Source organism: Anguilla rostrata, chromosome 6 (genome assembly GCF_018555375.3).
Source record: "Anguilla rostrata isolate EN2019 chromosome 6, ASM1855537v3, whole genome shotgun sequence".
NCBI lineage: Eukaryota > Metazoa > Chordata > Actinopteri > Anguilliformes > Anguillidae > Anguilla > Anguilla rostrata.
This window is the reverse complement of record NC_057938.1, coordinates 8,671,432-8,743,520: the sequence shown is the minus strand read 5'-3', so window position 1 is coordinate 8,743,520 and position 72,089 is coordinate 8,671,432. Positions and strand designations below refer to the sequence as shown.

Sequence of the window (72,089 nt, the reverse complement as noted above, 5' to 3'; positions counted from 1 at the left end):
CAAAAAGTTAAACATTTATTTTACACGTGCCTTTTTTCCCTGCTTCTGCCACAGTTGATTTAAATGCACTAACAAACCTTACATTATTTGTCTGTAATTTGTTTTTGGTTTAAAGGGAGTTGTAATCTAACTTTGAAGTTACAAAGCAGTTTTGTGTATTGATAAAGCTATAAGATGCAAAACTGTGCTTCTTTAATAGAGAATGTGAACTTGTGGTTGTCTTTGTTTAAACAATCGATTTAAACTTTTATCCTGGTATGTACTTTAAACTCCTATTTTAAGCCAAGTAAAACACAGGAACAGTCTTCACAAGTTGGTGTCAATGGTGAAGCTGTATTCATGTACATCTTTTTAAAAAGCATTCAGTTCATGCCATTTAGAGTCTGGTTGTTAGTCTGTCAATTCAGATATTAAATGAAAGGACAAGTTTGTCTCAGTCATTGTACCATTCGTCTTTAGCTGAGTCAGTGTGCACTATCTGAGCTAGGTTTGATCCATTTACATAAATAGGTTGTCATAAATACCTTCACTTGCAATGCTTCTTGGGTACTTGCTTATGGTTGGTTCTTCAGTGCTGAGATGAAGCAATATTTTGATTTCCATGGAAAGGTGACAGCAATACTGTCAGAATCAATGAGGAGATGTCATCTCTTAATCTCTCCAATATGAGTAATGTATGTACCCAAACACAGATGCCATTTTTCTTCTCTTCAAGCACCATTTTAAATTTGTAGATATTCAGACTCAGATTCAGATTTTTTTCTAGAATATTCTAAAGCTTTCAAAAGCTGCCTAATTCTTTTACCTTTTCCTCATGCTGATTCCTGACAAATATACAGAATTATATCATATCTGAGAGAAAAAACTTTTTGTTTTAAAAATAAAATAATCTGTATGGTAATTCTAAGTGCCTCACTTATATTAATATATCTTTAACAGGTGGCTACCTCCAGGGTCCCTTTAATCTATCACCACAAAAGATATCACCACTGGGGAGAGCCTTTGGCAATTCACATTTAGATTTAAACCATATCACAAATATTAAACTTAAAATCTGACATTTCAAAGCAAGAAATTTTAAGTTTTGTAAGTACACTGATTTGTGAACAATGAAAAAAAAGACTTTTCAGAACTTTGCCAGTTTAGTAAACTTCACCTTGAATTTTAAGTGTAGTGTATGTGAATGATAAGCACTGTTATTCCATCTCCTTTGACAATGCAGTTCAATATCAATGTTTGCAGGATTCCAATGTGCATTTGCCCCTTGCCCATCTTCTTGTTAAAGGGATGTTAGCTCCTGACACCAGACAGATTTTGAATTTCAGACCAACAACAAGAGAAACCTTTTGGAAAGAGCTTGATTTTCCCTCAGCTGGCTGAAATAGAAAACACTGGTATTTTTAAGACCTAAAAACCCACACAGGGACACCAGAACTGAAAGGCAGAAACCTTTGAATTAAACTTCTATCCTAAAGTTCTATCACCATCAGCAGAGCCTTGCACGCTTCCATTGGGGGAGATTGCCAAAGCAAGGGCACCAGATGGCTCTCACCACCTTCTTCCAACGGACTCTCTTATAGCTTGTGAGTGCTGCCTGCTCTTCAACCCTCTTTTCCTTGCTACTTCACCAGACCTGCAGGCTTTTTTGGCTTTGTGCCTCATGTGTAAGCAGCCATGCTGGTGGACCTATTTATGGTTGCTCCTTTGCCCACAACATGGTCGGGTGCATTCAGCTGATTGAAGTGGCAATTTAGGCACTGCTGTTCCCTCACTCTCTCTCCAAGATTAAAGACCGCACAAAACCCAACCACTCCTGGTCCTTGGGAAATGGCTCCCTTGAAAATAGACAACCAAAGGCAAAAGCAACTGCCAGGCAGGCCGTAGGTTTCTCTACCAAATCATTTCAAATTAGCCCTTTGTTCTGCATAGAGGGGGTGCATTGTTGCAGGTAAATTACTATACTACCTTTAAAAGCTTCCCTTGAATGTATACTAATATTTAGGTCAAAGTGGGGCCAATTTTAAGAAGTATATTCCTGTATCAGTAAAATAAATAATGGGGAACAATTATTTAGCAACAGGGGGAAAAGCACCCTTTGAAACATTGATTCACAAGTGTAGCAATTAAGTTTTTAAGGCCAAATAGTAAACCATCTAGCAAGTACAATAAATAGGATGGATAACACAAACCAAGAACTATTAAGACATTATTTCAGGCAAAAAGAGATCAGAGATCCCTTAGATAACATTTGGCTGTATTAACTGTCCAGGACAATGTTGCATTTGAATAAAAAAACTGAATAAAAAACACTGCACATCAGTCATTGTGGGCAATACTTGCTGCATAATATTTAAAAAGGTAAGAATTCTGAAATATGCTTTAAACTGAACGATGCAACACTTAAGACTTGACACCAACTCCCAGCACCAGAATTCAGTCAGATTCTTGCCACACTACAGGTCCGGGCTTGTATTTTACAAATTTCAAACATCTTGTCTTACTTGATTGACTGATTTTCTCCTCTTTATACTTTGCTACTCCTCAGTAATTGTCTTGAAAATGCTCAAAATTTGAGAACCTAAGGGCCCCCTAGTGGCACATAATGCTAAAGCAAGTCCATGTCATGTCTGTGTGGATGCAATGATGTGCCTCTTGGTCCTGATGAAATCATGTTTGTGTGTGCTGACTAAGGCACAGTGCCCAGTGTGGTGACTCATAATTGGCCATAGCTTTGACCAGATTTGGAGTGTGTCAGTCAGCAGGGGATTCCCTGAATCACCATGCAGTTGTGCTTCATTTGATTAATCGGAAAAGGAAAAACAGGTAGAAATCTGACTTTCTATGATTTAAAACTTGCTTCAGCACAGCCAAACTTCATACTTGAAACATAAATTCATGAAAGAATCCCTTGAACCAGAGGAGGCCATGCTATTTCCCAAGGCTCTGTCACATTTAATCAGGCCCTCAGAACAATTAAGTAAAATTGTGTGTCCCCTTATAATACGTATATCAAAACTTTTGCCGGATGAGGAAGTACAGACTGTTATCCTTCGCATGGCTGTTGAATCAAACCCAGTGCTCTTGGAATGCTGCACCCTGTCAATACAATGTATAAACCAGTAACTCCAACACTAACAGCAACAAACTTTCAAACTTTGATAAATGAACAGGCGTGGAGGGTGCTTTATGTCGTTGCAATAATTAGCATGCACACACCATCCCCTTTCCCCCTGAATTCCAGCAAAAAAAAAAGGTGCTGATATTTTAGTTAGCAGAAGAATCTAAGGAGTTGCTCTTTCGCCCTCATTAGGTGATGTTAAATCCGTGCTAAACTCAGCAGCCCTTTTATGCAATGCTGCACAACAGTTCAAAGGCTCAGGCATTCTACTTTCAAAAAAAAAAAAAAGGTACACACACTCACGTGGAGGAAAGAACTCAAGCAGTGAGTTCCAAAGCCCAAGTCCATGACATTAGAATGTTTTCATTGCTATGCTCAAACTCGTTTTTTTTTTTTTTTTTAGGAAGGTCCACATCTCCGACAGCCACACCATTACGCAGGACAGGAAGCCACGCGATAAAAAAAAGCAATGCATTTTTAGCCGTTGACACCTTATGTGGCCTCCAGGAGGCTAACAGTAATGGATTTGCAAGCTGATGAAGATGCTGACTAGGCGTGGCAAACTCTGGGACTCCAAGGCTTCCATTCAGCATCACCAAATTATGCTTTATTCTAATAGAAACCTGAATGAATAAATCTAAGCATGTGTTCCTTTTTTTTCATATGTAAGACAAGTTAATAAATACAGTGTTCACTTAAACATTTTTTAAAAAAACATGTATGTATTACCCAAAGTTAAGGTCAAAATTAATCACAGACTAAACATTGATAAGAATCTTCATAAAAATGTTACCAAGCTTTCATCAATAAATTTACAATATTGAATTATATTCATAATTCTTATTCAATTGTATTCATGTTCATAGTTATTGTATCTTGTTAGCATATGCAAGTACAAGTGCCGAAATTAATGGAGTTTTAAAGATAACATAACAGTATCTATTTGTTTGGTCACTCATTAGTTTCTCAGAAAATCGTAATACAACCAATCGCCATACTATTTTTCTTCAGCATTCCTGTTTTTTTTTTTGGGGGGGGGGGGGGCGGGGGGAGGCGGGGGGGGGGGAGGTGCATTGGATATAGGTACAAAGCAGCTTTATTTCAATTGCCCCAGATTAGTTTATTTAACCTTGTAACTACCGGTGAATCACATCAGATTTAATTAATCTCATCAGAACTCAGACAGAATCCCAATTCTTGCTCCTCAAGAGTTTAATATCTGATATCACTGCTCACAACCCTTCTACATACTGCATAACCTTAAATGACACTGACTATGCTGAAGTTCTAATGCATGGGGGCTGCTGGATGATGCCAAGACTTCCCCAGAAAACACTCAATGTTGGTCAAGAGAATTTTGCCAAGGATAGGATTCAGTTTCCAGGTGTTGTTCCATACTTGAGCATCAGGAATGAAAGAGGGAGTATTCCTTTGGAACTAGTGTGAAGAGTGAAATAGATGGTAACAGTGACTAAGTCCCACAGGCTGTACACTAACTTCTTGTATGTAATGTGGTACAAATTATGTTGACCGATGGGCTATTTTTAAAATCCTTTGAAAGTCCTTGAGGGGCATCATAGATGACTCTCACTCTCAGGCATGCGGTCTCTGCAACAGTATAAAATCAATCAGGACTTCATATAAGAGGATGATACCAGGAGACCAAACTAAAACAAAATGAAAAATGTAACAATATAGCTGGAGAGCGTTCATAACCCTTATTTAAAATGATGCTGGTGAATTTTTCTTGAAAAGCAAAATGTCGAATCAAGACCTGTAGTTCCATTTTGTATCATCAGATCAGCAGAAAAATTCAGACTTTTTTCACTATATTGGCTGAATTAACCATTCGGATTAATGTTCCAAGTAATGCAAAAACAATATGGCCTCCTGCAGGGACATTGGAAAAAAATGTATCCAACATGTGCCGTATGCTAATAAAGGAAAGCAATTAAGTTTTAGCAAAGAGCTAACCATCACCGCTACCAGACACGTCTCATCCCAAACGCACCACTCCTCTCCTCTGCATATTAATAAAAATTACAAGATGAAGAGAAGAATTCACACAGTGCTTTCGTCATCAGATGGTTTCTTTTAAGGTCGGTCGTAGATCTATTTCAGATCTCACCCAGTGCACTACCAACTAACAATTACAAGTTGCTCACGGAATTTTTATTTCACACCTTACATAATGACAACCTTGTTACAACTATTCCATCTTCGAAATTGTACGTGTTCACGGCCCACCACGTTAAAATTCTTCAATATGGCGCCTTGCCATCACCATGGGCAAGATTAAGGAACCAAGCGGCAATAATTGTGACACAGCCTGATGGTGAATGCATCGCCCCCTCTTCTATTTGTAAAACATAGGCGACTCATTGTAAACTTAAAATGCATTGCATAAAATGTAGAAACTGTAACTTCGAGACTATACCCGACTGTACCAATGGAAATGCATCTATGTTTAATATGGAACAAGCGTTATCGGGTGTGCTGTGTAGAGAGAAATATCTCGCTCATTAGGGTAATGACTAATACATTTATACCACTATATCAGTTTGAAAATATGCATTACATTTACATTACATTCATTTGGCAGACGCTTTTATCCAAAGCGACGTACAAAAAGTACATTTTAAACAGCTCTCTTCGTCCTCGCTACTAAAGAAGAGTGGTATTTTCTGAATCCCGTCAGTAGGATTAATGTAGTTGGAATTCTAGTGTCAGTCCCTCCCCTTCTATTCCTCAAAAATGTATCTTCTAAAATTAAATGCAAATAGCAAATGTCACCGTGTATAATAAACCATACAAATTCGTATATTTAAAATTCCCATTCACTGAATGATTTATTTGTAAATAAATCCGAAATTCAATCTGCTATATAACGTCGATATCAAATGTAAAGCGTCATCAAACACCTCCTTACCCCTGCCGAATTAAGCAAGCACTGGTCGTTCCTATGTGTGTTAACTAATAGACGGCTCATTTAAGATAATGTATTGGAATATTAATAGATTGTGAAGAATGTCGTGACAATTGTAGCGATTAATCATGAATACAGACCATGTGTCACTCATGATGCGATTACTATGAATATCCCTACCGCAGATTCGTTGTATTTAAAAATCGCTACAACCATCGCATGTTTTGCAAGAAGGAGGTCCCCGCTCACTAGTTTTTCCATGTGCGGTGCTGGTTCACAGTTTGAAACTCCATGGTATCAATCAACCTTGAATCTATAGTTGGCGAACAGTCAAAAATTTTACTGCCTCTTTGGGTGTTGGAAGGTGAATAGACTAACTGAAAGCCGCGTACGAATCCACTGACTACAATTAAATGAAATTTATTTATCCGGCTGAATCTGCTGTACGATAATAAGCGTAGGATATTATTATTATTATTATTATTATTATTATTATTATTATTATTATGAATGCTTTTGTTGCAATTGTTCCTCTTTGTACTCTACGAAAAAACACAATTTTGCCACCTAGGCTACTATATAAATCCAACAGGTCACCCGTTTAACTTTTTAAATAGGCCTATGTCCATCATACACAATATCTTTCTACTTGTATTATTGCATCGGAAGTTTGAAAATGCTCGGGTTTAATAGACCCCGATCAGATCATTATTATTATTATTATTATTATTATTATTATTATTTTCAAATTGTGTCGAAAAATAAAGGGTTTTCCTAAAATGCTATGTGTGAATAAGGCTTAAGGAATACGCCTACTGTTCCGTGACAGATTAGATCGTAATTAACCGTGTAGGCGGTCTTTGGAAACCCGTTACTTTTGCTGGACGCTGATGAGATGTCCTTTGGTTTCCTGAATACAAATGGCCTCAATGAAAGCCTACAAAACAAAAAATCTGTTATTTAGTTCGTTAATTCACAAGTTATTTGGGTACAATTGCAAAAGACCTTGTATTCCATGAAAGTTCTATGAAAGCATAAGCAAATGGTTATTCATCTGAAATAATTCAAAAGTCCCCTGAGTACCGTACCGAGTACAGTAAAGTTAGATTTTCTTTACAAGATATGTATTTGTTTACTGTCTCTAATACGAACGAGGTATTAGTTCTGTAGTTCAGACCACAAGAAAGGTGCTTTGTTTGTTGAGAATCGTTTTAGAATTATTTATAAACCTTAAAATATGCAAGGAATATAGCTACCTCTTTTTTAATCTATTAAAATGCCACTGGTGATCTGAGCAAAACGGCTCATGTTTTGACTTATTTTTATGTTAATTTGGGCAACACGACACGTTCCAGTTGATTTTTGTATCAGTTTGTAAATGCGAAGAAGTTCTGTTTAGTCAGGCCGCTAGGCAGGGTAACATCATATTCGAATAGCTACACAGTAGAATGTCCATTGTTAATTAAACTTTAACTATGTTAATTCAACACTAACAGTTAGTGTTAGTGTTAGTGTTGAATTATCACTGAGGATTTTACTGTATAGTGATTAGGTTTAATAAAACAAAGCACAATTAATCGCCCATAAACTGAGAGCCTTTAAAAATCATCTTACGTTCAGATATGGAATCTTTTCCCGCACTATATAATCGTTAGGAGGGGAAATACAATGACACTTCTCGTGGTTAATTTTTATATTTTTAAATGTTTTATCATTTAATTAATTTGCCCCCATGCTGATAGGCCTCGCGCCTACTGTCTGTCCTAACCAGTCGTCTCCGGTGTTCTGCTGAATGGAACAGATGCCAGACTAAGACGCCTTCTCGTCCCCAAGCAGGGCCCCCCATTCGGCATTTATCTTCGCCATTGGAATAATAACAGACCACGAGAAGAGTCCTTTTTGATGTTGGAATACGAAAGTCGTAATGCTGCACCAAACTTGGTTATTTTATTGTTATCGTTGCATATTTGTTCTAGCATGTTGCCATATAGCTTCACAAAGATTGCATATGTGGACTGTAAGGTATTCGTTTTACAATTACTCTTGAACAGTAAATAAGCGTTGTGCGCCTCAATGCTTGTAAAAAATAGAGCTTTTATTGTTATTACAGAGTTTATTTCAGAAAGTTGATGATGATCATTCCTTGTGTTTCTTCATGTTGGTCAAATGAATAAAAATGTATTTTAAATGCATGTTTCTTCTAGGGGATTTTTTCTGATTGCAGAAAATAAATAACAATTCGCCTACTCCTCCATTATATACACCAAATAAGTCCACGCCACAGGACAAAAAAAAGACCTCTGGGTCGAGTGCAAAGCTAGCAGGCCGCCGCCGTTGTCTTTCATTGTGAGAAAGCAAGATACTATTCGAGTACTTCAGTCTTGCTTTATATGACCCAATCTTTCAGTTTAATAAACCTCGTCGTTTATTATGCTAGTGTCATACTTTATTGGAATTAAAAGTGTTCTTTTCCTTTTGGGTCTTTAATTTTCAAGGCATTCGTTTGTGAGAACTGACAGCCTGTAGCAACGCTATAGCTCTTCTTGCTGTCCCGTATAAAAACAGCCTATTTTAGTTGTCACAGCTCTTCCCATAACTTTGCGCGCGTAGTAGTCTTTCCCTTTTTCTTGAGGTTTAACGAGCTTGTGGTGCGCCTGCAATCGGGTTAGCCAATGGATTCAAAGCCGGTTGCCCGCCCGGTCCAAGTCCGTGGATGAGAACCCTGGGGACCAAAGGTCTTTGTATGGCTGGATGAGGTGCAGGCGGTGTCCGGTACATGCTGCTGTACATCGCGGCCGCTGCAGCCGCTGCTGTCGTGCTGTCCATACTGCCCAACAAGTTCGGATGATAGAAATACGGCGATGGGAACATTCTTTGCAGAGCCGAATAATTTCCTGCTTCTGCAAGTAGTTCTAATCCGACGGCAGTCTGTCGCTTCCACTTCGTCCTGAAATAAAATCAAAATACAACAAATCAATTCGTTAAATGGTTCGGAATGCATGGATTCCTTCAGCACCCCTTTGATTGGGTAACGATTATCACTTATATAGAGCATGTTTTTGTGTTTTGTTGTTGTTGTTTTTTTTGTTGTTAGGATAGCCTACTTAAAATGTTCAATTTAAACAGAAAATAAAGTCTTAAAATTGCAAAAAATAAATAAATCAAAATTAGGCTGTGTTTTGAATCGCCTTTAACCAGTATGATACAATAATTCGTTCTTGAGTGTTTGGATCCGTTTCTTATTTATTTACTTACTTACTTACTGTCTTATTTTTTTCTTGCCAAGCTCGAGGAAAAACGTGGAGTAGATGTTTACAGTTGTTCAAGTTGTTTAGTTTTGCACTTATATGCAGTAACCTACATTCAGCCACAAATCCATGCAGGTTCTACTCGTTCACTATAGCCCATATCTCTCTTTTTCTGACTTATATTAAAAAGCATACAATAAAAACGTGGTAGCAAATAAGACATTTCGAATTCCAAAGTAACCTAGGCCTATTCGTAATATTTTCGAACTTACCCACGTTCACTCTTTGCTTCCATAGCTTCCAGCCTATAGGCCTATGTTTTTTGAGGATGTCAATAATTCAAAAATCAATTCAATATTTTCACAGGTGTTTTAAGGTAGGATAATTTTGTATGCAGTCATCTCGACAAGTGTAACCCAATAATTAATATTTTATATTATGCCTAAGCAAACGTTTTTATTCATTCATTCATTTTGTTTTTAATATGGCCATACAAGGCCCCATAATTTCCTCGGATGTTTGTACAGACTTGATTTATTATTATAGTGTTGTGAAGGCACATGACGAAATAAAATTCCGTAGTATTCCCATGTGATTATCGATCATCGGCATGTTTTCTTGAAACATTTCATCTTTCAAAATGGATGAAATGCTATATATATTGAAAAGAGTGTGAAACGATCAATCTCTAAAATCCATTCTAATATAAAGGATGTCGAATTTACATTAAAGGAGAATTTTTGAAGACTTCGGATCCCTTGGAGTTTAAATTTATCCCCACGAAGATATAGGCCAACGTAAAAGCTATGCAATAGTAGGCTAGAGACTACTGTATGCTTTGCAACTCGTACTTGCTTTTGCCTCTAACAACAACAGCAACCGCTACAACGACAACGACGACAACAACAATAATAGTTACAATATCCATAATAATAATAATAATAATAACAATAATAATAATAATAATACACAACAGGTCATATTTTCCAGTTCTGTGAAAATAGGTGCCACATACCGCCGGTTTTGATACCAGGTTTTCACTTGTGTGTCGGTCAGGTTGAGAGCTGCAGCCAGATCCATGCGATCCTGAACGCTGAGATATTTCTGGCGCTCAAAGCTGCGCTCCAGCTGATTTAGCTGGTTGTCGGAAAACGCCGTCCGTGCTTTTCTTGGTTTTTTAGAACGAATTGGAGGACTTTCTCTGCTACTTGAGATCTCTCGATCACCGTCTTCTTTTGTTCCTAAACAACGAGAAGGGTGAAAAAATACGTATTTATGTTTGTATGTGGCTAAATGCATATTAATTTATCGATTCACAAACTCGTCCTTTTACTGAAATTTCACTGCTCAAAATCAGATATATCCAAATTCTAAAAATAAATGGCTAACGCTAAATCAATTAATTAAATTATTTTATTTTATTTTATTCTAAAAGTACCTTCACTTGTTTTAAGCAACCACCAAACTGAACATGTTCTAGGCTATAACATGGCAACATTTCAGATTAGGCAAAGGTAACCTTAAGTAAACTGTCGGTAAAACGCGTAGTGTAAAATTCGTGATGATGACGCAGTAACTTCATAGGTACATATTTAGAAGGCGTGGAGATAATGAAGGTGGAATGCTTCTTACAGCGTAGGCCTATCGCTTGATAACCTTTCAAATCCTGCCTCACTTTCGTATTTACAGGTGGAGGCTCATATTCACAATCCTGGGGAAAGGCAGACTGTAGTTACGCATAATTTCACGTAATAGTCGCGTTTCGCACTTTCATTTTATCATCTCATTGACTTAAAAGGCTGTCACGATAGATTATAATGCCAATACATTAATATTTGTCGTGTATTTCGCTTATCTTTCTGAATGTAACTTTTAAATTGCGTTTTAGCGCCTAGCATCTGTGAATGGGGTCATGCGACTTCGAGTGAAAGTAGCCTAATGTTCCACCAACTGAAGTCCTACAGCTGCATTTGTTTACGCGTAGCGCATATGGCTTTTACAGCAAATGGCGACGATAAGAAATTGTTATTTGTCAAGTGTATTTTTCCCTAAGAAGATAGGAAATCGATATGTCAAGCCATGTCTATTTGTAGAGGATTTTTCGGTCCATCATGAACCTCCTCAGAAGGAAAAACAATAATCTCCCTAATTGACCCTCCAGGGAAGCTGGTGCGGTTTTCTTTTCTCTGCACATGTTATACGCGCACAGTCTTGACATATTTTACATCGAAATGCAGTGCAACATGCTTGTGAACAAATCAATCGCTTTGATAACTGGACGAATTTAAGGACAGCTGATTGTGAGCAATTAAAAACATTTTACTATGGCCTTTTAATTTATCTATGTTCTCAGCAGAAGTTTAAATTGCATATTTTATGTTATACAAATTATGTATATACAGGGGAAAAGAAAATACTCTTCCAAATACATGGCTAAATAAGATGGGTAAAGGAATTGCTTGCAAAAATAAGTGAAAATAACATTTATCTTATCTTTGCATTCCTTCATATACCTTGTCCTGACAATATTCACAATTAAATGCTGACAATAATAATAATAATGATAATAATAATAATAATAATTGATTTTCTCTCTTCTATGATTATTATTAGCTTCACAATTTAACCCTACTGTTTAGATGGTAAGTCTACTTAAAAATTCACTTTTCAACATATAAATTCAAGATTAAAATACGACGTAGTAATTTTTGCTTACCATTACATTTCAAGTCATTATGAAGATCGTGTCTTTTGTCCAGTTCGCTATCATCATCGTGTTCTAATTTTGGTCTGAACCCGTCGGTCCCATGAAACTCTGGCTTTGGGCTATGCTGGGGTGATAACACACATGTGCTGTACGGTGCGCAAGCGGCCAGTGGTTTGCTATCGCCCAAAATGTCTTTGATTAAGAAGGAAGAAGTGACAGTCCGTGGGACAGAGCCAGCTGCTCCGAGTTGCTGAGGCTGCGGCGATAACTGTAGACTCTGCTGCTGATTGTGGAGATGGTGGTGATGCTGAAGGCTATCTTCAAGCAGATGGGCTTCGGCATGTTCAATGGTAACCGAAATTGGGGACGAGGGGGAAGTTCCCACTGTGTCTATCTCCGAACATGGAGATTGGCTGGCCTGGCTCCTAAAATCGGTGCACCTGCTGTCATTAAGACGAAAATCTCCGTTCATTAGCACCGGACTCCCACAACTAGGATTGTTTGATAAAATACTGTCTATTCCGAAATTAGATCCGTTGGATGCTTCCATAGTAATAAAACGAAAGATTTAAGTGGTCTTCATTACAATTTTTAAATTGTTACATTTCCTCGTGGGTTTCAGAAATAAAAATCAAAGGAGAAAAAGCCAAAATATTGTATATATTCGCTCTTGTTTCAATGCTTCACCAATTCGATACTTTAAAAGTAAGAATTTGTAAAGCGCTGAGCCGGAACAGTCCCGCGTCCTTTTAGCCCGTGTATTTTATTTTCATTTTAAGCTTGAGGTGGCGTTGATGTAGAGAGATCCTAATGAAGAACTCCGAGACACCACGATCAATTTTGAATGTAATCGTGGAGATGCCCTACAAATACGGCCTTCGATGACGTCACTGGCATCGCCAAAGAACTCTGGGTTTTTCTTTATTATGATGCGCCGCCTGTTATCCTCTTCAGTCATTGGTTTCAACGAGACCTTATCACCACTTAACCAATCAAAGTGTTACAAATTCGCCTTCAATTTTGAGGCAGATATCGACTCCTGAATGCGCTTTTTTATTAGGGCAAATTGCTGCAGTGTAAGTGTCTTCAGCAATGGGGAAACAATGCTTGAAAGGGCATTTATTTGTTACGATGAACAACTCGAAAAATTCTTTAAAAAATATATATTAGGGTTAATTCGTAGGCTATATTGTTTCATATTTCCTATTCGAGTTTGCTTATGTGTTCGTGTTTTTGTTTTTTGTTTAAATATACTTTCATAAAGCAGGATGAAATACTTGAATTGTCCTATACTTTCCCCAAAGGGATATTATTTGCACAGTCTTTTCTGTGAATGCCGACTGCAATCCGTGTTTAGCCTATTAAAAGTTTAAAACAAATGAAATTATTAATTTATTAGGGTAGGCTACAGCTTCTGTTTAAATGTGAAGTAGTTACCTTGTAAATAATCTGATTTAACCAATTTCGTTGATTATAAATTGCTTATTGTGTGCGAAAAGCAATATGTATACACACCTATCCCTGCTCTTTGGTGAATGAGAGTGCAATTGCGTTCAGTGTTTAAAATGACTCAGACGAAGAGACGTTGGGTTTATTTTCGCCAATAAGCTCATTAACACTTGCAGATGTGTTGCAGTTTACCAATCTCGTGCCGTATAAGTCTTGAACACTATGATCCATCTTATCAAAAGACCAAGCGTTCAGCGAGCAACCGACCTGGGGCGTTTCAGATAGGTTACTGTATTTTTTTTTTGATGTCATAGTTCCTTTATAAATAGTTCGTGTTTTTAAAGATGAATTAGGCTATGGTTGTTATGCTATATGGTTTCCTAATACAGTTATAGCCCATTATTGATTTACCTTATTCACTTTTAAATCGGTAAAAAAATTTAGTTTTTCCAGCAACTGTAACTTCCGTGAAAACAGAGAAATTTCACCAATGATTAGTTGTTTTCGATGAGTATTTATTTTTATTACAAAAATAGGCTATACGCTTGTTCATTAGGCTACTAATATTATTTCGCTTATTTGATATCGGTGTTCACATCGTGATACGCTTTAACATCCGTATTGAGGAATGTTCAACTTCAACAAATATCTGATTTAAAAAACAGAGTAAAATCTGTTTTGAATATTAATGAAACTTGGAAATCAATGATTCAATATTTTATTCATCATAAATAAAACATTTTAAATTTGCAATTCTGAAAACGGATTAAACCTGCCATGTACATAGAATTGATAATGTTTCAAGCCTAGCCTGTTATTGACAAGGCGGAAACTCGTGCAGTCATGTTTTTTTTTTTTTTTTTTTTTTTTGTGTATGTATGTATGTTTGTTTGTTTGTTTGTTTGTTTGTTTTTCCCATTAAGGCGAATCAAGATCGACAAATCCCAAAAGGTCTTTCACAAACTATAGCTCGACAAGTCGCTACAAAAAATATTATTTATCTGCTAACGATATATAACTATTAGTGTCTGTTCCGCACAATTTGACATCTTCCACATAATTATTTAAAATATGCAATTAAATAAATTCTTGATAACTCCGCGTGATACGCGGCATTCCATAATTAGCTAATGTGTTGTGATTACTACTTGCAAAATGCTAAAGGTTTGTATTTTAAATTAATTTCACTCATCTATACCAATGCCCCTGGTAATAATATAGGCTAATATTTATTATTTATAGTCAATTATGTATTATCTAAAATAATTATCTACAATTTTGGTAAACAGAAAATAATTTATTGTTGTATATAAAAAGTGCTATATGCAATATCATGAGCAAGCCTATATAATATTGTATATTGAATTTTTATATTTAGGATTTTTAGACATAAGTAGTCTTAAAAAAAGGATCTTTACAACCATTTAAAATAAGGTATCTCCGAAGAAACTACGCAAGAGATAGGCATCAACTCGTATCAAGGGCTACAATATTACTTGCTTTTCCACAAGGCGGCGACAAAGTAATCGGGAAAAAAATCATGCCCAAGGACTCACAAGAACACGCAGCCTATTTCATGGTTGGCCACTGTACAGTTTTGTCCAATCATTAAAATCTTTTAATTCCACTTTGTGGGTTCTGGATTCTTTGCTGGAAAAAAGGTATGTGTATTCACTGCAGGTGTGTGCAACAGTATGCCAACGGCCCGTATTGCTAAGACAACAAGCACTGAACCGTCCAGACCCACGGTGCAACTCACTTCCACAGACACATTTTAGCTGGCACCACCTGCGCATGCGTCCTACTAAACGAAGCACCACCTGTGCATGCGTGCTACAAAACGTTCCTCAAAGGTCGTCCGTGAGTGAGTGAGTGAGTGAGTGAGTGAGTGACTACAATTTGCCATGCATAGCCCACGGTGCCATGGGAAAAACCTAGTCCTTTAATTGAATGCACGGAGGGGCACAGAGAAAATAGACATTTTAACAAATCTAATAAATATAAATGGAGCAAACTGATTTGAAGTATGTGCTTTGTTATGAATAAAGACAACTAGAATCATTGAGGGGGGAAAAATTAAGTAGAGCGATAAACTTGGACAGTTTAATACAATCCACCTTAAATTAGGCAATGGATCACGATGTGGATTCATTTTATTTTGCAACATGCAGCTTGAGTGCTAGAGAAAGTGTAACCATTGTATTTTGCTATTTGTCTGAACTCTTTTTTTTTTTTTTTCAGATACGATTCTGTTGTTAAACAATGTCTGTCAATACCATGAAACGAGTTCGGTAACATAAGTCTATTGAAACAGCGCTTTGAGATATTATCGACTGCTGTGCGGGTTGCAAGAATAAAGTGGAATGTTGGTAACAGTTAAAATCCTGTCCTAACATAACCCTCCCTTCCCCCCCTCCTATTGTTATTGTTACAAACCGGGAACTGATTGCTTCATTTACCTTCAACAGTGCAGGTGAGAGCACAGGCGTGACCCAGGGAAACTAAAAATATTCACTGAAATAAATCGCCTTATATGAACGATTAAGAATGCGTTTGCGCAACAATGTTCACCGTAAAAGATTAGTTCATTTAGATTTAAATAAGAAATACGTGTTTGAAATGTCTTCCACAACAAAATACAGGCCAGGGCAATGGGGCCCGTGAGCTGTTCAGAAGACGAACATAGTACGTCACTTTTTTTGGAACAATTTGGTCATGTAAACGTCACCATCTCAAATGCCTTCAAAATTAAGTAATACATCAAAGCACTCTTCTTTGTTATTGCAACAACATATTTCTCACTGGTTTCAGGATTGGGGAAATATTTTTTTGTGTAAGAAACAAAATAGTAAGTCTCGCTCAAGTGTAGTTTTTGATCCATATCGCATATTATAAAAGAAAATAACACAAAGCAAATCAATATGATGGATGTTCCTTCAGGCACAGTTGGAATCTACAGTAATATGCTCTGGGAATAGCCTTTTTGAGAGGTTTTTTTTTTTTTGAAAAACAGTATTTTACTTCATTGTCTGATCTTCTGAACAGCTACCTTTTCGTCCTGGTTTGCATGCCCTCAGAATGATCGTCTATAAAATATAATATAAAAAATAAAATATAAAAGCTAGTTTATACGTTTCATTAAATTTCCTTAAGTTCTGGCGGGCTATTATACTTATCTAGATATTTATATCTAACAAAAAAACGACATAATTACTCTATGACTTTAACAGCATGGCACAATCCTCTCTTTTACTTTTGATTACACACAATGAGTACACCTTCCAGTTGATTATTGCTATTACTTTATGTGATTGTATATTTTCCCTGTAAAAGAAGAAAATATGTATTTAGTATTTTGGTCATGTATTTAGTGGCCAACACACGTGCGGTGTAACCCAGGGAGCGAGGCCTTCAGGCAGAAGGGTTGCCCCCTGTCTTGTCAAGCAGGAGTGGCTCCTCTGGTCAATCAGGGTCCTGCAGTTCGGTCAGCCCCGGCTGGGCTTGAAGTTTAGTCCATGGATATAATAACTGCATAGCTAAGCTGAAACGAGGGAGCAGCTGGCAGTAAGTGCTTCATCAAAGAGCACGTGCTTCTATGCACTACAGCCATTGGCCAGCCATATAGGCCACTGTACAAATATGACTGGACATTCAAATTTGGTTGCAAAAATTATGCCTTGCTGAATGACAAATGAACAACAACAACAACAACAACAACAAAATAATTAATTTCAAGATCTGTCATTTCAATGATCCATTACATAATATTAATCAATAACAGATCTATAAAAATATTTATTTCTGGTTATAAGTAAACATCCAAGAAAATGGTTCAGATACAACATAGTTGTATCAACAACAAAGGGAACAGTATTACACGAGCGGTAACTGAGGCAAGGGGCCTGAATGATGATATACATAATTACTGGGTTAATATAGTGGAGGGCTAATAAACTGCACATGTCGAAATGGTGAGCATACATGTTACTGTTTTTCAGGCTCTGGTGTTAAAAGTCTTGTCTCAGAATTTTAACATTTTTTTGTATTATGACATTAACTGTACGTAACCTGGTTACAACCTGGTTTTAATTTTTATGCAAATATTGTTTTTGCAAATACACCCCTAGCATGGATCACACGTTTACAAGAAATGTCTGTTCTTTCTTTCATTCAGTCTGAATAAATGATCCGTAATGCTCAAGGACTGCAAAGCGCATCGATTTGTCGATTCCGACCTGCTCAGTCTGCGCAGGCTGGCTCTGACAAGGTTGTTCCAACAGTTCGCGGAGGTCTGCACACTCACTAAATCACCAAATCTGTCAGTCATGTGAGGCTCTCCCGCGACTGGAAGGAGCATTCCTCCATGAGGCCCAGTCCATGCTGATGGCGTCGCAAAAATAATTACCGTAAATATCCTGACGTGCAAGTTCATCCTGCAGTAAGGTAATCAGAGGGTTTCTGGAGGGCTGGAGTGCTGTGTCACGTAGCCCAGTCATCAAAACAGAAAGGTAAAATAGTAGGAGATGGGATGTGAAGCTAATGCTAAGTGCTAATAGAGTGCACGGACACACATTGCGCTATGGATATTCTTCTAAGGTATAAGACAGGCTGTTCTGTCTGAAGTAGGGGACGCATAATCTGTATAGCGCATATGCTTTAATAGCTTTAATTTACATTTATATAATTACATTTTACACGAGTCTGCATCTGCCCACGGCCTGGTAGTGAATCCCTACTGTGCCAGTGCAGACTCTGTCTGGCAGCCCCACAGGTCAATGCACAATTGGCTCTGGCATCACCTAAGGATGACAGTGTCTCATTCCGCACCAGTGACCACCGCTGGTCGACTGGGGGGCCCACAAACATGCCTGTTAATGTGCACTTGAATTGTCTTCCTCCAATGTCTATTCAAGACCAACTTGCAAACTGCAGCGTGTAAAGATGTGGTAGCTGATATCACATGCTTCAGAGGAGAACATATGCTTGTAAAATGCTGTAAGAATGGAAAGTTAAAGTCTTTTCACACTTTTTAATTGAGTTATAACAACTCACTCCATTTTAAGCTGAGACTATTCAATCATAGTAAAGATAAAGTACATTTTGTTAAAGAAAAATGCTTATTGCACAAAGACACACACACACACAGACACCATACTTCAGTGACGTAGTTAAGTGGGGGGGCTGGATTTTGGTTTTCATCAAAAAAAAAAAGTGCTAAGGTACGTGAAAGATGTGTCAAAGTCAAAAGTTCTGTTCATTCCAAAGTTTGTTGGCTCAGTTTGGAATTTCAGACCACTGTAATACTGTAGAGAGGAAACAGCTGTGAGTTCATACCTCAGCTTCCCTCTGCCCCTAACTGAATACAAGTTCCCACAGAAATGCAGATAAAAATCAAACCAATAAGCAACATGTGTGCTGAAGTTGAACCCAACGGGACCATCCTCGCTTACCGTGCATCTGTGCAGAGAAACATGGACGCTGACAAGCCAGCTCATGATGAGCGGCAACAAGCCCTTTCGCAGCGTGGAGAAGAAGAAAAAAAGGAGAAATAAGCAGCGAGTGAAGAGGGAAAGAAAACAAGCAATGATTAAATGATCAAAAGCTGGCTGAGATAATTCAGAGCCAGATGCACTCATCCTCCTGCAAGTGAAAGCTGGCTTTCAAGAGCGGTGTAATTATAGCAAGGCTTGTCAGTCTGACATTACGGCAGCCAGAAGAAATTCCATAATTGGCCTCCGAGGATAAACTGAACCAGAAAATATATTAACATTTTTTTAAAAAGCAAATTTTGCTTAATTCTTTCACTTTTCAACAATATTTGAGGACCCGAATGCCCCGGGCAAAAGAATTTAAATGAGCAATTTTGTTTTTGAAGGAAACAGCCAATGAGACAGAAAATAGACTAAAGGGAAATCATTAGTGTGGGAGAGATAACGACAGGCCTGTCTTGCTGACTGGCTGGCTTGTCACTTGGAGTCTTGTGTTCTTCACTATGAGTAAGGTGGGCTGATCGCATGTAAGGAGACATAAACGCACAGCCCATAGTCTAAAAGGGTGCTCAATCTTTCATCTGACCGGAACTGACTGGAAGGGAAAGGAACATCATCTGACACACAATTCTTCAGTCGGCCTGAATGCACAGGACAGGCGATTGTAAGACGGCTCCAGTAGAAGGAGACTAAACGCTGAAAGCAGGAGCGTTGTGTGGGTGTTGGGGGGGGGGGGCGCATGTATTTGGACCTGGGTGACGTGATGTGACGATGTCAGGGGGAATGCAGCCTATTGCAGTCAGGAAGCGTTATCCGAGTCTCAACAGCTGCAACAAGCCTGTCTTCTGGCTTGCTCTGCAGGGCAAATCACTCTGCCTGTGAGGGATTGCCCTTTTGAACGAAAACAGAGAGAGGGCCACACCAGCATCCAGGTCACACTAAACGGCTCTGCTTTAATCTCCAAAACTGCAAAGCCAGAGAAGACAGGGATACTATGAGAGTTAACACAGATATAGTTTGCTGAACCCACAAAAGGTCTGATATCTTGACATTTGACTGCATGCTTTGTCTTTGTCACGCGTCTGGCACTTTTCTGACCATAGCAATTCCCCACCATCTCATCATTTGCAATCCTCATGAATGTGAAGTCACTCAACCTTAAGGAAATCCTTGATCTGCCCATGATACCATCCTACAAAGACAAAAATCCAGACAGAATGAATGACAGTGGTGAAAAGCAGCCACTGTGCTGCAGATGATCACGTTGAGGGGAAAACTGTGGACTGGAGACTGGGGGGATTGGGTGTGTCAACTGGGTGGAGTGACACAATTTGGCTTGGATTATATCACTTTCAGGCTGCTGGGTGTCTCACCCTGCTAAGGTGCTGTTGTGCTCGTGCCTGTGCCCACTGTGGCTGATAGCCTCACTGGGCAACACGTAATTGGCAGCAGCATTGCCCAGGATTAGGAACAGTTAATTGGGTTGTGTTCTGCATAATATAGGGACTTCCTTCCTCAGGGATAGCAGCATGTACTGCTGTTCAGCTAGGGTATGCAATGCAAGGAGTTGCCTTGACACACCCAGAAGATCCTTCGGCCCACCCAATAAATCCATGACTGGGGTCACTACCCCCTCACTTCTGCCCAAAGGTGGGAACTCTAATCCTTCTTAGGCAACCCTTGAAGAAGGATAGGTCAAAAGGTCAAGGTGTCTGTCAAAAGTGTGTCTTCAGGATCGGATGAGAGGCATATCCAGCTAATGGAGCCCACGGTCCAGAATGAAATCCTGGCAGCGTCAGTGGTGACCTCTGTTGGCAAGTCCAAAGAGCAGTGCATATTTAGCCGTAGCAGTAATGGGAGGGAGGAAGGGTTTCAGTTGGATTCAAAAAGGATGTTGCAGCACTGGGATGGGCCTACATCTACCACAGGTGCTTCTACATGGTAGTTGATTGGATGGTTTATTGTGAATTTATTCTTTCCATTTGCCAGAGTAATGATATGTTTGGAATTTTAATTTTTGCTATGGCCCATCTATGATAGCTATGATGGGTTACCAGTATGTGAATTGTAATGCCTTCCTATAAGCATTGATGCACCTGAACCTATGTTGAAACTTTACTCATACATTATGCTACGCTAATGACAACTAACTCATGCAAACTGAAAATGCTTTTGAGAGGTATGCATTATTGAATTGTAGTGCTGCCTACTTGCCATATCTGAATTCGACTTCACCAGCTAATGCTGCATATATATATATATATATATATATATATATATATATATATATATATATATATATATATAAATAGATATTAGACAATAGATAGAACACATTATTCAATAATTATGTCAATAAACATTCAAGTTGCTAGATAATTGATCAGAGAACTGTATGCACTTGCAATTACCATCAATTACCACAATTTGGAAAGTTTCTGATCAAAGCAAGGACAGCTGCAGCCCTAGCTATCATGTAGCATTTTCTCAGCTTTGCCACATAATGTTATGCTAATCGTATGCTTTAGCTGGTTCATGGTCAATCGTTACAGTTTCCACCTGACTGGGACTGGGGGCAACACCTTTACTTCCTCCTCATCGATACAGCAGGCTTTTTGCATCAGTCACTTGTGATTAATGTCCACGCTGGATCTGCGGGGATGTGAAAATCATTACCGGCTGCGGCCCTGAACTCATCCTAATTGGAAGCCTTGGGTCTTATCAACTGAGGATTTCAAGGATCTTTGACAGACACAAATGAGAAAATCATTACTTACTTGTCAATTTAAGACACTTAAAGCTGCTTGTTTTTCTTCTAATTGCAGCCTCCTCCTCCTCCATTAAAGAAGCACGGCGAGGAGAATATGAGCACAAGGAAGCGTAGCTGGTATTTATATCCAAGCATATGCTAGAGATTCAAACTGTGAACAAGATGCAAACAAAGGGTAAAGACATGCATATTTATCTCTCTTTCTCATTGGTCGCATTCACATTCACGCAGTATGTTGGCTCAGGGTTGCTGCAAATTCAAACAGTTCAAATTAAATTTATGTTATTAAATAAATGTTGAAAACTAGCTTGAACAATAAAATAAATAATATAAATAATCAAACCAGAATCCTCCCACATTTGCCATTTTGTACAGCTTCTAATGTCTTTTTTTGTTTTATTTTGTTTTGTTTCACTGATAAAGAAGAAATTTGTTTAAATATGATTTTGTCCATGTTGCACTATATGAAATCATTTCCTGTATCATTACTTTAGTGAATTGCATTTAAACCAGTCACTGACCCATATGTAAACCAGGGCACCCTGAAACTGCATAGCTATGAAATGGTTAAGAGAAAATAAATTTTATGACACTGCAGTTATTGCAATGACATAAAGGGTGCTGATGCATAATTCAAACGTCAAGCTTACAACTTGTATTCCTTGCATTAATAAATACAAAAAATTCCGTTATAGGTGTATGATATGTGAGCCCATCATGTGTACAGACTTTCTTATCCACTCTGTGGGAGATAATGTTCTGTTTGCCTGCTGGTTTATTTGCTGTCAAAAAGGATTTGCGGCAAAAGCCATTTTAGCATGCATACCAATTGTGTGTGAATTTTTCTGTGTGTGTTTGGAAGGGGAGGGGGGGCGGTCATTTGACCTAATTATATTTCAATAAAGAAGAAATCCTGCTTGTTAAATATCACTGTGCCACTCACCCATCACATTAGATCATTCAGGGGAGTATTCTGCCTGAAAGAGAGAGCGAGAGAGAGAGAGAGAGAGACAGACAGATAGACAAAAGAGAAGAGGGAGGGCAAGGGTTAACCCTGGGGGGTTCAGACAAACACAGAATAAAGTGGCTATATGAAACCCAGTTTAAGACATGAGCAAGTGAAGAAAAGAGATTTATGCTTTTAATTAGAAGCAATTAAACCATGCCTGTTGGGCTGGCCTATGGCAATTGTTCCCCGTGAAAAGGGGGCCGGGCTGGTGGCAGGCATTTGAATCCTCTTAGCTCTGTCAGGGGAGCTGATTCCGTGAGCATCAAACCCCGACTAAATCAATAAGAGAATTAAACTTTCATAAACTGCATTTTTGACAAGTATCGGATGGCGCGAGGCTTTGATATCACAAATTCCTCAGAGGTGATGCAAGACGGGTCCCAGTCAAGGGTCAAAACATTCAGAGAGGCTTGATGGCACGCATTGTCAGACACAGCGGTGCTATTGCTTACCCCAAATGAATGTGACTCTCCTGTTCTACCTACTGCAATGATAACAATCCACCAATGCCACTGAGTAAATGCAGAATATATATATATATATATATATGATACGCTAAAAATGATAAGGGCCAGTAATTTGCTCAAGTGTTTAAAATGCATATTTTTTAATGGCTCAATGTTATTCAATTCAATATGTCCTTAACATTGACCAGTAATGACAAGAATTAAATTTTATGGCTTGTCCAGCAATCACAAAAACATGTAAGTCAAAATTAAAGACAAATGATGTTGATTTAATGCAGGCCGAGGTCTTTAAATACAATTGCTCAGTGACCTAAAACATCGTTGCATTTATTGCAGAACATTCCATGGTGAGGTGAGGTTAAAAGAAGGAGAAATGGATGTGTGGAGTAAGGATAGGATATAAAGAGCATTTAACTTCTATCACATTCACTTGTGCATATCTCATGAATTGGCAAAATCAGCAGAAGGCATCTTCACACTGCCGAACGTCAAACACCAACAGCCATTCTAAATGACAAATCACAGTGCAGTTAAAGCTAAATTGTTTATTATTAGTTTCCAGAAATGCTTATTCCCCAATTTCCTTCAAAATTGCTCAAAGTAAATTAATTTGTGCTTAACTTAATGTGTTCAGCACTGAGTTGTTAATTTGTTCATTCCCTTGACAGCAAATTTTTGTTTATGGTTAGGTGTATTCCATGACGCTATGGGAGATAAGAGACTATAGCCTCAAGGAAAATCACATTAGAGACACATTGAACCAAATTAGCAGTTGAAGATACTGAAGATACTATCAGTATACTAAAAACAGTAATCCTGTTTTTTTTTGTTTTGTTTTTTGCAAAATTGAACCGTTTCGTGTTGTTTGGTTATATAGAGTATAAATAAACCTGAGTCCTACCTTGAGTATCAGAGCCCAAGCTGGCTTGGTTGAACTAGCCCGGTGGCAATATTTAAAATTGTGCTTGCTAATTACATACATAAATAAATTCCTACTTGATCTAATCCCATTGATGAATTTGCACAAAGCTCCGTTTGGCTTTAATTAACTCCGTGATTCTCTTAAGAATCCTCTGCTTGACACTTCCACTGTGTATGTGTGACAATGGGTGCATTTGGATGTGTGAGTGTGTGTGTGTGCATGTGTGTGCGTGTGTCTGTGTCTGTGTGTGTGTGTGTGTGTGTGTGTGTGTGTGTGCCTGTGTCTGTGGGTGTGTGTGTGTGTGTGTATTATACACAGAGATCCCTGGCCAGGCCACTGTCCATTCTCTCAGTGGACAGTGGAAGGACAAGCTGAGTAAAAGACAGTAGCAGAGACAGGGCCTTAGGGAAGAGCACTTCTGCAATGCTGTGGGCCCACTGCACTCTCCAGATCAAAAACCATTAACTGCCTGACAGGATGGTGAAGCTGCTTCCCTTCAAACCCCTGTTCGAAGAATCACATTCGATCACTTGAAAATAGCATCATTAACATTCTTATTGTAATATTTTCATGAAGTAAGGTGAATTATAAAATATTTATGAGATGATATATAAATGTAAATACTTGAATATGCTTATGTGGGCAATAATTCTTTCTGTGGATTACAAGTCAAATTTGATTCATACGCATGTACAAACTTGTAATTATAGTTATAATGTATATGCATTTTGTATGTACTCTAGTTATGGGCATGCATTTTTATTTAATTATGACAATGCAGTGTTTCAATTAACAGTTAGGAGCAAAATCCAGATGGGATTCCCTGTTTGACAGCATTCGTGCAAAATTAGACCATTAAATGCGTATTGACAGTTTTTGAGAAACCCTATACTTTAGGTTAATCTCTCAGAAACTGGAGCCATAACTCTACGTAAACCTTCTCTGAAGGATAGGTAGAAGACAGTGGCGGAAAGCAGAGAGTACAAGCGAACAGTCTTAGTGATTTTACGTATCTTGTTTTTTTTTTTTTCAACTCCGTCAAAGTGACATTTTTCCATGATCGTCATGGTTATTAGGGAGGGAAAGAAAAACAAAAGAAAGAGGGGAATTACAGGGGCAGATTAACGCCTCGCCGGTGCTTCAGTCTATCAGGACAGGGATTACCAAGGCAACAGCTGTGGCGCGGTCCCCCGGCTGAGCAGAATTACAAGTATTATCAGCCAGATCATTAAAGCCGGTTCAGAGACGTCAGGAAAGGCCTTAATGAATTCAGCCCGGATTACGCAGATCCAGCTGGACCCCCTCCGTGAGAACTCGACTTAATTGGCCAGTAAGTGGCAGGGAAAGGTACGCGCTACGTGATAAAATCACAGGTCCAGAAGGTCCTTGCAATTACGAGGAGTGCAGAGAGGGGAGAGACGAGGGTTGGGCCGGTAAAGAGGTCGGAAGCCTTTGGCTAAGCACGGCAGTGAAGAACTTTGTGTTGCTCGGCTCCAAAGAATCCAGGGCCTCATTTGGCACCTTCATTTCCCTGCTCTGGGTTAGAGCTCAGTGATACCCTCACCACATCTTTATCATCGGAGCTTCAAAATATACTCCAGGAACGCTTCACCCAGCTTGCAGTGGGGATTGCTGGTACCTAGCCAAACTTCCAACGAGTTTCCCTCCCTGCATTCAGCTGCTACTGAATTGTCAGCAACTCTGGCAACCAAAGCCACACCACATGCGGTTGCACCCAGCGCTTGTGTGTCTGTTCCTCTCAGTTTGGACTTTTAGCAGATTCAGGTTCTCACATTTAGGCTTTAAACAGCACATACAGTCCACCGAGATGGCAGCATGAAGAGCGCTGAATGCAATACAATAAATGCTATTGCATTTATTGTAAAATCTCTTCCTGTTTCTCGGCGAGCCGTGGAACAAGAAGAGTTGAGGATCAAGGCTAATTTCCGAAAACATTTCAATTTGGGGCGCTATTAAGCTGCTGACTGGGGAGACAGCAGCTCCGTGACCCTGCCTGCATTGCTTCCCCAAAAAATGGCTGCTGCAGACGTGTTCTGTACGAGCTGCCAGCGCTGGCACCTCTTTCCTCTCCTTCTGCCGCTGTGCCTTTGATAATCCGAATCAAAACAACTGTCCCAAACAGCTTCTCCGCTAATAGGGATGTGAATGAATTAAAAGGCCAACGCGCCTTTGAAATCTCTGCCTGCAGTCTCCAGGACTGAAGCAGCTTTGCTGAGAGGCATTTTCATTATCATAGCGTCCTGCTGTAGGTGTCCCAGCATACTGCTGTTGGGTTACACTCATTTGGAGGTGGGAATGCATTTTATTTCCTCTTGAAGGCAGTCATGCTGTAAACAAAAAAAGCCTAGGAAGGTTTGAAAACATTGCAACTGATGTGAAAAGGTGTGTATAAATGAATGTGTGCACGTACGCATGTGTGTGTGTGCGTCTGTGTCTGTGTGTCTGCTTATAGCGCTCCAACAAGAACACCAGTGAAGGGGTTAGACTGTCTCAGCACCAGGCTTTGAAATGGATTTCATTTGTAAAGCAAAACAAATGATTATTGCAAATGTTTTCAGTGGTATGAATCCTGAGGGGGATCCCAGTCCTTTTTACTAATGTGACAGCACACTATGATGGTTAATTAGATTGTGGATTATGCCACACTTGGCTCTGGCTGCTGAAGTATGCAAACGCTCACAGACCCACATAAACTAATGTAGTTTTTATGCCAATCAGCTATTAAATGATTCAAAGTGAGCTGTGTCTTCTTGCTACATGAAATAGATAATATTTTATTTAACTGTATTATTAACGAGATGGGTTTGGCAAAAGGGGAGGAGCTAAATAATGTGTGAAATATTCCTTGAGGCTCATTTGCATGATTTAAAGTCGCATATTTTCCACTTCCAACTTCTCTCAAATCTGCATGAAGGCAACTTCTTCTGTTTGTTTACCTTGGTGCCATGATTCTGCCATATTAAATGATCGATTCATTCATGTAATAAGCTTGCTTATCAGAATGAAAAAAAGAAAAATGTAAATATTATCTGTCCCAGTATCCCTCTTTTACATGTTGCTTTTAATATCAAACAGTATATGCTCTCCTTAATTAAAATGTGCGACATTTCAAACTCCTTGAGCTGCTATGTAAACAGCCCAAAACAACTTTGGTTAAAAATGTCCAGTAACAGCACAACTGGGATATGTGTGGACTAAAGCAGTATTGTTTTGCAGGTAAATAAGGTGAGTAAATACCAGAAAGGCTGTTCTGAAAGACAATGAAAGGAGGCGGGTGCATAACGTAACTGCAAATCATTTTTTTCCCTTTGCAAACTTTTCTTCTTTTCTTCTATTTTCATGCCTAAAGCATTGCCCTACAAGCAAAGCATTACAGAGCAGAAAATTACAGTTGTTAGCACCAAAGTATGGAGCAAAAAGAAATGGAGACAGAAGTGGACTCTTGTGCTTCTGCTGATGTTTGCGGTCTTTAAAGATGGTACTGGGGGAAACTACTCATAATTGTAGTTAAATTTTATTTATTTATACATCAACTAAATCAAATATCATTTTTTGTGGTGATAATTTATACTTTTAGTTTTACGTTCCGGCAGTGCATTGGTTATTCTGTAGAAGGCTTGCAGAAAACAAATTATAAAAAGGAATGGTCAATGCTGATCAGGTTTTTTTAGAGTAAAAAGGGAAAAGAATAGTTCTCTGGTGCAGGGCAAAGAGGATCACGCCTCTTTCTGCTGCTGGAGTCCCAGGCCTCACAGCCAGTCTGGCAGGCTCAGAGGCACTTACTGCAGAAGCATGGGTTAAGTCTACCGATGTCAATGACATCATGCACAAGAGAGGAGATTGCGCCTTTAGCGTTGCCGTGGCAGCTCCTCGGTCATGTCCAGGGTCTCTGGTCAGGCATCTGCTGCAAGCTCCACCCTGCCGCGGGCGAGGCAGCCAGTCTGCTACCGGCCATGGCAGCTCCCGTCAGCTGGGCCACGGGCCCAATCAGCACCAGCCTCCGCCACAGCGCCGGAGGCAGCGGGCAGCCGCGCGGAACCACGCGCAAACACTGCGCTAATTACCCCGGAAGATGACCGCCTAATTACCCACGGTTCAGTCGGGAGTCTGGGGGGGCTGAGCGGCGGGTGTCCCCTGCCGCCGCGTGGCAGCGGTCCGCCGCGCACGTTCATCGCGTAACTTTCGGAATGCGCCAAAAAGACAAAGGCGGTACAATAATAACGGAGGCCAGCTGTGAAACAGCGGGTCGATTGAATCTCAGTATCAGCCCGTGTCTTGGGCATCGGGGCGCAGCGCTTACTCCGCAGAGCAGCAGTAATCAGATCATGGCCGCCCGCGGCACTGCAGACAGCCCTTCTTGTCCTTCTGAACAGCTACAATATGCGCACGCAGACACCGGGGAGTTCTGCGTTCCGCGCGAACACCGATCTCTTCGCGTGCCGACATCTGCGCGGAGGCACGCCGCCAGTGGTGACTGCGCGCTTACGAGGGCTCGTCAGAAGGCTTCGCAGCGTCGTTAGAATCCCTCCTCACCCCCGCCTCGCCGCTCGCTCTCAGCAGATCGCAAACGGCACGTCCACTTCACGTTCCTTCGTCAGCCTCACTGCACCAGTCTGCGTGAAACATTCAGAGCGCGTTTCCTCGGTACAATACGCCCGGGGTCAATTATGAGCGGAGTTCGCCTGGTCGGGCACAGAATCCATCAAGCAAAGTTGTTTTGATGTCCTCCAGCCCTAACGTTGTATTTTAATGGTAATAATATTGATGGGTGGGATTTTCAAGATTTAAAAACAACAAATCTGGTTCAAGGTTCTAGTGATTTAGATTTATCTGAGTTGCAAGCATTGATATTTCACTGGCGGCAGCACAAGAACCTTAGCTGAAGAAACATTCTCACCCAAAGGTTTGGGGGGAAAACATACTCTTGTATAAAAATTTACCTTGAAAATATTTGCAAAACTATTCAAATTTTGTTGTTTACTTGGAAACTTCTACTTCCAGTAACGTAGAATTTTATACATTTTAAATAGTGTTTGTATGGTAAATGACTTGCACGTTTTCAGGGAAAACTGCATAAATTTCAAAGAAATGAGTTAAGCAGGGAAAATGTAGGCACCTACCTCGCTACTATTGACTTAGGGAATCTCAGCTGCACAGGAAGACTCACTTCTTTGTAGCACACCTGAGAAATGAAAAAAGAGTCCTATTTAAATAATGACTCCCCAAGTATTTTCATCTCGGGCTCTACTTCTATCAAGATACAGTAAATCCCCAGGTGTATATGCTGTGCACCTATTGAATAACAATTTGCTGGATGTTGGGAGTACCTGCCAGTTCCCCTTTGGCAGTGTAAACCATCTCTTTTGTGTGTAACACATTCCTTCAGGTTATCACATGGTATTCTTTTTGGAATTTACACAGCGCTATTAAATTTCTGACAAGGTTGCAGACGGTGGAGCGTGTGCTCATTGGAGCACAAGAGCATTTCAGCTGGGACATTATTGATTTCTAACACGCCCTTAAAGGGTTTCCAGCTTAAATTCTGTCGGATTGAAAGTTGCAGGGCTCTTTAATGCTTTTCGGTAAAGTCACTCACAGGATGATGTATACTGAGGTAGAAGAGCCTTGAGGAAGAGCTGCAAAATTCTATTTATTTATTTTTTTATTGTACCCAGGCACCGCCGAAGACATCGCATTCATTTTGCTCAGCTGGGACCTCCGGAGGCTTCATCAGCTAATGGATTATGGGAGTGCGTCGGGAAACGCTGGGCGCGATTTGCATGAAAGAAACACAAAGGCTGATGGGGCTCCAGAGTGGAGGGGGAATAAGTCAACAGCAGACTTAATAATATCCTGACTCGCAAGGAGATGAGAGAGCGGTGAAAATAAAATAGTCTGCCTACAGGTACGGGGCTAATTAACTAAGACTCAGCTACCCAGGGAGTCCAGGGCAGAGGAGAATGCTTAAATCTGATATCCCCTGGAGATGGTCTTCAAAGCTCCAACTCTCAGACTAAGAAATAACTGTGATGAAAAAGGTCACAATGCAGTAGACCTCATCTACGTAGTGTAACACACAAACATAATAAAATAAGTGAGTGAGCAATTTAATATCGATATAGCAATAACAATTATTTTTATTATTATTTATTTCCTTTCCAGTCCTCATTCGGGGCGAGGTTTTAAATTTTATTGTGTTTATCGTTTACATACATCTGGACATGTGGAAAACAAATTCTGGTACCGTACCTTGCCCGTGTAAGTTTTGGTCATATTTAATGAACTGTTCAAGCAGAGCTGAGTAAGCTCACACTAAACCTGCCACCCACTTATAAATATTGGTAAGCAAACAAACAAACTAGTGGGCACACAGAGATGTACGTAAATAAATAGCAAGTGTTTCTTTGTGATTGCTCATGTCTTAGTGTCTGGTTCACATCACCTGCTCAACTTACATATCTCAATGAGATGTTGACCAGATGTTCTCTTCTTGAGATTTGTTCATGACACAAAAGAAAAATGTTCACTGTAGCCAGCATTTTGTTTATTGCAAATGGTGCATAAACACATAACATGGTTTGTGTTTTTTTTAAATGACCAGTGACAATAATAAATAAAGCTGTGAGGGCTGAAAGCAATGCAGCACAAGAACATAGCTTAGTTTTATTAGAATTCAAATGTATACAGATTGGCACAGGAGTTGTAGGCATTCAATTCTCAACCAGCCATAAATAGCCTACATGACGTTCCACATTATTTCACAGTTTCCCGAAGCAATTAAGCACCCCCTCTGATTTTATTTTCAGTTTTCCCAGCACCTCCTCTTTCAAAATTGTGCAGTATGGTGTTTTATTGTGGAGGGATTACTGCTACCTGACAATAAAGGCGTTTCCTTTGGGGCAAGAAGCAGTCTTCAATGCAAGAAACAGTTTTGAACCACTCAGCTCGAAAACACGCAGTACTCTGCGCAGCATTCTCTCCCTTTTTTCAGTTTGAATTTGTTGCAGAATTTGTTTCAAGGGGGTAAAAGAGCTAGTACTGTCAAGCACTGCCGTACAGACTGCCCAGGGCATAATTCAAAACCAAGTTTCCTTCCCGGATATTTATACAGGCGGCCAAGATACCGTCGTCGTTTCAGCGCTGTAGAAAACTGTGCCTCAGCCGAGTGCCACCAGTGTCACTCACTCTCCTCCTCATGCATCACAGTGTCACTGCCACCCTGAAGCCCAATATGCCGGAAGACATCTTCCCATTCAGCTGAGCATCATGGATCTGTTTGCTCTGTGTCTCAGTGGCCGTGGTTTTTCCAGCTGTCTGCTTATATTTCACTCCAGAAAACTTTGGGCAGTACAGCGGTTCGCCTGCTGTTAGGGCACGGATTATCCGCCGAAATCGGTATCATTTTTCTTTCTTGGCACTTCAGAACGGAGGGTTTCAGTTGCTTGCCTTGAGCTACCGAAAGCACATCAGGCGTCCCGGCCGCAGTAGAGCGCTCGTCTTTGCGGTTCCATTTTTAACTTGACAACACGCTCCCGTTTTTCAAACGGGCCGACTGTTGTTGTGTTTGTTTGTGCTCCGTAAAACGCCAACCGGTAGTGTCTGGAAGGAGTGACGAACGCTCGCTATGAAACCCTCCACGTTGCGTGAGAAATGTTGATCTCCTAATCAGTCACTTCTGTCTTCTGTGCAACATTCAAAACCCTTCCGTAATCCTGTTTACCATTTTGTGCAGCACCCCCGGGCCTGTTCATGTCTAATGAAAGAGAAGACAAGGGAAAGACTGTCAGGATCACTCACGGTGATGCTTGGCCTATATAGTCTGTTGCCTCCACCAGACATTTTGTTTGTGGTATTTTTGACAGCCTTTCAGCATTTCCTTCCTCACCATATAGCTTTAGCAATGTGCAACATTTTTTAGTATGGGAAAAAGGAAAAGTGACTGAGCTGCCTAGGACGAACATGAATATAATTCTACAAATTGACATGTGTGCGATATACACAGTGACACACAGTGCATGTCAAACAATTTACATTTCACTGAACTTCGAATGCCTTGAAACCATCCAGTAACTGCATACATCACTGTTCTCTTTCAAAAAAAGTATTTTATTTTATCATAAGGCTATAGCAAACAGTCCAATTGACAAAGGTATGTAATGCCGTGACTACACCTAACATCAGCAATCACAACAATTCTGTGTTCTTTAACTCCTGTAAATTATTCTGTCTCCCTGTACTTTACCACTCAGGCCATCAAGGCAGGGGAACAAAGGAAATGTTGTGGTCACACCTCATCTTGTTGGAATGTGCTATGTCCTCAGTGCATTGTAAAATAATCCCAATGGCAACCAAAACATTTTATCAGTTACAGTGCTGCACTTTTCATACTCAAAATGAAAATTTTCTATTTTTACTGGCACATTACGTTTTCTATTTAATTGTTGTGAGACTTCCCTTTTCCACAAAGCAAATTTTGGATATACACTCAGCTATGGTCTGTGTGGTGGAAGATGATGGCTGCTTTTATAATATTTGTTCCTCCAAATAACCCTGTCTCAGAGACATCTGTTTCGATATGCATATGTGCATGCCTCATGAATATGCATGAGAGTCACACGTTGTACCTTGCTATGATTCTGTTACTGCCTTCAGTCTTTCTTCTTAACACAACATATGACCTTTCTTTGTTCTCCCTGATTTATGTTCATGGTAACAAACTGGGATTGTAGTTGGAAAGGACAGCTACAATACTGAAGGAACTGCTCTGTCTGTGTCATTAACATACTAATTAGCATCCTAGATGGGCAAACCGTCATCCCACCTCGCACACATACACACGGATGCATGAATATACACGTGCTTACGCACGAACACATGTAAACACGTGCTAACACACACACGAGTGAATACCCTCAAACATGTAACGCATGTGAGGGAATACTGACATACATGTACATACGCCTACACAAACATGCATGCACAAACAGACATGATGGCAAATTCTCTGTCTCTCTTACACAAATAAGCACAAACATGTACATTATAATGTATTAATGTATTAATAAGATTTTTCACAAGGACACCGAGACCCTGGAGCCAGAATTTAATTGCAAGGGACATCATTAGAGGGAAAAATCAACAGTTTTAAAAATGCACCATTTTCTCCTCCAGTATTCTGTAATCAACGCAAGTATGACAAGGCTGTAAGGGTGATCAGAGGTCAAACCAAGTTAACAATGCTAGCGGGAAATTCACAATCAGCTCCATCCAAAGTAATGCTTTCAGATGCCCTGATATTCAACAATGCCGCCTGAAGCTGCAGTCATACTTCCACCACTGTTATTTCAGTTGAAGATATGTCTCATTTGGGGGATGGGCATATGCACATAGATGGTGCAAGAAATGCAGTTTTGAAATAGGTTTTTTGCTCATTCACCTGTCTAAGTTCCCCTTCCTCACTTTAGCAGTTGGAATGTTGAGAATCTCCATTCCATTGCAAATGTGAATTGCTTTCAGTTGAGCCCATGATGGGAGCACCACAATGGCTGTCACAATCAGGAGTTCATACTAACCCCTTCCTCAGGCCCCTATATATAATAATAATAACACATTATATGTTTTCAGGATTGCAGACTTTGTCTGGATTACAATATTGTCTTTGCAGCAATTTCAATCAAAAGTCTGAACAAATTCAGTGATTCCCTGTTGGGATTCACATGTCTGAAGGGGTCAGAGGTCATTACCCATCTGAATGGCTAAAAGAGCAAGGTCTCGAGTTAGAATTCCAGCACAATTTATTAACTACAAATATTGACAATTGCATAAAAGCTGTGTCAAATGCATGTGGGTGATCTATTTTGTGATACTCCCCAAGAGTCTTTCAGATAAATGTATTCTCATCAAACAATCCCAATGACAACTATACTGGCTCCACACATACAAAATATATAATAACAAATACCATGGGAATGACCTGCCTTGTTCTATCAGTCATGTCCTCTGCGCACTAGAAATAATAAAATGATAAAAACAAAGCAAAAATATTCTTTATATTTTCTAAAAGATGCACATTCATCCAACCAATCTGTCTTCTTTCCTTCGTTGTCTGATTCCATGCTTTCATTTCAAACTGACTTCCATTAAAATGACAATTTCTAGAAAGCTTGTTGATTTTGTGAAAACTCAAGCATTTTAACATGACAAGTGGATTTGATTAATATGTGGGGGAAAAGGCTAAGATCCCTCATACGGTTTGGGCATAAAAGCAGTTTTTTTTCTTCTTACTGGTACACAGTGGTAAGCAGTGCAGTTTGGCTGTTTGAGCTTGAATTTAATATATTCTTGAAAGGACTGTGCTAATGAAGAATACATAGATGAAGCCAGAATGCATCAATATATTCTGCTAATGTGATGCTGTGTTAAAGATTGCACTTCTTTATTCAGAGTAATATCAGTCAAGCTGTAATTTAGCATTTAAATTTCTGGCCAAATATACCACCACTTTGATATTCTTTTAGTTTGTAAAAAATGCAATACTTTCATAATTATATCATTATGTAATTATTAAAGGAACACTTTATTTTTTTAATTTGTCGTCATTGGAAAATTATGTGTTTGTGTCTACAGTCGTTACAGAAAAGAGTATTCAAAACATGTCAATATTTTAGCAATGATTTAAAATATACTAATATACTATTCCAAACCTAGTCACTAAATGAATATCTTTTTCCTGAATGGAATCATATGTTGATCCTTTTGAATGTCTTGCTATGCTTTTATCTTCTATGGGAACTAATGCGTTCCTGACCTTCCAAGAATTATCATTTTGAAGTACAGTGTTCCCACCGCTGACATGCAACTTTTTCATTGTTGCACCACCAACATTTTACATCCTGGTGAACTACAACCTCAGTTTTGCTGCCTCATGAGTTGCCTCATCCTTTCAGTAGATCCACAACACAAAACACAAACCCACCCCCAGATCATACGTGGAATCCTGTTTTGTGAGAACAATATATTGTCAAATGTTGTTTTGACTGGTGTGTATAGGTATATATATATATATATATATATATATATATATATATATATATATATTTATGTATGTATATATACCAAAACTGTTGTACACTAAACATGCAACAATCCTAGCCCCTATTTCTGAGATGAAAAAATATATCAGTAATTATTATACAAATGCAGTTATGCCAACACAACCTTTAAAAGTGTAAGAGGGCCTAAATGTCTTAATATGGAAACCGATACAGCGCTAACTGAATCTGATTAGCTCCATTTATCTCTAATTAATTACCTTTATCTAATTAGACACCCCATTTTGACTAGACGTGGAGTCAAGTAGACTAGATTATTAGTGCACTCATTGGGCCTTTACAGAATCCTGAAATTAATGAATCGTGAAAACAAGTCTGCGGTTTTAATTGCATAGGTGTTGCCTTGTGGCAAAGCTTCATCATCCGCACTGTGGGATTATTAGTGGGTTGTCATACAGAGGAGGAGTCTGTGAAATGTGCTGTGCCTCAGTAAAGACTCATTAGTTAGGCTTGTTACAGTACTCCATTATTTCTCACATCTGGTCTCCCCATTACCTAGATTGATTCATAGGTTTCTGTACGCCTTGTTCTCAGGGGCTATATCCTATTTATGCATAGCAAAGAAGAAGAAAAAAAGATCTGTACAAAAGCAAAAAGGGACTCATATATATATATATATATATATATATATATATATATATATATATATATATATATATATATATATATATATGCTCAGTGTTAAAGCAGTTTGCAAATGGCCACACAAAATCCTTTCTCCACTAAAATTTTTATTAAAAGAATTTAAAAAAAGATTCCATTCACAAAGCCAACATCATTGCCTGTTAAGAAGACACGATTTACGGGCATCTCAAGAGACTCATCCCACCGTGATGTTAGCTTTTTCTACAATGATGCGCCCTACAGTTGGCAGGTTGTAAATTAAAAAGCAATTATTCATTCTTAAAATAGCTTATTAAATTGTGTTTGAGTCCCAAGCTGCACAGTTCCGGACAAATTTGATAATGTAAATTTATGAATTACAGCTGTGCTATGTAGTATCGAACGAATGTGCAGAGATGAATACGCTGTGTACCTACCCAAGTTGTTCATTGTAAGAAGAAAATGATAATATATGTAAAATTATATTTGGAAGACACGAAAAATACCAAACAACAAAAATATTTTTGTATTTGGGCAAACACGGCCCAGTGGTTTATTTTCTTCAGTCTGCGTAAACAGATGGCCTTGCACAAGCACACGTTGACAGGGACTCATTTTAAGTGATTCATTCCAGTGAGACAGTAAAAGAGACATCTGATATGAAAACATTTAGTAATTAAATCCACTGCTGTCACCAAGAGGTAAAACACAGATCCTCACTCCGTCGTTTGAAACTGGAACATTTCAAGGGCATCTGCGTATGTTTCCCGGAAACATAAACCCTGGGATAATGTTTGACTGGATGCAGAAAGGGAACTAAATCAGCACCATACAGCTGTCTGCAATACATGGTGCTTAATAAGTCATCTGGTTTCATAATGTGATACAAAAGAGTCAATCAAACAGTGGTGTTTCGTGAAAGCAAGCTGTTTCTGGCAGGGGGTAAACAAACAGAAGGCAAATATTTTCCATTTTAATTTCCCGAATTGAATATGAGAGGAGTAAGCCATTTTTAACAAATGCTTTAGTTTTGCAGTTTGCGATTTCCAGATCTGGGTATAGATTGGTTATGACTGAAAATGGTTTGGGGCCATGGCAGCATGATTTTTGAATTTTTCATTTGGCTTGCCTAACCCATTGTGTTTCATGTCCGCCTCCCTACCATGGGACACCCTGAACCAGTTTCAGACTTTTTTTGCAGACTTTACAAAAAGCGTTCATGTTGCAGTTACACAAAGTACAGATCCATGCATAGTGTTTTTCCTTCTCAATGCCTACAAAGTCACGGTGGTTTCCTTGAAGAAGACCCTACCGTGGATATCATCTTTACCGGTAGCTACCTGCCAGAGTAGCATTATGATTCAAACCACAGATGCTGTCAACCCAGCAATGCTTCACAACACACATGGATGTAAAAAAATGCGCACAGCAAAAAAGTGAGATGGATAAACAGAATGAAGATGAATCGCAGGAGTTAGACCTGAGAATCGACCCAAAGTCACCATCAACCAGGACATCTCAGACTAGACGATGAGTATCATTCTGCCGGAGCCTGTCGCAGTCCCAAAGCGGCGCTGTCCCCAGCACCTCACTAGGGCGGTGTCTAGTTGGCCCCGTAAATCACGGCGCAAGAAGCGTGCCCCTGCGTTTACTTTCCCTGACAGTAATGTAGTGCTTGCTCTTTCGCACACTAGCCGTCACGCCTTTTTCCCCACGCTAAAGGCCCGCGGAAAAAGGACAGTAATTAACGGCGCGGTGCGCACCCACGCTAGCTCCTTCATCAAAGCGTGATAATTGCGCACCTTGTCTGTCAGGGTAACCTCTCAGTTTCCCGGCATTTCCATGTGGCGATTTGTCAACCCGGGGAAGCGTGCTTCGCATGCGGCTGTTCCGACCAAATGAATCTTCCCGAGACTGGTTTTCCTATTTGTCCAAAGTGTAGGTCATTTTTCCTTCTGGTTTAACTTGTCAAAATTATCTAGCCTGATTCCAGGCACGATTCATGGGAAACACCTGGAGTTTTGGTAATAATGAGTCTATGGCTCTGGACATGAGGTGATAAACAATCTTGGTGCTGAAATGTATATTTGATGAGTTGAGGCACTGAGGATAAATTCAGCTTTGATGGTGAATTCTGGCATTCCATACAGATTTCCTGTTTCATTTGCATGTGTAATCATGTGTGTTTGTGTGTGCGTGCGCGTGCACAAAATGTGTTTGTGCTCATTTTTGTGTGAATGTCTGTGTGTGGGACAGTGATTCATTCACTGCTTTGTTATGCTGTTCTTGAAAATTGCTATATAAATAAAAGTATTGTAATTATTATTATTATGTCATATCAATCATCACTGACAGCTAAGCATCCAACAGGCTAAGTCATGAATAACTTCGGAAGAAGTAATGTTACGCAGCGCCAAATTTGATTAAGTTTCTTTGATCGGTGATGACTTTTTGCTCATTGTTTCCCCACATGGACGTATGAGCCTTTGGGTGGGACTGGGCTTTTAAATGCTATCATAATAACTACAGTTGCTTTGTCCTTGTGCTGTATCCACTGAGGCTCCAAGCATTGATTCCTCATTGGTCGGTTCCTGGGCCCCTGGGCCTCATTTGCATCAGCCACCTCCCCATCCTCCCGTCGGCTCTCCGGGAGATCACGGACTGCTCCCCACGCAACCTGTCTGGATCAGGGATTACTACGGGGGTGGAGTCGCGGTAAAACAAAAACAGAAGAGTATAGTCACAGCTGGGCACTCCCCCGTTCCCTTCTTTCTCTTTTTTCTGATTAGCAAATCACAGCCGCTGGAAGGATTCACACTTCCTTTGTCTGATTTTGTCCTTTTCTGCTACATACATATCAATTTCTTTCCGGCTGGCAGTTCTCTTTATAAATGGTTCTCATCTGGCCAGGGTTCTAATGACCAGTAAATCCTTTTCAGAGGGACCTGGTGGTGTCTGTCCTGTGCCACAACTCCAATTTGTCATCTGCGGGACTGCCATTACAGTGTAAACTAATCTTTGTGTTCAGCAAATCATGTAATGCAGTAAATATTGTGGTTCAGTAAATATTCAATGTGCAGTGGAGTTCAGGACAACAGGTTCTAATTACCATTCACCTACCAGTGTTTTAAAGCTTAATTATCTTTCTTTATATGTTCCCATGGAACAGAGAGAAGTCACGACAGAGCCTCCAGAGATAAGGAAGCCAGCCTTCACCCGTCTGTGTGTAAATAGGCTGAACGCTGCTGGCATGTCGCATTATCCTGCGAGCAAACAAACACGACTCAACAAACAAACATTCTGATAAACCTCGCAGAGAGGACAGGAGACAAAAAGATGAGACAGAGAAGGAGAGGGAGAGAAAAAACATTTTTTTAGATTTATTTTTGTTGTTGCTCTGACTGCTTTGTTTTCTGTGTACTTTCAGCAGATAAGAGATGAGCAGGTAGTAGGAGAAGGAAAGAGAAGGCGTCATTATTTTATTATTTTTTACCTTTCTTTGGAAAGAAAAAGCCCTCTCACCTGATCATGACAGTCACCCTGTTACCCATTTGACAGTTTCTGTCACCAATTAGCAGCCAAATGAACCTCCACCCCAAAACGCAGAGACCGAGCTGTCTACTTATCCATTATTCTGAAAGTGTACGCTGTGGTTTTTATCCTCTTCTTTTTGGAGATACGCGAGACTGCCGGCGTCGGCTCAGCTCAGATCCGTGGCTCAGGGGCGCCCTGAGCAGCCCTGACGGGTGGGATTAAATCATCGGCATTTCTTGTCACGGCGTCTCCCGGGCTGACGTTCCGCCCCTCTCTCCCGGAATTTACAGGCTTGCCAAAAAAAAAAAGAGCCAGCCGAGCCGGCCGCCACGGCGCCGGGGGGGCTCCCCGTGACGACGGTGAAAATGAAAATGCGCTGTGCCACGCGCAGTTTGTTATCATTCAATCTGCTCCAGACGGTCATTATCCACCCATTACTTCCCTTGATTTACAAGTGCTGGCAGGGGGAGGCGGTTTCTGCTGCGCTCTGTGGATTCTCTGCAGGCACAGGGGAATCATATTCCAATTTGCATTTACATGATCCGACTGTGTAGCTTATTACATCCGGGCATTCACTTTCCACTTAAGAGATGTTTGATTATGCCGTGATAGTGTAGGAGGAAACCGCAGTCAGTACCTGAATGGCGCTACCTGGCGCTTTCTTTGATGACAGCCCGGTCCCAGGATGAAGAGGCTGAGAAACATGGTCAAAAATGGAGATTAGAGAAACAACTGGGGAGAGAAAACTCAAAGAACAATAATAAATCTCTGTTTGCTGCCCGGACCAATGGAGGACAACGGAAGTAATGAGAGCATTTTGGACTAAACAGTCGGCTAAAATCCCTTCGTTTTGTGTGCCGCCAAAATTAGAGCTCGGGATATCAGCATCCGGATGCTGACAGAGTAGATGTTGCGCACTTTATCCACGGCTTCCCCCAAGTCATTGTCCCACAATGCATCGGGCACGGACGCCCCTCTACGCCAACACAAGACAACCGTAATTAAACATTATTGCCTGACTTGGAATTTCATTAACCGTTTTCACTTCATTAAGCCCTTCCGGGCCAGTAAGTGAGGGGAGGGCGAGTCGAGGCTCAGCACCGGGGCCGTCTCCATTCGCGTTTCGTCGAACGGCAAAATAATTACAGCGGCCCCGCGAAATGCAGGCTGCTTAATTCAGCCACTGCAGGGGTGTTCAGAAGGTCACGTTAAATTGTGCTTCCATATGAGAGCCCAGAAATCTAGCATGACTTCTCTATAGATGCATATTGAGAATGAATATCCTGCTTGGAAAAAGATGGTGTTAACATTCAAATATATTGGCAGGTGGTTAGTGTGCAATTATCTAATGCTTTTCAAGCATAATGAACAGGATACTATATTGATGGGTCTTTCATGGTCCTTCGGCAATTATATGCAATCTCTTCATATGATATATCTCAGGATTTAAATTAATCACAATACTGTGGTGGTAAACACTTTCAAGGAATCACAGCTATGAAAATTTAGTTTTTCGGGAATGCCTGACAGCTTTACGCTTACAACACAGCCTACACTAAGTCCTGACATCGATACTGTCAAGATAAGTTTATTGGGCCTCATGATCTGAAAACAGCAACAAATCAGGACAATGGATTATTGTACTATGAATGCTGTGCCTCAGTTGTGAGGGTTAGAGTCTCACTCTGTTGTAACACCATACTACAGGAACTGTCCCTGTTGACTGTGGATGAATCTGGTCATTGAGAAAAATACAGTCACGGTCAATGTTCCTTCAACAGTAGCACTCATTTAATGCAATCATAAAATCAATAGGTTAGATGCATCCTCACCTTTCCTCTCAATAACGCCAATCTTCAAGTCTCAACCTGCAGTACCACTTCACATTTAAGCACTCTACTGTTCAAAGAACAAATAAACACAAATCTCTCCAGCTTTTTTCCTGTGTTAACAAACTAAAGGGGATTAACAGTTCACACCCAGAGTCATACCTACCTTAACCTTGATTTGAAAGAGTATCAGGGACTAGAGCAGAGTTCCAAGTTCAACAGTGACCAACCCCCATCCCTTCAGGTACTGAAGAAGCAGCCATTAGCTAGCATTCCCAACTTGAAAAACTGAATACGCTGCTTTCACGGAAACTATAGCTTTGTTTATATGAAACATAACACTGTAGGTTATTTTATTCCACATAAACATTAAATTAAATTAATTTTTTTATCATAATCTTTTAAAATTTGAATACATATTCAAAACATTCATTTGTGTATTATTGCCTTCACTCTTCGATTCATGTTATGTTTTGTGTCCATAATTACGCATAAAATGACCAAATGCAATGCTGATTAATTAAATTCAAATAAAATACCAATGCCAGATAAATTATTTGCTCTTAGAATGAAAGATTAAGATGAAGGGATTAAAATAAAATTATAGTATGTGTACAAGAAATTGTATTATTCCTCCACCAGAACACAAACCCATGGAGCCCAGTAAGTGTCTCAATAATTTCCCTTTCACATCTCTTCTTCTCTGAACAGCCATGGTGATCCTCACAAAGAGAGGAAACAACACTTGCTGTTACAACATACTGTACAGAGAAAAATATACCGGACCCGTAAAAATCAATAAAATATTTCTCCCTGGTGTTCGGTATTTAAAAATGGACCCCTGGAGTCTGCTTTGTCTTTGACCGGAGGCACTATTATACTCTGGCTGTCACAGAGTATCCCCACAAGTCATAACATCCAGGCAGCCAGGGTCCTTGGCAGGAGAAAAAAGTGGAGCCTGCTCCTATCCAGGCCGGAGCAGGGACGACCGGAGCACACTGGCTATGGATCTGAGGAATGGGAAATGTGAGAGTGCTTGTGACCGGTGACCCATTGCTATATGTGTCCAAGCTGGGCTGGTTTGCTTGGTTGGCAGAGACTAATCATCTAATTATCCTATGTGCAAGCATGAAAGTGTATGATTAGGAAAACAAGCTATTCTGCATATATGGACTTGAACATTTGTCTTCTTTGTGTCACGCCTGCTCTTGAACAACCCCAATAATCTCTGCGTTGATTGTATTTTGCTATTCCATGCGTGAATCACCGTGTGAAATAATACCTAGTGTTGGTTCTGTAATTCAATACGGCTAATTTCCACCTATAAGCCCTGGACTGATCTGTTAACACAACACAGGTTTTGTGTGCCTACTTAATCAGTAGGCGTAGTCCCCAATTCCCTCTCTCCAGCTGTATACAAATTTGTACACAACTCTGTAAACAAATGCACATTCTACTCTGAAGAAATACAAACCTGTCACTGCACTCCCTGGAATACCCCGACAAACAGAACAGTTCTTTTAACTGTTTCCTGTGATTACAGGCAGCCCGATGGCGGTTGGCGCCCTCGTCTGTAGCCTCCCCAAATCACGCCGCCAAACTGCAGGCCCGCGGCCCCGCACCATCAGCACCTGGGATTAATTACCTCGCCGTGCGCTCAGCCCCGAACACAACGGGGACCAAATAAAAACAGGGTACGAGCCAATTCCGCGAGAGAGCCGCTCAGGAAGTGGAGGTGGCATATCACACGTCTTCCGACGCCCCCCAAACAAATCCACATCATTCTGCTTTCCAAGCCACCCCGGGGTGTGTGAAAATAAAGCAGGGAGAGAGCCACCAGGCAGAAGGCAGCAGACTGTAAAGAAGCAGCAGCATCTGTTTAACTGCTACGCAGATTAAAACGAGTCAAGAGCATATGCGCAGTTATCGAGTCAGGTCTCGTTAAAATGCACACGGTTACATCCACTTCAGGTGCTGACCCAGCATGGAATGGCCACAACAGCCATGAATTTGAATTATGGGTGGTCCTCTTAAGTTCATAAGAGATCACCAGCAGCACATCAAGCACTCGCTTCAGCTGTTATAAAAAAAAGTTAAAATTTGTATGATTGGCAGAAGTGTTTTATTTTTTTCTTTCGAAGACTGTTGCTCTTTTGACACATGTTGAAGCGCACGTTTTCACAAAAGACGAAGAGCAATGTTACAATTAATTAGCAGAAATGAGGAAGGAATTAGCTTTGGGGGAATTAGTCACGGTAAGTTCACCCCAGATAAAACACAATGCTCTCACCAAATTACAGTAGCAGAGCGACAACATCGCATGCTGTTGATGTTGCTGTCATTCAAAGCTGTTATGTCTACTTGGGGCTGTTTCCAATCACTTATTTAACCTCCTTGCATCCTTTCCTTGCATCCTAAGCTCCACCCAACAGAGGATGCAAGGAAGGGACGCAAGGAAAGGACACAAGTATGGAGAAATCAAGGAAACAGGTATCAGGCAAAAGGAACATCCTTGGCCTAAGGCAACATGTATGGGAGTGGAATGGAGACAAGAGAAGTACTTAACAGCACAGACTGCACCTCAGGTCATGTCCACAGTGGAATCCAACGTGCATTTTTATAAAATGGCCAAATGAAAGCATATTTTAAAGAGCTATCTGACAATAAGCCTTGCAAGTACATTAGGAAATAATCAAACCAATAATATCCAATATCTGTAGTGTTTCTGTTAGTGTGTTAAGTTCAGTGTTGATTGCCTCATAAAAATGAGAAATATTAGCAAAACATATACCCATTTTTTATCAGTTTATTTGTGATTTTACTGTGCCTGACCACACTTTGTGGCACACAGATTACAAGTGGCCTATTCCTTATATCCTTATCACCAATAGTCACACTTCAGAATGTGTCGTCGCCTTCAGCAGAAATATTGCAAACCCCTGCAAAAATAGTGATGCTTAATGAAAATGCTCACCCAGTGGGAAGACATTCTAGCAGGACCGCTTGCTGGAGGTGAGGAAAATATTATTAACTCGGTTTTCTCGAACGTTAACTTTTATAGCCTTTTCATCTGAAGGGCTCTGCACACAGATGTTGGAGTCAGCACTGGTTATTTCTTTATTTATGTGACATATAAGCATTATTGTGTTCAAAAATATAAAAACATTTACATACATTTTAAGAAATTATTACTTTGTCATATGTGCTACCTCTGAAATATGTATCTGAATGCAGTTATATAAAACTGAATTCAAATTTTTGGCGTATACTATGAATTTCAACGAGGCTTAAGCTTGGCTTAATTCTCAGAATGGTTGAACAAAATAAATATATGTGTATATCTTTTATGGGTAGTTATAATTAGACAAGCTACTGATTGCTACTGCTGCTAGTTAGATAATTCATATTTAATTTAAGGATAGATATTAAGGATAGATAACACTCAGCATTAACTGAAACCATAAAATAACACACCTACAATAACTACACAAAGATGACACAATTTAAAGAGTATGACGGGCTCCATGAACGATGAGCCCATTTGACTGTTTACAGTGGATATGTGAGTATTGTAAACACATATCAAAAACACATTTTTGTAGCTATTCAGAGCAGACACAAAAGAGGCTCTCATGAAAAACTTTGTGAAATTACGGTCCACAGAGACAGGCCTTTTTACGACCCAAACAAAATGGCTGTCAGGCAAGGCTGTGTAACATATGGAAAAGCAATGAGCTCAGCCAATTATACCACAAAAATGTGAACCTTTTTTACGGCAAGTTATATATCACAAGGTTGTTGATCATTAAGGGCATGATTACCACAAGAGTCTAGAAGTGTGGCACATTTATTGAGGCAGCAGATGGGAACATCGGCCTTCCTTGCATTTACTTTGAAATTGCCCATCGGACAGCAGTATAAACATGATGTACTGATTAGGTGCTGTGACCGCACTGCAGAACAGCAAAATGTCCTATATGCACAGAAAGCGGTATCGCATTCCCAGTGTCACCAGCGACTGATGTAGCAGTGTTTTCAACTTCTTGGCTTAAGGGTGCAGTGCAAACAGAAGAAGCTTCCTTCTTCCAGTTCAGTGATGGGGTTGATGAGGTTTAAATAAAGCAGACACGGGATAAAATGAATCCCACTGAAGAGCGGGCAATGTGAGTTTGCGAGTTCAAAAAAGCATGATGCAGACAGAAAGAGGAGATTAGCTAAATTCTCTAATCTTCAAACAAATCTCACATCGACACAGACAAAATTTGGTAATGAGCAATTCAATGAAGCATGCCGGAGGAAGAATGGTCTGAAATTGTTGTTTTATTAAGCTGGTTCCAAAGGACAGGCTGTTCAAAATGCAAACAAAGAAACTTCCTGAAGCAACTCACAATAGAATTTCTTAAATTATTCTGTTGGTGGCCATCCATCCTATAAAAATTAATTGAGGGTCTCAAAATATTTCCAGCAGGACAGGTCAATTATTTTATTCTTCGGTTGACTCAAAACTAATTCCAAACATAGCGTTATCATCAATATATGAAGTAGCTATTTTAATATTTCTGTTACTTAACTTCAACAGCATAATCTAGTCTGAAAGGAGTGCCTTGTTGCCTCGACAGGTTTTGTAATATGTTTTTAAATGTCAAATCAAGATTGCTACAAAAGACAAATGGTAAGAGCAGTTGAATTCACAGGGTGTCTGCAGTTCACAGAAAGTAGGATGGATATCACAGATACCTGTGGGTGACTGGGTATCATTGTTTAAATTAGTAATTTGAGGGTACAGTTTTTTATTTTGGGAAACTAATGTATAATTTAATGCCACAAACGAGAGATTTACTTTTTACCATATTCACTTAGAGGTTCTGTACTCTCACCATGTATTGGATATACAGCAAGTAGATATTGTGCAAGCATACACAAGAGGTCTTAGCAGTATAGCTGTATAATTTAAGTAGATAAGAAAGGAATGATAAAACAAGGAAACACAATTGCCCTAGTGATTTAAACAGCAACATTTTATGATCCTGGCATACTATGCAAATGTTGCGAAGTGGTTTCATTGTGAGATAATTATATAGATGATGTATGCAGAAAAGTCAGGGGCAAAAACAATAGTTACCAGTTTCATTTTTTCAAGGTGCATAAAAAGTGTTATTATGCACAATATCTCATTGCCCCTGCAAAAAAATGTTATTTATTTAAACTTTTTCTGCCCTTCAAAAAATACACCAAATATATTTTTATCTTTTGAAACTTTGTCGCAGAGATTATATCCCAGAGAAGTGAGAGCATATGGAGTGTATTTTTAAAAGGCGTGTTACTTTGGCTGTTGAGTTTTCCTGTATCCTACACCCTGGCTGCCTTAACTAGATAATTATTCAGGCTACTTTCTGTTCTTTTTAATTTTAGCCTGACACTTTTTTCAACTCCATTACACAGCAATGTTGCAATTAAATGAGGTAAAGAACAGACAATCATAAATAGTGCCAAACAGCACAGGATTTCCCATGTTGAAGTTGCAGCAGAAAGGCAGAACAGACAATTTAAAAACAATTCCTTTGGCATTCACCTTTCTTAGTCCTAAAACAAGAAATAATATACACTATGAATGCTATTTACAGTCCATTAAATTTTCCTTTTCATGTAAATGTCCCAGGCACAAGGGGCACTTCTGCATACGGAAAAATATTGCATTCTGTAAAACACAGTATGTTAATGTTAAACTAGAAGAACACAGATTTCTATCTAAAACGCATGGTTTACATCCACAGTAATGAGAAAATCCCATTTTATCCTAGATTTTTTTAGGGTTTTTTTGTAATTGACAACAACATAATTTCCAAACTGAAGGTAGTAGACCCATAACACAAGAAGCCCAATATATTGTAACAATTGCAAAAAATGTTCAGCTTTGAGTCCAATCTTTTGGTGGAGCTACACAATGTTTTATATGCAAGCGAGATCCTGTCTGGCTTGTTCCTGGTTTTTTATTCAGTGATTCTATTCATACACAAATCCTTTCATTTTGAGACTCACCCCTGCTCTATTTCACGCAGTCAAAATGAGGACAGCACAGCCTAGAGGGATATGGGGCAGCTGCTTGCTGACCAGTTCTCTCACACCTAACTTTATTTCCACAGGCATTGTTTAGCGAGTAATTAATAGGAAATAATGGCACTGCCAGAGGTCTCACACAAGCCTCAAGCGTGTCACATCCTAACAAGGACTTTTCACAACATTATTTTTATCACTTTAAATGACACATAATGGGTTGTGCTATTAGAATTGACATCCCTGGCTGATTTCAGCAAGCACAAAGCAGACCACTGCCACATATTTAACCCAGAATAAAGAAACCTTACTTGTCACCTACTACAGTCACTGCACTTGCTATTTCCGCAAATACAGGTATTATGTAAGGTCTCCTATATCCATTCAGAAAAAAAAGGATAATGTGAGAACAAATGGTCAAATGCTGGTTTAACTAGTTCTGATTGATTTCCAGTAAAATCTGGGACAATCTTAATGTTTGTATAATGATTAGACCAGATAAAGGATACGATATTTTCTTACACACATAAAAACTCATTTTCCATTACAGTCTATCAAAAGATGGCAATTGTCAACAGGGGTTAAATACAGACTATATAAAATCACAACAATTAGCCATTCTTGTTAGGTTTTGAAGTACAAAAACTAGTAAAATCCACCGTGTTTGTTAGCATAACACTTCGACATAATTAGCCAAGACAGTTATTAAGATTCTGGGCCAAGTGATGTCTTTATTTAATCCTGGCATAATGGTCTATAAGTCACTAATTAAAATGCATTCACGGTCCCGCCACCCGCCTACAGGGCATTCTGTGATTACGACCTGTCAGCTGCTGAACTGAACGGAACCAGTCGACCGTGTTGCGCAACATGACATGGCATTGTTAAGACTTGTCAACACATTAACCTGACTGAACCAGTGTCACCGCGATCAGGAGCTCTGCATTTCCGCATGGGAAAGAAAGGAGCCTGCCATTTTCTAATCATAGATTGATACATGAACAGTTTCCGCAGGCTGCAAGCTTTCTTCCCCGAGCATCAGCAATGCAATATATTGTATTACTTTAAAAAGTACAAAATTCACAACTCAAGCTGCGGGTCAGACCTTCGGTGAACAATATTTTGAAGGTTGTGATGATATTTAAATAAACACAACAGTGATTATTCGAAGTAATGCAGTGGAATACACATGTAAACTTGCTCTTCTTTAATCATTTAACCATTAAGAACTTAATTTAAAATGATAAACATGGCATTACATTTTTTAAAATCTGCTCTATTAGTTTTTATACATGCAATACATTCTTAGTTTTTTGCTCATTATTTTCATCTATATCTCATCGCCTACATATTCCTGAGGGATATTTCAAAGCTTTAAGTTGTTGTATTTGCTTATGGTGCAGGGAAGTGAAACAAAGCATGCATAATGCAGTATGACAAGAGCTGATGTATATTTTTACAAGATAGTAAATGGTATTTCTGAAGAGGCTCTGATTTGTGTGTCAAAAGCTATTGAATTACAATTCTTCAGTGACATTCACAAAAGAAGAGTCTCGAGCTGGCTAGGACAATCTTTCCATACCTTTCAAGTAACGCATGGCTGGGCACAAACATTCCTATATGATTCATTACAGAGGCATACAGGGGTGCATTTTGTGATTTCCTCTTCAACATTTGTAGACATGCTGCAGTACAGTAAGCCTTTTAATTATCACAACAATCAGCATCCTACGTTTTCCAGTCTAATTTGCATGGATTATTGCCTTTCAAACTTTAAAAGCCCAACTCAGGTTAGAGGACAGCAGTCTCAATGAATGCATTAGGATATGCTGGACTTTCAGGATGTCCAGACATATAGAAGCATGCACACACGCATGCACAATAATGGGGAATAAAGGTAGAGACAGAGTAAGGACCCACATACAGGAAAAGAGGGGGAAGACTCCAGCTAATAGCCATATTCGTTTCCTCCGGTAGGTGAATAACTTAACAAATGAAGGGACAGAGGAAAAGAAGATCTCCCCCCACTAAGCATGCTGTCATCAATGTGGTCGTTCCCTCTCACAGTCCAATCCTGTTCCAATCTCACCGGTGGATGTCCACACATTTCCTCTTGGTCAGCAGCAACAAACTTGCAAGTATGATGAGTACTGCGAGCTGATAGGCCGAAGACACCGTCCAATCGTATAACGAAAACCTATTTATTCTCTAGAAGCCTCAGGCAAAATGAGAAATGTCACACATTTCAATCACAAGTAAAATGTACAGCGAAGTGCAATGCAAAACCCAAAACAAACACAGTACACTGAAAATGCATAGATGTCCTTGCAAAGGATTTAGAACAGCCCTCCACATAGAAAACATAGGCATTTCCAGTCCAACTTTATGCTACCTCCTCTCAGTTATCTAAACTAAATCAGGCTAGCCAGCCGCCATAGATTACATTTGTACAGTTTTACCGTTTCTTGAACAGCCACCCATTGAGAAAGAGATGTCAATTTCAGTGGGTTCTTTCCCCCTGGATAAAGGATAAATACATAAATAAATAATGAAGCAGGCTCCCATGGGGAAGGCCTTTGATACACCGCCTGATAAGGGCCTTAGCATGCATTACCCTGCTACCAGTTCATCGCCATGGCAGGTGGCAAGTGCTAGTTCTGCAGCAGCTACACAATTCTGCACGTTCCCTTTCTTTCTCATGCATGATGTTGCCAATGCAGGACAAAAAAAAAGAAATCCTGGTCATGGTATTACGATCTCATTACGCTCTTCTGCTTTGTCGCGTTCCCCTCGGGGAAAGGGTCTGGCCACAACGTGACTTCCAGCCTCCACGCCGAGCGTGTTTTGATACAGCCACTGGGACCTAATAAAGTCACAGGCTGGCAGAATTGCCCCCAATGAAACGGCATTAAGGCTCTCTAAGTCCCTCCGGGGCCGGGATGACTGCCGATTGGCTCGCGGGGCTTTGATCTCTGCTTTAAACACCGCCAGAGATGAGACGCTAAACTGGGGCTGGCCCTTTGCACGTGCTCCTCAGCAGAGCCGCAAATGTCTGTCAGAAATGCATCAAATGTTGCAAATCCCATAAGCGTGGAAGCAACTTATACATTTCCTAATTCAGTTACGCAGCCAGGCCACTTTATTCAGACGCATGCATTGCACAGAACAAAAGAAAAACACAGGAAGCACACCTACCAAGAAAAGAACTGACCGAGTAAATGTTATTTGCCTATCATTTTTACTTAAAATGTAAACTTCTTCAACCTGACTATTCAACTATACAGAAATTCACAAAGACTGTAGGATTCAGTGTCTTGAGATTAATGTGCTATAATGATACCAACTTCCCTTCTTGACTATTTATCTGGGCATGAACATGCCTCTGGAAAAGGGTAATCTAACATAAAACCAAAACTCAAAAGCACTCATGGAATCCCACAAATCATTTAACTTGTGTTCGTGAAGAAAATAGTGTTAACTTACCAATGAATCTCAAAACACTTTAGCAATTAATAACAATATTTATAATGTTAGTACCTACACAGTAACAGTGTAGAATATTAGGATTCCCAATATTTAGAATCTATCTGCAGTTTAAGACATTGTTCTGTTTGTATTATCTCCAGAAACTAGAATGGAAATAAAAGATAAATGATTAAATCTTTTTACAAGATTATAATTTATTTATATTACTTGCATGGAATGCATGTAAAACAAATGTTATGTAAAAATGTGTAGTTTACATAAGGGGAAACTGTTACATATACAAAAACATGTATACTAAAACATGTAAAAACACTATCATACTAAAATGCAGCTTTTTGTGGGATGGTGTCCATACATGAATTTTAAGGCACATACAAAACATTAAATAAAATCTCTCAAAAGATTTACTTTTTCAATTTTTAATATCCTACCTGGATATGTTCACCACATGATATGTCAATTACCAAGCAATTTTTTCACTTTTTGTACATGGATAAAAAAGGTATACAGTCAAGTTAAACACAAAGCAAAGTAAGCTTTACCTTTATACTTTATATCAGCAAAATCAATTGTTATATCTACAGCAATAAAATGAATGAACACATGGTACAAACTGTCATCTCAACACATCCACAACTTAAATACAAATGTTTAACTGTTTTTTCTGTAACATTCACTACTCAGAAACACACGTTGTCAGGGTGAGTACGTATAATTGTAAGCTTTTTTTTATTTAGCATACCTAACATGAGGATTCAGCACCATAACCATGTGATTTACATTAAAAATAATTTAAAAACACAATTTTAAATGGCATAAATCCTGAAACAGTAAATTTGTTTTAAATACAGTAAGTGAACATAAGGAGGTTCTCTATATATCATCAGGGAGAAGTAGTTGTAGCAGGTATGGCATTAAACAATGTTACAAAACATGAATGTGCTTCATTATGTAATGAACACCAATTCGAGGACCTGATATTTTGTGTTTGTGAGATGCTATTGATTGAGTCCAGTCAACCACAGCGGTAAAAAAATCCACTGACAAATTTTCACTGAGCTGTTTGTTGTTCAAGAAATCTGTATAGAAAACTAAATCCATAAGCACTTTGAATACATTATGAGAAATCTTCACCAAAATGAATATTTATAAATTTGACTGCATGACTGAAGTGTCCTATTCATTTTCAATATTAGAAATAAGTTGCCTTTGGGGGAAAAAAAGCCCATGTAGTATTTTTTCATTAACCTTTGTGTTGGATCATGTTAAATGCATATGCAATGTAACAACTGAGGACATTTTAACCCTGTTAGAAGATGCGTGTAAAACCAGTAAACAAGGACATATAAACGGGGACCGTGCTCAAAGAATGTAGTCCTTAGAGGCCCCACAGACTACAAAAATGGACAAAGCACTGACACACTCTGAGGTATGGGGTTGTCTCTTTTGGTCGTGGGTTCACACAATCAATATTACTGCATTAATAAAAGGAAAACAGTGACCTCAATATAAATCCTAACCCTTAATCGTGGACTGTGTAAAATATCACTAAAACATTGCGAGAAATACCCCAAAAATGTAGTGCTACACAGGAGTCAACGAGATACAAATATTTTTTTAAACTCATCGCCATCTTAATTGTTCCGTGTTGCAACTAGACTTCATTTTCCATAACCAAATCACATGATTTAAAAATCGTAAATGGACTGCGATATAAAAAACGGGAAGGAGAGATCCGCATCCATCGTAAGAAAATTTTATATACATATTTTATAGTTATTTATATATGTACATGTGCATGTTTGACCTAAAGTGAAAGAGTGAGTCTATAATCGTTCCGTCGCTCACGAGGCCACCTGGGTCACCGGCGGGGGGGGCGTCTGGCGCTCGGGGGAGGGCGGGTCTTTGGGCAGGGACGTCACCTCCACCATGCCCGCCCCTGTGCGTGGGACGCTGGTGTTCATGATGTGCCTCTGCAAGTGCTTGATCCAGTCCTCCTGGACTGACAGAGGACCCTGGAAGACTAGGTCGCAGAATCTGGGAGGGGGCGGGGGACACACATATCTCAGCCAATCACATGTCATCTGTCATCTGGGGGAGCATGGCACCGCCCAGCACATGTGAAACGCCCTCAACCATCAAAGTAACTTCAATGGTACACAATCTGGATGATTAGAAATATTTTCAGACTTGGAAGGTGTCAACAAAACCAATGTCATTGAGCATAAAAGGTCATGTGTGACACACTATCATAGGGCTCTTTTACAAGTTCCAATTCTAAGCCATTAGAAGATTTACTATTTGGAGAATGGTACGCTCTTCTGAAAATGCCCTATGAAGTGAAGGATGTGCCGTATGGTAGGATGTTTGTGGTACCTGCAGGTGAGCCGGTAGATCTCATCAGCCGCGTGTGGCATTGAGAACATCTTCTTCTTTGGCCCAGGCCTTGATCTTGGCTTCTTCTGCTTACAGTCATAAGCTAAAAGACACAAACATACTGAATTCACTGGATGCTTTTACGGCACATGGCACCCTATTGGCTCACTGAATCCGAACACCAGAAATAAAAGATAATAAAACAAATAAAAATGTTTCCACGTGTAAAATTCCAGTTGATGTTATGTAAAAGCCTTTGAGTGAATGGCGTTTCCTCTGTAGGATGTATAGGGTCAGTTGCAACTCTGTAACTTTTACTGTAACTAAAAGAGCCAATCTGATACTTAAGAACAGCCATTTCAGAGTTCAGAGTTCTAAGCCTACAGGTTTAAAAGCTTTGGAATTTTTGGCTTTCTGTGTTTAAATAGGGCTCTTTCTGCAGGCAGTGGGTTCTTACTTGTTCCCTCCAGAAGCGCAGCTCTCTTCCGTCGCGCGTACGCACGCAAGTGATTGGACAGACTGACCGCACTCGGGAATGTTGTGTTGCAGTGTATGCACACCTTCTTGTTCAGTTCATTTTTCTCTGGAAAACACAAACAAGCGTGTTAAAAAAACAACAACATCCACAAAAATTAACGTAAAATTAAAAGGAACAGAAAAAATTACTTTTGTAATTTTGCGAACAGCTATGTTTTACAAGCGAATGCCTACATGTCTTGAACACCTGCCCATCTCGCTGGGTGTGTCTGTTCCCAACAGCAGTCTGGATGCTACTTAGTTGTAATAATTATAGTAATAGATAATAACAGATTGCTTTCCTCAAATAGAGTATACCATAACAAGCTTCTGAAGATATCATTTTCCATTCAGCTTAAGTTTGCTCAAGTCGAGCCTGCTGCCCAGTAGGTGGCAGTAGAAGGCATTGTACGCTACTGAGAGCAGATGAAGAAGTTAAAGTGGCATTCCATCCACGCTCATGACTTCTTTCATCTATTTCCACACCTAAATGGATGCAACTATAGTGTTTTATTGCTTGATTAATCTTCTGAAACAGTAATTAGGAAATCCATGTCAAATAAGAACTGGAATATTGCAAAGTGTCTTCTGCGTTGAAGTGTTGAACAACACACAATGATAGAACCTGTGTAAAATGGATGTACAGGAAACATCCAGCCAGTCTTTGAAAAAGAAATAATCATACAAAAGATAGCTTGATATAATAATAATAATAATAGTCTGAGCATGATAAGCGTAGGCACAGAGAATTTTATTTAATTCCTAGTACTGTGGCAGCTCTTATAGCTCAAACAGTAGCATATTAGTATGCAGCAGGCCTAATAACCGTGTTGATCACAGGTAGCCTAAAGGGAACTGCTCTCTAGTATTTCATCTGTGAGTTCCTGTATTCCACACAGACACAAAGCTACAGTGCTAACATCAGTGTCCAGACATTTTGTGAAAAGGTTCCTCACCGGGGTGCCAGCTGGACTCTGTCTTAACAGGCTGTGGGGCAATGCTACGCTCTTTGGGAGGGGACACGCTGACACACTTCCTGGCAGTCTGGGAACGGTTCTTCTCCATCTCCTCCTCCAGCTTCTTTTTCTTAAGCAGCTCGATCAAAGTGCTTGAGTGGGGACCTTTGGCCCCGGGTTTGGTCCCTGCCGGCTCCTTCTCCGCGCCCTCCTCCTGCCCGGACGCCGCCGCCGGCCCCCACGGCTTGCCGTCCTGGCCGACGTGCTGGATCTTCACCGGGACGCCCGCCGGCGACAGGAACAGGCCGTCGCTGCTGGCGAACTTCTGGGAGACGAAGGGCCGGGACAGGAACTGCTTCTTGTTTAGCACCTGCAGAATGTTCCGGTACTCGTCCTCGTCCTGCATCATCTCGTTGAGGATGCACAGCGGGGACTTGCTTGAGCTGGAGATCGTCTTCCCGATCCGTTTCAGGTGGCCTCGCACGTGATTGGACAGCCCGGTCTTCGTGTCGAACCAACCGCCGCATAATGGACAGGTGTGCTCCGTCTGTGACTCTGTCTTGTGCGCTGCAAAGAAAAAAATGTTTCAGATCAAGCAGAATGTGTCACTACAATCAACACCATCTATCATTCTTCAATTACTATCATTCTTTAATTAAAGATGTATAACAATCTATGTATTTGACACCACAGAAAAAATGTATGCCGGACTAATCCAAAATAGGTAAATGTAAAATTCCACATGTTTTTAAGCATATATGCATTTAATTACATCATTATATGCAATATGTAATTACATTATTATATTTTACATTATGAAAACAATAAAAACAGAATTAAAAAAGCATTCCTGATTTAATGGAAAATTCACCTCTTAATTAAATGATGAGCCCCTCAGCCCAGTAATAAAAGGTTTGAAACAAACTCAGTAACTTAATATGATATTAGTTAGTAATATATGGAAGGCATACAATGTGACGATGGCTCTTAGTGCTGCAGAAAAGTTGAGTGGGGAGAGTGCACTATACAACAGTGCCCCCTGTGACATGTTGGATGCCTGCAAGGCACGATTTGGATGATATTAGCAGTGCAACAGAAGTCATCACGTAAGTTTCACAGCATGTGCACCAACACTCCTCCACCCTTCTGAGCAGCAATAGCAAGCACTAGCTCGGTAACACTAATGTTGAACTAAATTACGCTGAGTGTGCTGTACACATGCACTTCAAAAACATGACCGGGTTTAAGATATATTTAGATATCCAGGGACTCACTTAACACACTTAATCACATTAATGTATGTGTATTCACGCAACACTGAATTAGCAATACTAAGAGCACAAGATGGCTTCAGTGGGCACCTTTTTTGATGCGGCGTATGCTAGTGATCTTCCGGCGGATGCGTGGCCTCCGGTCCTGGGAGGCGACCTGCTCCGGCGACACCACATGACGCGCGTTGTAGCTCAGACCTACTCTGTGCAGATGTCCACGGACGTGATTGGACAAGCCCACCCCCGACTCAAACTGGGCAGGGCAGTAGGGGCAGGACTTGTGATCGGTCCCGAAGGGGGACAACTCAAAATCCTGGAGGGTTTCGCTAAGGGGACCCGCGTCAGCCTCCGTGGCCTCCTGGCACACCTCCGTCTCGATGCACTCCTCTTTCACCACCAGTTTCTGTACGGGCTCGCAGCTGTTCTCCAGGTCGCAGTCCTTTTCGGACAGGTCGCCAGGGGACCCTCCCTCTTCTTTGGTGGTAAACCTCTGCCGGCGGATGAAGTAGCTCCTTGCGTAAGGGTTTTGTTCATTTTCACTGTTGTCAAGGAAGTTGGACGTGGCCTCGCTGGTGTAGTCATCGAAGTCATAAGCTCCCTCGTAGCCTGTGTCCTCCATGTCCTCAGCCATTTCATGCCTCTTTGGAGTTTGTTCCTGTTTTGGTAAAAGCAGCTGAGGTGCTTTGTCCATAGTGTTGTGATAAGGAGTTGACATTTTTCTTTTGGATGGAGGCTTCCCTTTTATGGTTGGCTTCACTGTTAAACTCTTGCTGTCAGGGTCATCACTACCCCCTTTCCCCTTATCTGAATTGCAGCCAGGGTAGAAGATGGGCTTTTCCATTTTGGGTGTTAGTTGCTTGGAGCAGCTGGAGAGAGAGTTTGGCTTTTTTGTGTTTCCTGAAAATGTGCCCCCATAACCTTGGTCATTGTCCTTGTAACCATCTTCAACGTAAGGAAGACCCGTTGTAATATCTATTTTTTCAGCGTGCTGAGGTGAAAATTTTCCTTCTTTGTCACTAGCCTGTAGTGTTGGCGACTGCTTGTTCGTGGAGTTACCAAGGCCCCACTTTGCCAGTGAGGAACCGAAACCTTTACGGGCTTTCTGTGTGGTTTTCTTCTTCCTAATTAGGTCGGCTATGTCGTCAGACCAAAAGGGTTCTGTCCTTTTCCTGAAAGGCTGCTTCTCTACGCTGAACTTTGGCTTTAACTCTAGTATGTCTCGATCTGTTTTTTGGGACTTTCCTGCAAACTTGTGTGGCTCATGCACAGGTGTTGCATAGTTGTTTGTACTTTCGTAGGGTGGGCTATCGCAATCGACATATGGCTGCTGATGTATCAGTTCGACATGCTTTTTCAAGGCGTTTTTGCTTGGAGTGCTGAAAGGGCATATTTTGCAGAGAAAAGATGAAGAGTCGACTGCGTTGTTTTTCTTTGTATCAATGGTCTTCTTTTCCTGAAACCGGTCGTTTTTTTTCATCGAGACGTACTGGGGCTTGTATGTCACGCGGTGGGTGCTGTACTGGTGGTCCTCCAGCTCGTGCTCCGTCACGGCCATGAAGTTGCACTCCTCGCAGCAGTAGTATCGCTTGTCCTTCTCGTGCGTTTTGGCGTGCTGGACGAACGTGTTGGGGCAGTTGGTTCCAAAGACACACTGGGGGCATTGCAGGCGTGCGGTCCGGCCTTCGTCTTTCAGCTCGTTCAGTCCCTTGATCTCCTCCATGAGCTTCTCTCGTCTTTCCTGGTGGATGGTCATGTGCTTCAGAAGGGAGTTGCGGTCGCGGAAGGAGCGGCCACACTCTCTGCAGATGAATGGCCGAGGCACGTTCATGTGACGAAACTGACTGTTCCCATCCAAATGGTGCATCATATGCCTGTGCAGGTGCTTCTTCTCTTTAAAATTGACGTTGCACTTTGTGCACGGGAAAAACGAGGGCTCGTCTTCCGAGCCCAAATCTGACGACGGCTCGGCGTTCAATTTGCCGCCCGCATCGGCTTCACGGATGCTTTCTTCCTTGTTTTTTTTTGTAGGTGCACTTAACATAAGCTGCTTGATGGCCTCCATGGTATCACTCGGGTATGTTTCACAGGAGTCCAGCGAAGACTGTAATTTGGGCCTTTTCCTACGGGAATGTACCTTGCTGCTAGAAATGGCATCTGGGCCACTCTCTTCAAAATCTGAATCATCGACCGCCGGCAACCTTTCATTAAAAATCTTTTCAGAAGGGTCCACCATCACCACCATGTCCATCTTGCGCTTTCGTCGTCTTCCTTCAGTGGTCGGAGGCAACGCCTCTAGCTTCTTCCCCAGGTCTGGATCATCATGATCATTCCACAAGAACTGCATGAACTCCTTTTGGGGGTCCCAGTTCAGATCGCTCGCGCTCTCATAGTCGTCCGAAGAGCTCTCAGAAGACTCCATGTCAAAATCCCAAATTCTTCTTGCACCAATTCCCTTCGGGGCCCTGTTCTGAATGACCGGCATTTCGTCCTGGTTCTCCTCCAACGGTCCATCCAGGGCGTCAGACTTGCTGTCGTCTCCTTTCGACGGCATCGCCTTGGGACACACCTGCGTGGCTGGACCTTTGGGGAGGATCCCTGGCACACAGTTTAGGGAGCCAGTCTTGGGCTCTGCGGGCGGCTGTGATTCGTTCCCTGCCTCCTCTGGTGCAGTGTCACTCGATGAGACACCGCCGTTGTTTGAGACACAGAGCTCATCCCAGGTGGCATGTGAACTAGGTCCGTTTGCAAGAGCCCCTGTCGGTGATGCATCAGCATCTACATCACGGACAGTGCCATGTACAAACAGAGCAGGCTGGGCTCCATTTAGAGGCTTTTCAGAACTGTCCAAGGGCAGCGGAGACAGCGATCTGGACATGTTTTTCCTTAGAGAGGACACGCGGCTCTTCAGCGATTCCTGAGTGATGTCTGCTCTGTCTGCTACAGAGTCTGCATCTTTCTTTTCCTTGGCATGCTGCTTCAGATCAGCCATTTCTGCAATTTATTCTGCAAAAGAAAAAGTAATAAAATCAAATCAGACTGGTGCACTGTGGATTACTGACAATTCTGCAGACTATTTTGGGGCCATTCAGAAGTGGAGAGTATTTATTACCACAGAACATTTATTTTGCATTCACTTATGAATGAGGGATATGACCAAGTCACAGGAATTAAGACAAGTGTAGGGTACTTTTTTTTTTTTCCAAATCTTCAAAAAATATCATATATGCCAAGTAGCATACAGGCACACGACAAAATTAAATATGGTGAAACCTCTTTATTCCTACAAATTAGTAGGACATTATTCTGTGTTGCATTATGATTATTTGACACCCATTTTCACCTCCTCCAATTCAGCATGAACCCTGCTGTTAGTCTCTAGATACACTTGTGCGCTCTAATTATGCAAGTGCACATAATCCACACCTCTAGGTTACAACCTTCCTGCTTCTCCCTTAAACACTCTCAGCTGCCACCGAAATGTTACTGAAATGGACCAATTGCCATGGGAACACACATGCACCCCCAATGAAATCATACTTGATTATGTCGCCCTATAGCGCCAACACAGTTCTCAGCGTGAGATTCATATAGCGTTCAAACTACCTACAAATGGGCTTAAGACAAGAGAACTGACTGACATGACTGAATAAACCAATGATGGGCTCAGACTATAAAAGTATGCAAAATTATTGAATTAAAAAAAGTCAAATAAAAAAAGCAAATAAATTTAGTTTATCTTTTCTAAAGCCCCTCCCCTGCAACACCAACCAAGCCAAGCAAGCAGTTAAGGGATGTTTTCCAGTGCATTTTCAGGTCCGCAGTTGAAGTCTTCCAACGGCTGGATATAAATCCTCTACGAGGAGTTTACATCTTTACTTGCTGCTCTCACTTCGAAGCCATGTAGCAAACCAAGTATTACTGCGTTATGCAAAAGTGTGGGCTCCTCTGGTTAAACTGCACGTTTTGCCGAATTTCTACGTAAAAAGAAGTCAGCTCTACCTCTGTAGGGTACAAACTTACACGTGACATATTTCTGTAAATTTTAATGCACAATCCTTTTGGCTTATAAATTCAACAAAACATTTGACCAGGGGTGCCAAAACCTTCGCGTGTCACTGTATATTCAGCGTTAATGAGTGGCCTCACTGTTACCACCGCTACAGTAAAATCTTCTGTGTACCAAACCCTCTCCATCTGTTGGGGTGTTGGGAGGTTCAGGGGGAGAACAGTCTCGCACTTAAAACCTACTTACTTTCCGACCGAACAGTGGGGCCTTATGTTTGCTCTACAATTAACAGCCTCATTAACAGGCTTATCAGTCAGGAGAGTAAATGGCAAGCATGATTCCATGCATAAATATGAGGGGGGAAATCAATTTATTATGAATTTATGCCATTTTGTCTTCCGGTCAAAAATGCAAGCCTGCTCCTCATTTCTACAAGTGAACAGATCTTTTTTCTCTTCCTTCATACATTAAATAAACAAAATGTGTGTGCATGGTGGGTGGGTGCTTTATACTTAATAAATATACAAAGTATCCTTTAATTTATTTCAGGAACAAGGACTCATCCCTTATAGTTTTAGAACCACTTCTTTAATAATAATAATAATCTTCATTGTCATCTATAAAGCGCAGAGCTTATTCCTTATTCCTCTTAATTTCTTCCCCCGTTCTTTTGTCAAACCATCGGCTCAGCAGTAACGCCTTTATAGCACATCATCCTGAGGTTACCACAGAAAAAACGAGGTGATAATTGCACATTATCATAATTATTCTATAATCCCTGCAGATCACCTTTCTGCAGATATTTAACAATCAAAAGCAAGCACGAACTACACATCATTAAGCAAGTGCTTTACATTTTACATGTATGGCACAATAAAGCTAAACAAAGGCAAAGAAATTAATTAATGAAATATCATCAATTTGAATAATATAAGGAGAAAATAAATTTTTGGCAATCACCTCTAGAGATAGAGGAGAGTGGCAACCCCTGCAAAGATTAAGGTGTGAACACACTGGACGGGTGAGAGTGAAAACAAAAGTTCAAAAATCTTACTTTTCCCACCATTCAACCAACCACTTTAATCCGTGTACTACAGCATGCCCTATAACAGACTGCTTATTTCACAGAAACAATGCCCATATACTCAGCAAGTTCATCTGTTTATCATCTCCTCTTTTCCCTCTGTTATTACTAACCCCTTGCTGTTGCCCTAGTGTAGTATTAAAAGATTTTTAAAAATAAAATAAAAAAGTTCTAAAACTGAACCAGCCAGACTTAGGAAATTCCAGAAACGAGCAAGCCATTTGGCCGAATTACACAAATGACTTTTTTTTACAAAGCTAGTCGACACCTGAACGACACCAAACCTTCAATCAAAGTTTAATCACCAAAATGGTGCGAGAGCATTTCCACCTGGCCCAGTTCCTTGCTGGCTGGGCCAGGTGCACACTCAAACATTCGATAGGCCAACGCTCAACGCACATACAAAGTCTAACAAATGAATAAGTAAATACAAAAAAGCAATGTCTCCATTTTGAGACAGACGGTACACTGGCCGTGATGAAAGGGGACAGGAAACGAGTGACAGCTGGGTTCAGGCAGAAGTCACGCTGGAGAACGGGCAAGAACATCAAACGACCAGGTCACAGCAAACCTGGGCAGCCTTGTCTTCAGGTAGGATTTCTGGTGCAGGGGACAGATTAGAACGGTTTGGCTCGCAGACACTGACTTTTCACTGGCCTGCAGGGCTAGGAAAGATTAAACAATGCCAACTGTGAATCTTAAAACAGAACCTTTTAAAATATACAACTGTCTAATGGGGATTTCCCAAGGCTCTGCTAATTTAGCACCTCTAGTTTAAAACATCAGGAGTGTTGCGATTCTTGGGTATGTGACTATTTTAATCGGGTTTTGACTGAAGAGAGTTAACAAAGGACCATTCCCAAACTGAGTGGACTTGGTTCACGCTTTACTCCAATATAAGAACAGATGAATGTGTGTTAGAACTGGCAGCTTGCACATATTTTACCTTATTTGTTAATCTGAGCCTCTCTAATCAGTCTCGCCTGAATGACCTCTGAGCCAGTCAGTCTCCTGAATGATCTCCGAGCCAATCAGACTCCTGAATGATTGCTGAGCAGTCCGATCTGTCCAATCCGCAGAGTCGGTGCCTGAGCTTGGCTTGTCCTGAAGAGACACAGCCTTGGATCATGTATTCAAAGGTGCTGTCAATATTCCCTCTCCGGCCCGGACGGGGGCCCGGCACCAGCGGCGTTCATTAACCTCTCCATACTGCTCTCAGATCAGCCGGAATGACAGATAAATCAAAGGCGAGCCGCAAAATAAGGGGGTCGCACTTCCTCTATAAACCAAAAAGGAGGGGAATCCAGGCAGGGATGCAAATTGCCTCCCTGGAGACTCGCAGGGAAGGAGAGGGGAGTCTTGCTGGGAGGCAATAGGAAGCTAATGAGTGGAACGGTGAATTATACAAAGAGGGGGAAGAACCCTGTCTTCATACCAATTAGCATCAGCTTATCAATGAGTCTGAGCAGCATGGCTATCATCATCACAGGTTAGCAGCAGACCTCTGTGAGCTGCATGTAGGCTTCATGAGTTCACCGTTCAGCCACCTCCACATTGCAAATTTATATTTAGCAGTATAATTCTATGAAAAACATGCGTGCTGACACCTTTTCATTATTAAAAAAACTATTTTTAAAAAGCATTTGGGCTTTACCCTGCATTCTATACTGCTATAAATGAAGTGCTAGGTGTAACTCACACCGAGTATTTAGAAAGTGAGCAGTCTTATATTTAGGCACACAATACGACTATCAAAGCAATAAAAAAGATATGCCAGAACAATTGCGGGTGTCAATAAACAGTTATTTATAATATTCGTGTACTATATTGGTGTAGAAATTAAAGTCAAATTCAATTAGCAGAAAAGCAGAACGAGTGTAAATCCACAGTGAGTGATCCATGTTTATAAATATTTATAAACCCTTATAAATTACGAAGTCCCTCTACATACAAACAGACTGTTCAAACCATATTTTCTTGCTCAAAATAAATCTGGTTATTTGAATATATTTATCAAATCTCTATGACAATGTTGTTAATATGGCTATAAGTTGTTATATCACGTAATGAATGTTGATCACGTAGTGGACTGGGTGCCACACAGAACAGACAGATGACCCTTCTTCAGGACAAGTTGCAATACTACATATGGCCAGCAGATGGACTCAGTCCCACAGCAAAATGCAGACGTGCACAAAAAACCAACACGCACTGCCATCGCGGTCATAGGTGGTTATCTGAGAATTCTCAAGGTATAGCACAAACTGAATAAGGAACATTAGGTTATTACATAAAAAAAGGCCTTGACAACAATTTGATGATTTTTACTCCTCAGCTTATTCAAAAACAAATTTGTGTTATTGAAGAGGATGTCTTTCTAATAAAAGACAATGCTGCTTGTAAGATTATAGCTTCACACCCAGCCTTATACCTTACAAATTATAAAGGGAACAAGAAACAATACAATAGGTTTCCAAGAGAACAATCTGATTTATCTTCAACATGACACATACAAGGTATAGTAAATTTTCTGTGTGTGCCCTTTACATGATTAATCTAAAACTGGAAATGCTATTGGCTCAGGACAGCCCTCTTTAAACAGACAGATGACTGTTAAAGATGTCTGACGATGCCTGCGTGCAAAATAAAAATACCACACAAAAAGTTTTGCAAAAAACTACCCTGACAATAGGATGTTACATCAAAATGAAAATCGGAAAATTGCTGGAAATGCCAGATTCCAGTGAGGTTGATTGTTGCCACCACTTACTGTGAAACCTTTTCCTTTTACCCAGCAAGGAATCTTTGGCTAGTCAATGCGTAAACGTAGCACACAACAGAAACAAACAGGAATTGATGTCTGAATGATTCAGCATTAGGTCAAGGTTTCAAATAAATGTACCGAACTGACCATAGACTGAAACTGATATATCCAGTTTGCAAACCTCACATTCCCAATCATGCAAAGAATCTCACCTCAGGACAATGCAATGCTTAATTATAGAATTCCTCTGACAGGGAATTGCACATACACGGTCTGCACACATTAATCAACGATCACATTCTGCCACCTAGTGGTAAGGAAAGCCTATCACAGTACAGAGAAGAATCAAGGGGAAGACTTTTGACAAACCATCAAATACTGTAATAGTTGGGAAAATTCAAGCCAGCATTCAAGGCTTAAAAATGAGTGGATATTTTACAACAACAAAACATTAACCCTTGTGAAGACTGGTTACAAAAAAAAAAAAAAACACCACAGAGGTAAAGATAATCTATATCTAAAATGATCACAAAATCAGATTTGCTAGAAGGATTAAGGTCCAATAACTTAGTGTTGCCATGGAAAGCAGGTTTGATTGAAAAGATGTGGGATTTCCAACCACAACATTGTCTTAAAGAAATCCCAAAAATAGGGTAAAAATGAAGTCTAACAGAAAGGATGACATAACTCTCCTCAGTACTAGCCTATGGCTTTACTGTTTTCACAAGGTACTGTTACACCTCTGCAAATCAACGTAAATGCCATCATGACAAGTGAACAGCAATTAGTGCTTCTGCGGTGCAAAAAAAGAAACTGCAAAAGAACAAGAAAAAAAAAGTAACATCTCACAAGTGTGTTCAGCTGTCACTTGAAAACCAGAAAGCATTTTTTTCTAAGGCATAAAAGAGCACATATCTATTTAGTTGTTGAAAACAGACTTGTTTTCCAAAATGGCATTTCATAGCCTTTTAATTGGAGGTGTGGTAAGGATTTGGGGAGGAGGGCACACGTCAGGGAGAGAAGCTGTCTGTCCCAACACGCTGCCATTACAAGGAATTACTAGCATATAACTGATAGCTGCTTTCAGTATGACAGAACTAGCTATCACACACACCCATAGTCTCAAAATGCAATAGACTGGAAAGACAAACATGGCAACTGCTGGATCTCTGCATGAAGGCACATCGTTGAAGTTCAAAAAAGCAAGCTGCCTGCATTTTGTCCCTTTGACTGTAATTGAAAGGTGTTAGGCCTAAAGTATCTCAGATTGAGAAGACAGGTAATTATGATCACTCTCCCTATACAATAACTGATTATATATACAATATTTGTATGCCTTACACAAAAAAAAATAAAACATTTTTTTTCATGTAGGATGTTCCATGGATCACTGCGGGAATCTCTTACCAGGCTGTTCCAAAGCATTGGCTCCTCCCTGCTCTCGTCTGAAAATACACCTGCGAAAAAAATGAGATATCTTGCCACTACTATAATATCATAATGAACATGGCTGAGAATCAACCATGTCAGATACAGCGTTCAGGGGCAGTTGTCAACATGATATAAACTTAGCAATGGGGAAGAGAAGAATATTACAGACATCCAGCAAATGAGCATGTTGCCATGTTGATAAAGTGACCTCACCATACACTAGCTTTCTATAGTTAGGGGACATTCATTTGAACTACTACCTCAGAATTTGTGAGCAAGGGCAGAAGTACAAGATCAAGTGACTCTGGCCTGTGAGTGAATTCAAGAGAGGAAGTGGACAGATAGCAAGGCCGTCCACACACTGTCTAGGATTACACTTATAGCACACATAAGGCTAGTAAACACACTAAAATTATTTCATATGTTTATTATTAGTTACTGCTAAGACTTGGAGTAAGATTCCTGAAATAACACATTACTCTAACAGTACAAGCCGTATATGATGTTGCACGCCTTGGAGCTTTTCTGTACACAAACTGAGATTAAAATTCTGGCATACCAGATAATGGACAGAATCACCTTGTGTCAACTTTGAAGATCCAAACTCTCAAGAAGAACTGAACTGACATCATCCAAAAAAAAGTTCCATAAATGTAATGATCAAGTAGATGTTTCTAGGAAACGGTTTCTTCCTGAACCACTGACAGAAAGAAGCAGTTAAACGCCAATGATATTTGAGCACCATGACAAAATGGCATGCCAGATGTGAGGTACAAGGAGCTTATGGAACAGTGGCATTTTTCAGTGAACATTTCCTTAATCCATGCAGAGACCTATCAAACGTCGTAAACATGATGCTGTCGCACAGCTACACTTCTCTGAGAAATAAAGGAAGTGGCAGCTCCTTTAACGACAGATTCTCAACTGTAGAAACTGTGGTGGATGTTAGTGCAAGCTGCATTTGATACTGAGGAACTTTTGAGTTGACAACCATTAATTAACAGTGGGGTGGGTATTGGACTGGGCCTATTGTTTGGGGGCCATTTACTAAGCCTCAATGATTCTCTAACTGTCTTTACCTTTGGTTTATAAAGACTAGGTTTTCTTTTCTCAACTATAAGATTATATTTTTGTGGATACAGATGTGTGTTGCTGTACCTGGTCAGCTTAGAAACACAATGCAGCTACAGTCACAATGCTGGATAAATCTGGTTCACATTTGATGACAATTTCACCAAAGATGAGTATTCTGCATTGTTTTTTTGTGAGAAATGCCTAAGCAAGTTTCCAAAAAGACCATTTGGAGACTCCAAAATGACACTTGGTAACCAAATGATATTATGGGTCTTTAGAGGTGTAAAATACAACATATTTGTATACTATATGCTTGTGGAAGTAGTATGTTGAAACTCCCTTTCCCTGCCTGTCACCCTCCCCCTCCCACTTACTATCTGTCTTCCCCTCCTCTCCACCTCCCCCTCCTTACTCTCCCCTAAGCACCTTTGGCAGCAGCAGGTTTGGAAAACTGTAGAAAATAACTACATTCGCAATCTAGCCACAGTAAAATGGATTTCTTCCAGTATTGCATTTTTACCATTTTTTGTAAAATAGGTAATTAAAACAAATTTGCTTCCTATGCATATTTTTCTATCAGCTTGGCTAAGAACATGGTTAGCAATCATAAAACACATCACTACGTTGCTAGCTTTTAAAGATCATTGGTTGTAGGGCTGCTGGACGACTCATTTGGTCAAGGAACCACACTGTAAAACATGGATGAGCCTCATGGCCTCTGATTGAATCCAGAATGTGCCAATGCCGACTGGCCATTAGCTTTGCAAGGCTACACACCATTGCCAATCACATCTCCCAGGGATGGGAGGGTTCAGTCGGCCAGGGCTCCACATTCAACGCTATCTAGTGACCCCTGCTGGTTGATCAGGTGGCCGTAAACTGCAGTCAGAAGCTACATGACAGGTTTTGCTTGAAATCTACCACAAAAAAGATTTCTTAGCTAAATGGGACAGCCCAACTTTACCAGCTTTCATTACTTTTTAGTATAGTTGTAATTAACTAATGTTAGCTACCTAGCTATGCCAGTTCCTAGCAGCAGCTGTCGCTCGTTGGAACGTCAAAGCGGAATGTTAGAACTAGGGACGTTACGACACATTTCTGTCCGCTGACTAGTTGTTGTCTGAAACAGGCTAATCTGTTTTTACTGGTCGATGTAGGATACCGCAAATCAAAACACGCCATTACTTGAATCAGTGCAGATCATGCTACTTCACTCACTGCATAGGTTAACACAACCCAATCATCAATGAAGTGGCAAGTTATAGTCACGTAGAACTCAGTATAGTTAGTGCTGTCCACACATAGACGGTTATCACAACATTGTCAGATTTGGAATGGTACAAAGCAAGGCAGCTGTTTCCCTACATTCTGTGATGGTTACTCATGCAATCATGCAGTATGTTCGGGCTCAACAAATGGCAGTAGCTTTCAAAACCCTCCGCACTTTACCATGCTTATGGGAAGCATGTCATTCGTTACTATTTTAGTAATTAAATCTCTATTGGATTCAGCTAGGCAGCTGTCGCACTGATGAGGTTTCCCTACGAAGTTGGGTGCTTGTTTGCTGTGATCCCTTGGCCTTGGCTTTTGGTTCTTTGGTGGGTAAACATCATAGATGTCGACATGTAGTATGCAAATTTGGTGGCACACATTTCACACTGAAAAGTGTTTTCATTGAGCTTTTCAAAAGCATTCCAAACAAGGTCCTCTTTTGCAAACTGGCAATCATTTCAACAATTCGACATGCGTGCTCGCGAATGACAGTCAACAAATCGACAAATTGTTCAGAACTAGAACTAGAACTAAGCTGAAATGTAACCTAAATGTAGGCATAGCATCTGAAAATCTAGCTAGAAATGAGTATGACACAATACCATAGTTAACTATAGCAATTAATTTTTCCCTGTCTGATTATTAACAGGGCAGTATTATTACTTCCATTGCATTAGTCAGATACAGTTCACTCAATGCCATTGATCATCCTACCTTGTTCAGTGAATGACTAGCTATTCCCTCACTGGGGAGATGATGCAGTTAACCTCCACGTAGGCTACATCTATGTCTAAGGCATTTCAGTAAATTACCTATCAAAATTATCGCGTTTGTGTCTGGTTCAGTCATTGCCGTTTTATGCTACAAGTCTAGCACACAAAAGGCTTGACTTGTCGTTTTAGGAGAATAAAGATGAAAACATGTTAATAATGAAATGTTTTCAATGTAGGGTTTTTGTCACGTTATGTGTAGTTGCACAGTCTACAATTTTTGGGTCAATTACATCAATTTTCACTATGATTCTACATCAAGAACTTAAAAACTGTCAATAAACAGTTTGTTAGTCTCTGTGTTGTTCTTTTTTAAAACACATGCTTCTGATGCTCTAGCAGCTACCACTCTAAAGTCAATAAATATCCATTTATTTTAGCATTTATTGTAGGCTATGTACAAACCGAAGTTTCACTTAAGAAATTGCGTACCATGCTCTCCTTAATAGACCCAAATTTTCAGTTGCATACACGTAGGCTCACAGTATCTGGGGGTACTAATAGTATTACTTCAGCTAGATCGATTCGTGCAGTTAACCAACTGAAGAAGACACAAAATGCACTTTAAATGCAAGTATAAGACCATCTTATTATTGACAGCAATATGTCAATGGTAGCCCACATGTGGCCATTTACTGAGTGTACGGCATGGCAGATGGAAGTAATGGGATGATTGATGAGAATAGGTATATGTTGCTGTTACTTAGGTCATGTCATATGGCAGCAGTACTGTTAGCGTAACATAAATCATAAGCTAACATTAGTCAAACTGAACCTGTCTGGAATTAGTATCAACAAGATTTCAGGTTCAAACCATGTTGAGGCTTACTTGCTATCTAGCCATATAATTAATAATAGTACATGACTTCAGCTTAGCATATGCTTAGCCAAACTGCCACACTACATTAACGGCATCATTTTACTTAGCTTACCAGCTGACTGTAGCAAGGTAAGATAGACAGCCTATCAACCATCTTTGTCAACATTCTTATGGACCTTAGATATTAAGAATCAGTTGGTTTATCGCTGAGCTATATTGATATAGTAGCAAACAGTAGCAAAACATAACTAGCAGTAAGCTAACATTAGCCAACTTGAGGATGTTTGAATAAAATGTGGAATCAAACAATTTCAGCTTAGCTGTCTTAGCAAGGTAACTACACTAACTGTATATGATTTAGCTTCTTAGCTAAAACAGTGATTGGATTGCCCTTAACTTTATATCACCATTTTCTTTTGTCCCCAGTTTGGGCCGCTGAGTGATACTAAGGCTCAAACCACTGCTCCAACATCCTTCGCCAAGTCAGGAGGTCACACGTTATAACACACATGCTCCGAAATATTTTGAAGTAGTCTATATAGCTTCTGCAATCCATCAGCTGAGTTGTACAATAAATGGCTTGGAGGACTGATTTTTCCTATCAAATTCACTAAAACATATCAGTGTCAATCTACTAGCTTGAAATATTTGAAGGATTGCAACTGGAAAACAACAACTGAAGGTCAAATAAAAAAATAAAAACCTTAAACCTAAATTTTCCCCATGCTTGTTTTGCCAATGGTTGGATAATTTAGCTAAAAGGAAAAGTATCTGATGAATTTTACCCATGGACAGCACAAATGCTAGCAAGAAAAAGGTCTGGGCTTGAGTTACTGTAGCTCACTAGTTCGTTAGCTAGCTAAGAATGAATCAATCAATCAGTATTAGTTTAAATTGTTTCCGTTGTTTTTCTCATCATACAAAGACAATTTAAGAGAGAGCACTAATAGGTGATGATGCAGTCTGCCACCTGAAGCTCTCCCTCATGGGCACCACTATAGAAAATAGTGGCCCTCTGAGACTCCTGGCCACATTTGCAACTGGCAGTCATGTGCCACCTGAGAGACTGCAAATACAAAACTGAATGTTATTGTATTGTCAAACAATATGTGTGCATACACATTTTTGTTTAACATATTCTTGCATTGGCTATTTTGGTGGAAATTATCAAACTAAACAATCAGAGAATTTAAAATATTGGACAGTTACAATTGTAGAAAACGTGTTTTATACAATGAGTAATACAATGTCAGTAATACATATACTGCAACAGCTCACTACATATTTGAGGATCTGATAAACATAGTGTTGGTAATACTATGGATTTAGCATTTCAGTGAGTCTAGCCATCAGTGTTACCTAAAAGTGTGCAGAGATGCAACATTCAGATGTGCCTCTGTGTCCTGAAAGAAATTTAGAGGATCTAGACTGCAGAGATGCATTTAATTTAAAGTATAAAACAGATCTTGTCGAGGTATGAAGTGTGAAACACCTGTCAGTTGACATAATGCAGAACATTGTCTGCCAAGGGGTACAGAATGTGCCAACCCGACCTTTGATGGGCTGTGGAATGGCAATGCAATTCACTCGCTTACAAGCTTGCACTGTCAAATCACAAACCTTAGGGTGCAGCAGCGACGAAAGTGCAAGCGAAAACGCGTGTTGATATGAAGAATTTGGTTTATCTTTTCTCATGACTGACAACGCTTTGGATCCGTTCTAACAAGAGTCTCGTAAAACATGGGGTTACACGTCAAGTTCTTTTTGAGTGCAACGGCGGAGTTCTTTAAGCCTTCAAACTTTTGCTGAGTTGAAGCTATGCATATATGTAAAAACGTTACCACTACGAAACACCCCAATTATCTTCAGAGTTTGAGACCACGCAGGGGGTAGAATGGAATCATGGCAATCCACACAATCGCATCAGATATGCCTGGCTCCTTCGTTATCTCACATGCTGTTGTTGTATGCTGAGTGTCCATTAGCTAATGTGCCATACCAAAAAGCAAGGACCCAACCAACAGTACGCGGCATGCTGACAACACGGAATGCGTCTGAGTAAAATACTGCAATGGCTGGACTCTTGTAATATAATGAAAAACCTACCTTTCCAATGCAGGAAATGTAAACAATAAGAACGATAATCGTTACAGTTGATTATTGTTCGCTATCGTCCTCCATCCATTTCACAGCCGCCATTTTGCCTGATATTCTGCAGGTTAAACTACTCCTATGAGAGGGTTGTTCTGTAGACAATATAAGGAAGCTTACATACTAAGGGCAAATGCACAAATACTGCTAAATGCGGTCCAGATGTTCACTAATTTATTTTCTAATATGGCTTGACTTTGATTTTCTTTCTACGTATTTCAGCGTGTTCATCGTGCATGCACATATGTTGACCCCCTATTCAGTAAATGGATTCTTCCAGACAGACGGCAGAAAAATTCTTGGTTGAAAAAGTGGCTGCTTGGAAGGTTGGAAAAATGGTGGGAGTGGGGGCAGACACATCGTCTCTCAAATTGTTATATGGTATATTGCCCCTTTCGGTGCAGGGTATTGTTCATAAATTATGTCCCCCTTTCTACAATACGTCCTTGTTTTTGTATAATCACGTTGATGGTGATAGTGAGAGGCTCATTAGAAAGACAAAACCAAAGAACACACCTTCAAGAGAAAAGGGCAAGCAAGCGGGGTCTTGTGTGCCACACAGTAGCAGACCAACATTAAATCACATTTTGGGCCGCATTGCAATGATCGCTTAGGTGAACCACCATCAGTGCTGAAAAACGCAGACCAACTGGGTGTTAGTGAAATTGTGTAAATGTTTAAACGTTACAAAAACAATAATTATTGGTCCTGTTTTCATCAGACATGCAATAACTAGGTAAAATTAATAATTGAATCTTAACTGGAACAATGAGAATGGTGTCATGTTATTGCCAGCGAGGCTGCCATGGCAACACTTACATTAGCTGTGCAATAGGTAGGTAGGCAGGCTATGAA

At 40.2% G+C, this 72,089-nt stretch overlaps 2 protein-coding genes and 1 long non-coding RNA gene across 3 annotated transcripts; all 3 read right to left on the bottom strand.

Annotated features, from left to right (window-relative positions):
* Positions 1–8,118: 8,118 nt before the first annotated feature.
* On the bottom strand, positions 8,119–12,879 carry LOC135256423 (barH-like 2 homeobox protein). Its single transcript, XM_064338176.1, has 3 exons — positions 12,009–12,879; positions 10,308–10,533; positions 8,119–8,991 (listed from the first exon to the last, which is right to left on the bottom strand). The coding sequence occupies exons 1-3, from the start codon at positions 12,547–12,549 to the stop codon at positions 8,679–8,681; spliced, it is 1,080 nt and encodes a 359-aa protein (XP_064194246.1). The 5' UTR covers positions 12,550–12,879; the 3' UTR covers positions 8,119–8,678.
* A 26,196-nt stretch (positions 12,880–39,075) lies between these two features.
* On the bottom strand, positions 39,076–41,428 carry LOC135257945 (uncharacterized). The gene is made up of 3 exons (XR_010330813.1): positions 41,207–41,428; positions 40,012–40,068; positions 39,076–39,872 (listed from the first exon to the last, which is right to left on the bottom strand). It is a non-coding gene; the product is annotated as an uncharacterized LOC135257945 (long non-coding RNA).
* Positions 41,429–51,146: 9,718 nt separating this feature from the next.
* LOC135256422 (zinc finger protein 644-like) lies at positions 51,147–71,465 on the bottom strand. Its single transcript, XM_064338175.1, has 7 exons — positions 71,190–71,465; positions 65,124–65,173; positions 55,953–58,865; positions 54,592–55,158; positions 53,577–53,702; positions 53,120–53,222; positions 51,147–52,780 (listed from the first exon to the last, which is right to left on the bottom strand). Exons 3-7 carry the CDS (start codon positions 58,849–58,851, stop codon positions 52,588–52,590), a joined length of 3,888 nt encoding a protein of 1,295 aa, XP_064194245.1. The 5' UTR covers positions 58,852–58,865; positions 65,124–65,173; positions 71,190–71,465; the 3' UTR covers positions 51,147–52,587.
* Positions 71,466–72,089: the final 624 nt, after the last annotated feature.

Excerpts from the sequence above, each read along its gene's own strand:
- LOC135256423 (XM_064338176.1), bottom strand. The coding sequence starts at position 12,549 with ATGGAAGCATCCAACGGATCTAATTTCGGAATAGACAGTATTTTATCA. Across the intron at positions 10,534-12,008 it reads TAATGACTTGAAATGTAATG|GAACAAAAGAAGACGGTGAT; the intron begins GTAAGCAAAAAT and ends CTCGTTGTTTAG. Across the intron at positions 8,992-10,307 it reads ACCTGGTATCAAAACCGGCG|GACGAAGTGGAAGCGACAGA; the intron begins GTATGTGGCACC and ends ATTTTATTTCAG.
- LOC135256422 (XM_064338175.1), bottom strand. The coding sequence starts at position 58,851 with ATGGCTGATCTGAAGCAGCATGCCAAGGAAAAGAAAGATGCAGACTCT. Across the intron at positions 53,703-54,591 it reads AGAGTCCAGCTGGCACCCCG|AGAAAAATGAACTGAACAAG; the intron begins GTGAGGAACCTT and ends TGTGTTTTCCAG. Across the intron at positions 52,781-53,119 it reads ATCTACCGGCTCACCTGCAG|ATTCTGCGACCTAGTCTTCC; the intron begins GTACCACAAACA and ends GCCCCCTCCCAG.